The sequence below is a fragment of the Melospiza georgiana genome, chromosome 12 (genome assembly GCF_028018845.1).
Source record: "Melospiza georgiana isolate bMelGeo1 chromosome 12, bMelGeo1.pri, whole genome shotgun sequence".
Taxonomy (NCBI): Eukaryota; Metazoa; Chordata; class Aves; order Passeriformes; family Passerellidae; genus Melospiza; species Melospiza georgiana.
Genome location: NC_080441.1, coordinates 5,544,637 through 5,615,024, shown reverse-complemented (window position 1 = coordinate 5,615,024; position 70,388 = coordinate 5,544,637). Strand labels below are relative to the sequence as shown.

Sequence of the window (70,388 nt, the reverse complement as noted above, 5' to 3'; positions counted from 1 at the left end):
GGATCAACCCCATTCCCTCCTTGCCAAGTCTACAAACAACATTTAATAACTCCTTCCTGTCCCCCACCCGATTATTATTGACTTCCCAAAGGCTCCTGTGGGCACCATCTTCCCAAGGTTTTTCCATGCTGGGATGTGCTGAGATTGTCACCCATCCATGGGCACCTGGGGCCACCCAAGCCACTGCTTCCCAAGGAGCAAGCCATGGGATGAGGGGAAACAACCTCAAGCTGTGCCAGGGAGGTTTAGCTGGATATTGGGACAATTCTGTCATGGAAAGTGTTGCCAAGGCCTGCCACAGGGCAATGGGGGTGTAAGAGGCCTGGGGGAGTGGCACTGGGGGACACAATCAGTGGTGGCCCAGGCAGCACTGGGAATGGTTGGATTTGAGGATCTCAGGGAGCTTTTCCCTCAGGTGACCCCCAGCTGGATCCACAAGGCACCAGCACGGAATGCTCACCTTCATTTGCTTGGGCAAAACAGATGATGGAAATTTACTTTTTATAGCTACAAAGTTGAAGGATTTTCTGACCACAGGCTGCAAAAATCCCCTTAATGAAGCCCCAGAGCTCTCCAGGGCTTTGGGAAGAGCTCTGGCCCCCGGCCCCCCTTCTCCACTTGAAGTATTGTTTCTGTCTTGAGTCTCCTGCCAAGAATCTCTTCAGCTCTGCAGCTGGATTTGATACAGGGGTGGGGAGAGGAGCTTAATCACAGCACTAAAGAGAGAAGCAGTTCTGGGGGAGTCTTTCAAGGAGCTGAGTTGAAAGAGTCCCTGAGAGTGAAGGGGGCTCCAGCTTGCACTGCCCAAACAGGGAAAAAATCCCACCCCAGAAAAGCCAAACAAAACCTGGCCCAGGCTTTGCTGCCCCTAACTCATGGCAGGCCCTGGATTGAAAGCGGGTCATTGAAGCAGCTGTGGGAAGGGCTGAGGGCAGCCCTGCCTGTGGCACTGAGATGATGGTGGTAAAACACAGCCCCACTGAGGCTGCTGTGCCTGGAGAGGAGCCCAAATCCCAGCTGGGTGTGAGAGGCACCACTGCATCCCCAGCCCTGGGGGAGGGCACAGCCGCGGCAACCTGGGGGCATCCGTGGCCTGAGAGGGTCAGGAGCAGGGTGGAGAGGTGCAGGGATCAGCTGGGACTGAGCCATGGAAGCAGGACAGAGATGCTGGGACCGGGTTTTGAGCACTGAGCTGGTGCTGGGGCTCCAGAGAGAGCCGTAGCACTGCTGGCTTCCCATCTCCTGCTCACCTGGATGGGCTTGGAGCAACCTGGGATAGTGGCAGGGGTCCCTGCCATGGCAGGGGGTGGAATGGAGGTTTAAGGTCCCTCCCAATCCAAACTGTTCCAGGATTCTACAGTTCTATGCCCTGGCATTGCCCAATGCCCCGGGCAAAAGCTGCTGCCCACAATTGCAGGTGGGATGGGGAGCTCTGGTCCCTCCTCACAGGATGCCTGGCACTGTAATGATTTCCAGCTCAAACGAGCTCCAGGTTTGGTGCTGCCATCACCCAGGACCAGCAGCACCCAAACCCCAGAGTCTGGGTCAGAACCCCTTTTCCTGCCCCAAAATCACTGTGAGACCAGGGCTGCCTTTGCCACAGCCACACCGTCCCTCTCTCCCTGCTCTGTGCAGCCCCTCCTGGGCTTTCCCTGGGTCCATCCTGCCCTGAGGGTACCAGGAGGGATCCATGCTGGAATCCTGCTCCAGAACCATCCATCCTGGGGGCAGGACCCCAGCAGGAGCAGGAGGGCAGGCTCAGAGGGTGACAGCAGAGCAGCACATGCCTCTCCCTTGTCCATTATTGCCACCTGAATTTTTGTGCCCCAGGAAAGGCTGTGACACCTTTGCACTTGCAAAAGCTGAGGGGGAATGTGTTCCCTGTGGTCCCTGGGATGGGATTGGCACCTTCCCCCACAGGGGACTGTTGGGGCTCGATGGCCACACACCAGGAATGTCACAGCTCCTCTTCTCCCAGGGTGAGCAGAAATCCAGGGAGCAGAAAAGGGAGAGGAGAGTCAGGGGAGGGAGAGGACAGCGGGGGGGGAGGGGGGCTCAGCCCCAGATTAACAATAATAATAATAATAATAATAATAATAATAACAACAATAATAATAATAGTATTGAACAACTCTTTGCCTTAGCCATAGAAGGAAGTGCCTGTCATCAGCTGTGGCTCTCAGTTTGCTCTGTGGAGCTGCAGGGATCAGAGGAGAGGCTGAGATTCCCAGTGATGCTGAGTACAGTGAGCACAGAGCTGCAGGAGGTGCAGGAGCTGCCACATTTCCCAGGGCTGCTCCAGATCTCTCACCCTCCTCACCTCACACTGCAGCCTTGGTGAGCTCTGAGATTTGCCATGAAAGCTCCTGGTTGGACTTTCCCAGGGCTCAGAACCCACAGGAGTGGTGAGTCCTTGATGCTCCAGCTGGGAGCTGGACCCTGACAGATGGATGAGACCCCATGGCACGGATGGGGAGCACAGCACAAGGGGTCCATGTGGGAGAATCCTGCTCCTCACCTCACCCAGGGATGTCAGCAGAGCTGGGTGAGCCTGTCCTGGGACGTGATTGCTCCCCAGATTCCCCTTTCCAGTGCCAACAGGACCCAGCTCCCTCCCCCAACCCCTGTGCACGTGCAAGACATCCCAGGTGGGCAGGACGGATCCAGCCTGCTCCAAACCAGCCTGCTCCAAACCAGGCTGCTCTAAACCAGGCTGCTCCAAACCACGCTGCTCCAAACCAGGCTGCTCCAAACCAGGCTGCTCTAAACCAGGCTGCTCCAAACCAGGCTGCTCTAAACCAGGCTGATCTAAACCAGCCTGCTCCAAACCACGCTGCTCCAAACCAGGCTGCTCTAAACCAGGCTGATCTAAACCAGCCTGCTCCAAACCAGGCTGCTCCAAACCAGGCTGCTCTAAACCAGGCTGCTCCAAACCACGCTGCTCCAAACCACACCGCTCTAAACCAGGCTGCTCTAAACCAGGCTGCTCCAAACCACGCTGCTCCAAACCACGCTGCTCTAAACCACGCTGCTCCAAACCAGGCTGTTCTAAACCACGCTGCTCCAAACCAGGCTGCTCTAAACCAGGCTGCTCCAAACCAGGCTGCTCCAAACCAGGCTGCTCCAAACCAGGCTGCTCTAAACCAGGCTGCTCCAAACCAGCCTGCTCCAAACCTGGCTGCTCCAAACCAGGCTGCTCCAAACCACGCTGCTCCAAACCACGCTGCTCCAAACCAGCCTGCTCCAAACCAGGCTGCTCCAAACCACACTGCTCTAAACCAGGCTGCTCCAAACCAGGCTGTTCTAAACCAGGCTGCTCCAAACCAGGCTGCTCCAAACCACACTGCTCTAAACCAGGCTGCTCCAAACCAGGCTGCTCCAAACCACACTGCTCTAAACCAGGCTGCTCCAAACCAGGCTGCTCCAAACCACACTGCTCTAAACCAGGCTGCTCCAAACCAGGCTGCTCCAAACCAGGCTGCTCTAAACCAGGCTGATCTAAACCACGCTGCTCCAAACCAGGCTGCTCCAAACCAGGCTGCTCTAAACCAGGCTGCTCTAAACCAGGCTGCTCTAAACCAGGCTGATCTAAACCAGACTGCTCCAAACCACGCTGCTCCAAACCAGCCTGCTCCAAACCTGGCTGCTCCAAACCAGGCTGCTCCAAACCAGGCTGCTCCAAACCAGGCTGCTCCAAACCAGGCTGGTTCCCAGCCTCTTCCAGGTGGCCGAGCCCCCAGCCAAGGAGGCTGCTGAGATCTGCAGGACCCTTCTGCTCCTCCCGGAAGGAACCCGCAGCCTCCCACCAGGCCGGAGCATTTGGAGCCCGTGCAGGAGGAGGGCAGCGGGGGCTCTCCCTGCCTGGTGCCATCTCCCTGTCCCCACCGTGGGGGACACAGCCCCTTCCTGTCCCTGCCAGCTGATGGCTTGTCCCGTGGCCAGCGGGATGGGGCTGCCTCCAACACATCTTTCATGCCAAGTGCAAGCAGGCATTGAGGATCTTCAGCTGGCCATGAGCACCCCCCTCACCATTCCAGCTCCCTGCCCACCAGCCTGGGGCGGGAGAATGTGGGCACAGGGAGGATGGAAATGGCTGCAAACGCTTCCCTGGGCCTGGAATGGCCTGGGGGTGTCTCTATCCCAGTCTGGGGGGTGCTCCCTGCCTGGCTCGGGGGTCTCTCAGCCCGGAGCTGTGCCAGGGCTCCAGCATTCCAGGAGCACTGACAATAGGAGGGAGAGCCGGCTCTGCTGGCGCCGCCGATCCTGGGCCGCCGGACTCGCCACCCACGGCACAAAAGCAATTAAAAGTTGCACACAGAGGCCACAGTGAAGAATGAGGACACGTAGCTGTGTCACCACCGCTCCGTTCACGCCTGTCGCACCAGCCCAGCCGGTCCCGGGGGATGCAGCTGGCGCAGGGATGCCAGGGAGCTGCTGCTCCAGCAGGGCCTGGATCTGGGAAATGGTGAGAAGCAGGGAAAAGGAGGCCTTGGATGAGCAAAGCTTCCTCCCCCACCATCCTCTCCCTCAGCCACGGCTCGCTGCCCCCAGCCCATAAGGGCAGTGACCAGCAGAGCATCCGCAGTGACCGGCCCAGCATCCCCATGGAAAACCCCAGAGAGAGGAGTGGGCAGGAGGAGGCATGGGGGTGTCCATGGGAGGGTGATTTAAATGCCCAGGGTTAGGTTTAGGGTTAGGGTTACACCTAGGGTTAGGGTTTTTAAAGCAGAAAGCCCCGAGCTCCAGGCACACTGCAGCTGAGAAAGGCGTCCCAAGGGGAGCACAAATTGCCACAACATGGCTGCCTCCACAGCCTTTTGCTTGGGACCATCCCTAACCTTGGGCTGATTTACCTGCCTAGATTTAGGGTTAGGGTTAGGGTTAGGGTTAGGGTTAGGGTTAGGGTTAGGGTTAGGGTTAGGGTTAGGGTTAGGGTTAGGGTTATGCCTAGCTTTAGGGTTATGGTTTGGTTTAGCCCATTGTGTAGCATGGCCGGGTCATCAGGACACATCTCATCACCATCGTGGCCGCGCTGCTGAGGACCCATCAGGGGGCCCTGCAGGTGCCCAAGCTGGGGGAAGGGGAGCCAGGCATGAGCCTCAGCTTGCACGGGAACACCCCCTGTTTGCTCCCCTGGAGCATCACCCACCGCCCAGCCCAGTATCCACAGAGGATCCTGGAATCAGAGTTTGGAAAAGACCTCAGAGATCTTCCAAAGGGTGAGCGGGTGGTGGAGCAGGACACATCCCTAGGGATCCCCCTCCCATGGCATCCCCTTGGTTTTGCTGCTACAAAATCCTCCCAGCCTGAGCACACACAGCCTAAAAAACCCTAAAGTACGCACCCCAAAAACAAACAACCACCCCACAAGGGTCCACCCATGGGAAGGGATGCCCCAAATCCCTCTTCCTGCTGGTGGGTAATGGGAAAGTACTGGAGAAAACCCCACTGCAACAAGAGGTGTGAAAATAACGGATTTGGGGTTTCCTTCAGTGAAGCAAATAATAACAAAACCCAAATCATTTCAAGGATCCCAGAACAAACAAGGAACACCACAAAAGCAAACGCAGTGGTCTGCATGAGGATAAACAAACAATCCCACGTTAAATACAGCCAGAGAAAAGGCCGAGTTTGTTTGGGAAGGCAGAGTTAGGCTGGAAAAAATGTTTTTAGAAGTGCTCCCTATGGCTTCACCTGATCTCCCCGTTCAGACTCCAAAGGCAAAGCCAAAATATTTGATTTAAAAAATGTTGAAGTGAGACATTTTTATATTTTTAAAAATCCATTCTTTTGGCCATGAACCCAGAACAAATGAATAGTCCAGGCCAGTCCAAAACTGCATATTTTTGTTGAGCACAGCTTTATTCGAACACGTTTCACCCCAGTCTGGTAGAAACAAAGGCACCAGGGCTGAGCCAGTTCCAGGTTTGGTGCTGGAAGGTTTTGGGGAGCAGAGCATGGGACACTGGGCAGGAGTGGCAAGTTCAAAGGACATTGTGAAGTGGGAAATGTTTATTATGGGACTTATAGGGCAAAACCATTCCTTTAAAAACCTGCTGGAGGGGAAGGAATAGTTTCCCCCTTTTGCAGATGGAGGGTGAGAGCCAAACTCCCCCAGGCCCCTCCACTGCTCCCCCAGCACCCCCAGCTCTGGGGTGGGCTGGGAGCATTCCCAGCTTCCCTGCTCCTGCTCCTGGTGGGGTAAATCCCATACGGCTGAGGAGCCTTTGCTGTGCCAGCCTCCCCTGATGCTGGAGATGGGAGGGCTCCACATCCCAAGGTGCCCATCCCAGCTGGAAACCCCCCGCAGCAGGAGCAGCCCCGGTGCTGGGTCAGGAGGATCCAGAGGGGCTCGGCAGATCCCGCCGTGCTCCATCCAGCTCCGTCATCCCTGCCCATCCCGCCGGGGCCGCGGGGCCTCCCCGGCTGCTCCGCGCTCCGTGCTTGGCTGCACTCCCTGAAAGAGCCTTTCTCTCACATTCAGGGCAGGATTCGCCCGCCCGGCCCTCCCCACCGCTCTCCCGCAGCCAGCGGTGCCACAGGCAAGAGAGGAGGGAGAGCAGGATGCGGCGGGGCCTGAGCATCCCATGGAACATCCCATGGAACATATGGATCATATCATGGATCATCCCATGGAGCATCCCATGGAGCATTCCATGGAGCATCCCATGGATCATATCATGGATCATCCCATGGATCATCCCATGGAGCATCCCATGGATCATCCCATGGAGCATTCCATGGAGCATCCCATGGATCATATCATGGATCATCCCATGGATCATCCCATGGAGCATCCCATGGATCATCCCATGGAGCATCCATGGAGCATCCCATGGATCATATCATGGATCATCCCATGGAGCATCCATGGATCATATCATGGAGCATCCCATGGAGCATCCCATGGAGCATCCCATGGATCCTATCATGGATCATATCATGGATCATCCCATGGATCATATCATGGATCATCCTATGGAGCATCCCATGAAGCATCCCATGGAGCATCCCATGGAGCATCCATGGATCATCCCATGGAGCATCCCATGGAGCATCCCATGGATCATCCCATGGAGCATCTCCAGGCAGGCCATGCCCAAGACCCACTGCTGCTCCTTTTTTGGCTCCTTCCAAGCCCCTGCCCATCCCCAGCTGAATGAGGGTGTTCCAACATCCAAATGGCATTCCTGGTGGGAATTCCTGCACTCCCCTCACATGCACAGGGTTCTGTGCCTGGAAGTCCTCCTCCAGCAGCTGGGATCACCGGGAACGTGCAAAACTGATTCTGAGAAACACTGCAGGATTTTCTTCACTGAAAGTGTGATCAGGCCCTGAACAGGTTGCCCAGGGAAGTGATGGAATCACCATCCCTGGAAGTGTTCAAAAAACACGTGGAAGTGTCACCTGGGGATGCAGCAGTGCTGGGAGAACAGCTGGACTCCACGATCTCAGCGGGATTTTCCCACATTAATGATTCTGTGATCCGATGATAAGACATGGAATAAAATCCCCACCCCCAGGCTTCGCTGCCTCTGCCTGAGCTGTGAGAGGGCTCTTCCTAGCTGGGATTTCCTGGGATTCGGGATGAGTCCCCTTGGTCCCCCAGCCCTCTGCCCCCCTCAAGGACACCCAGGCTCATCTTCCCCTTTATCAGGAGCTAATTGCCCCTCTGTTGCCTTTGAGAAGGATCGCGGGGTGTTTGGAGGCTCAGCCTTCCTTAACCCTTTCCCCCCGGGCTGGGGCGGGTTTCCGGGTGCCCCGGGGGGCACAGACACTGCGCCTTTGTTCGGCTGCTCCCGCTGCCGCCGGGATATCGGGATATCGGGATATCGCCTTACGAGCGCAGCGCCCCGGCCCCACTCCCGCGTCCAAGAGCAGCAGAGCCCGGCCGGCACCGGGATTATTGTTGGAAGCCCAGGGAGGGCGAGGAGAGGTGTCAGGCTCTGGTACAGGGATGCACGCCCCAGCAGGACCCACCTCTGCCTGCTCAGAGCTGCCTTCTCCCGCTGGGATGAAGTTCAGCCCTTCCCATCCATCGCTGGGAAACCTTTTCTCTGGTCACAAGGTCCCCTCAACCCTCGCTGTGATCCAGCCCCTGCAGGTGCCCCCAGCCTGGCCCTGTAAAGTCCGTAATTAATGGCCAATCCCATTTTGCATCAAGCAGTGGGAAGCCACAGTTCATCCTCACGAGCTGCTCTCTCGTTTCCAGCCAGGACAAAGTGGTGGATGCAGGATGGGAGCTGCCATCCTTCCAGGTTCCTGCAGCCCTGGCACTGGAGCGAGCTGGGCATTGGCACAGCCACAGTTTGGGGGGCACCAGGGGGTCCCATGGGGCAGCAGCCATGGGAGCTCTCCACCCCATTTCTCCAAGGTCAGCTTTCCCTGCTGGGGCTGGGGCAGCGGGAAAGCTCCTTTGTTGATGCAAAGGGAAATAACCCACAGGCAGCTGCGGGTTCACCCACTGGTTCATCTCCCCAGATATTCCCTGTATCCCTCCCCACCTCCGTCCGCACCAGGAGAGGCCCATCTCCAGCTGGGGCACCCTGGGAAGCCCTTTGCCTGCTGCTGGGCAGGGCTGGCACCCCGCAGCACCCCATCCCCTGCCGCAGGGACGGTCCCACCCCAGCTCTCAGCAGCATTCAGGGCTTTTTCCACCCCACTCCAGACTCCAGCCGGGCCACGTCCGCACCTGAGCTCCCCCAGCCCCCCGGTGGAGGAGAGCAGAGGCCTCCCAGCCCTTTGGGGTCTCCAGCTCGCTTTTCCTTCTGGCTCAGCTTCCCTACAAAGACCCCAGAGCCACAGGCAGAGCCAATTTCCAGCAGGAACCTGGCGCTGGGCTCGCTGGGGAGGATTACACCAGGCTGCAGGAATTAGGGGGGAGCTGGGCTGAAACCGAAGCCTCGCTCGGCCCTTCCCAGCCAGGGCAGGTCCAAGGCTGGAGGCGATCCTGGGATGGGAACAGGAGCTGCAGGATGGGAACAGCAGCCCAGCTTGTCCTGGCTCTGCCCAAATCCCCTCCCTGAGCCCTGGGATGTGGGAGCGGAGAAAGGCTCAGCCACATCCCTCCATGGGGCAGGGTGAAGCCATGGGATCACACCTCCCCCTGGACACATCCAGTTCCAGTGTCCTTATTCCCTGAGCCCTGGGGAACGGGGGAGAAGCACAGAGTGACCATTGAAATGGGGCAGCCTCCCAGCCAGATCCTGGGCTGGCTCAGAGGAGAGAGAACCCCTCAGGATCCCAGGATTGCTGAAAAGCAGGACAAGCCCCTGTCAGACTCCCAGGATTGCAGAGAGGCAGAACACCCCAACACTAGTGGGATCCTGGGTTGGCTCAGCAGCAGCTCTCAGGGTGGCCACAGCACTGATATTTCCCATTTTTCTCTCGTCCTCCATCCAAAACAAAAGGAAAAGCTCTGTGTTTCCTTCAGACCCCCTTCCAGCAGCTGGGGGACCCTCTCCAAGGGTTGTGTTTCAGGAACATTAAAACCTTGCACATAATTAACTGATGTTTGCTGTAGAGCCGTGTTCATTCCTTCTTAACGAACCAAAACCTACTGGATTTATCCTGAAGCTCCCTGTTTCACTGGGACAAACCTTCGTCCTCATCCCCCCGTGGTTTCCTAGCCCTCTCCTTTGCCTTTTCCAGCCCTGTGACCCCTCCAGCCCAGCCCTTCCTCATGGTTATCCCAGCGAGGTGTTGGCAAAGCCAGGGAGGTCACTCACAGGAGCCCCTGCACATCCCGGCTGGCTGGGATATGACCAGGGAAGAGCCTTTTCAGGATGCTGGAAGCGCTGCCAGGGGAAAAAGGCTGCAACCATCCCTGCTGGCTCCGGGCCTGCCTGCAGAGGGAAAACCTTGGCAGCGTGTGACGCTTTTCTCCGAGCACTTGAGCTCCGCTGGGTCCAACTGCAGCGCCTTTGTGCGAGCGGCGCCGGGCCCGCTCCGCCCGGATCTGCTCCACCTCGGGCACAGATGGCTGCCCTGGCACACGAATGGGGCTGGCAGTGGCACAGGAACACAGGGAGAGAGCTGGAGCCCGACCCGCTGCCTTGCCAGCACCAGCTGTGCTCTTTTCCTCCTCTGCCTCACCCTTCTCCTCCTCCCATCCCATTCAGCGTCTGACACAGAGATCACCGTCCACATTCCCACCTCCTTCCCATCCCCTGCGTGTCCCCATCCCTGTCCCATCTGATCCCACCCCATCCCATCCCAGTGACAAACAGCCCCCCAGTGCATTCCCGTTATTGCTCTTATTACGGAGCCCGCGGGACTCGTTGCATTCCACGACAGCCTAATGGATCTTCCAGGCTCCTCTCCCTGGAAACCAGGTGCAGGCGAGCCAGTGGATGCAGCAGAAGGCCTGGCTGTGGGAAAAGCCCACTGCCTCAACCAGGAAAACCTGTGAGTTATTTTGGATACACTGTAGGGAAAACAAGGATAAACTTCCCAATCCTGGCGGCCGCAGCTGGTCCAGCCAAGGTTTATGAGCAGGAATTGCTGTTATCCAGCCCCTTCCAGGCTGGGGGGGTCAGATGCTCCCCTTGGAGTAGAAATGCCAGAGGAGGAGGCTGAGTGTGCTGGGAAGGGTGGATGAGGCCAGGAATGGGCTGCAGCAGTGGGGTGTGATATTGGAAAGGAAACTTGGGATATGTTGTCCTGTTCACCCTCAGCTCTGCTGAGATCCAGGGAAAACACCAAGGATGGGAAGAGCAGAGGCTGGAGGTTCTGGTGCTCCAGATCCATCCCTGCTGCCTCCCAGGGCCAGCTTGTCCATGGATGGGCAGCAGCCACTGCTGCTCAGAGTCTTGAGGGGAGAGGGAAGCTCCAGGGATGGCAATGCCTTGGCAGTGCTGGGATTAGGAGGGAGAGGATGGGTGGAACAGGGAGAGCGCCCTGTCAGCACCAGGGCCACCAGCACAGCCCCAGAACACTGAGCCAGTGTTCTGGGAATCCTGGGGTGTCCCTGCCCTGTGCTCCCCCTCTCCAGAGCTCATTCTGACCCCTACAGCAGCCCCAGTGTCCCATCTCCAGCTGAGCCTGGTCTCAAACTGGAGCTGGAATTGCTGCAGGTCCATCATTCCCTGCTCACCTTCCACGGGGCTTTGAGCTTCCCATCCCTTCACCAGGTCATACAGGCGCTTCCCATATGGGCTCCCCTTCCATGGGGGCTCCACTCTGGCCATGGCACGGTGGCACCACTCCTGCACCTGGGGTGACCCTGGCATCCTTAACCCCAAAATGCTTCTGCACCAGGGACATGGTTACCCCAGCATCCCAATGCCCCCAAACACTCCTGCACCAGTGACAGGGTGCCTCCCATTATCCCAATGCCCCCAAACACTCCTGCACCAGGGACATGGTTACCCCCAGTATCCCAATGCCCCCAAACACTCCTGCACCAGGGACATGGTTACCCTCAGCATCCCAATGCCCCCAAACACTCCTGCACCAGGGACATGGTTACCCCAGTATCCCAATGCCCCCAAACACTCCTGCACCAGGGCCATGGTTACCCCAGTATCCCAATGCCCCCAAACACTCCTGCACCATGGACATGGTTACCCCAGTATCCCAATGCCCCCAAACACTCCTGCACCAGGGACATGGTTACCCCAGCATCCCAATCCCTCCGAACGCTCCAGCTCTGCTGGCCTGGCAGCCGCCCCACTCCCGAATGGGATCCGGCCAAGGGCGAGTTAATAAACTCGACAAAAAGCTCCTTTATGTGAAATAATTAAAATAACTCCTCCAGTCCTGATGGACATCCAAAACCATCAGCAGCTCTGCAGCTTTAATGAACTTTCCAGATCCAGAGGCTCTCGGGTAGGATCCTGCTGATCCCTCACTGCCAGCCGGCCCCTGGGAGCAGAGCAGAGCCACCACATGGCCTTGGCACCCATGTCCCCATGGGCACTGACTGGCAGCAGGGTTTGATGTCCCCTCCCACCACAGACAGGGACAAGGGTGCTCCCAACCAAACCTTTCCTAGCACGGGGACTTCTGCAGGATCTCCCACTGGGGTGGGATCAGGAGGAGAAGCAGCTCCAGCACATCCCTGTCCTGTGGAACCCCTCAGCAGCTGCCTCGGGGCACACATGGAGCACCAGGAGTGACCCCGTGGGGCTCACAGGCTCTGCACCCCCCAGTCCGTGCTGGTCCCACCCAGAGCAGCCCCAGAGCCGGGGGTGGGTTCCAGGAACCTGTTAAAGCACTTTTCCCTCTGCTGGCAGGTCCCAGCACGTTTGGCACTTCCAGTTCTCCCTGCAGGCATCAGGGCCCAGCGAAGCTGTTTAGAATTAAAAGCCTTATTTCATTCCCACTGGGATCAAAGCATGCAGAGAGGGAGGGTTTTCAAACCAGCAAACCACATTTGAGCCCAGCTGGTGCACCCCAGGGCCCCCCATCCCGACCCCCATCCCGCCATTCCCTGCTCACTCCAGCAGGCCCTTGGCATGGTCCCAGAGGTTCTGCTTGAGCCCAAGCAGCTCTGAACCATCCCACTGTGGTCCATCTCCAAGGCTCACCTCACTCCAGGATGGATGAGTTTTCTTCAGCCTCTCTTGGTGAGGTTGGTGCCTCAGCCCCACTTTAAGATCCCATAAACCAGACCCATTCCCTCCCATACCCCTGTGGTCACCCCAGAATCCAGCGCCCACAATTCCTGACAGGACAGACTGGACTGGAGCAGGTGTGGTTTGCACCAGGCAGGAACTTCCTTGACTCCTTCCTCTCCTAAAGCAACTCCAGGGTGAGGAGAAGCCAGCCTCACTCCCTTCCTGCATTTCCCTGTGCCTGTGTGGGGCAGGCTCATTCCTGCCAGGAGTGGGGACATCCCTGTCCTGTGCCACCAGCAGCTCCCAACAGGCTCTGCCTGCTCCAGAGCACAGGAACAGCCCCTCACACCTGAGGGGAATCCAGTGGCCCCCAGGAGCCTCCAGCTGCAGGGACAGAGCCATGGAAACACAAAATCGTTTGGACTGGAAAAGACCTTTAAGATCATCAGGTCCAACCATATCTATGGAGTGCCCAACCATATCCAACCCTGAGTTCATGAAATCCTGAGTCCATGCTGTAAATACTGAACAAAAATCTCCCAATTTTTCCTGACTAAACCAAATCCACCAGGTCCTTCCAGGACCAGCTGGTGAGGACCTGTCCCAGCCAACTCTTTCCAGATCTCTTCCACTCACTCTGCACTTTCAAACCTAGGGCAGGAATAAAGCACACGGGAGACAGCCAGGATTCCATAGGAAAAAAACCCTTTTATTTAACAATATATCAGGTTCCATCACGGCTCCATGGAGTTCAGCTGCCACAGAGCTGTTACCGATGCCGATGATATGCTACTGGGCGGGAGAGCTGGGAGAAGGCGAAAGGAATCAAAACCAGGATCATGACACGAAGAAAGAAAATCTGCGGCGCCGGGAGTGCGGCCGAGGGGATCCCGGCACCGCCGGAGCCCCACCGGGAGCCGAGGAGGATCAACCAGCATGGGGATGCCAAGGCTGGAGCCAAGGAGGTGCCAGCACAGAGGGGCCTGGCTCCCCCCGTGCCCGTTCCCAACCATTCCCGCTCAGCCCCGGCCCTATCCCGCGTGCCCCGCACCAGGAGCACGGCCAGGCTCCGTATCCGCCCGGGGCTAAGGGCAGAGCAGGGTGGACAGGGAACATCTGTCAGCCCGGCTGCTCCGGTGGTGGCACAGGGGTGGGGCAGTGGCAGTCCCAGCTGGTTGATGGCAGGGCCGGGCCCCTCGGGACAGGGACGGTGCGGATGTGACGCTGTGGGATGTGGAGGTGGCACAGCTCTGAAATGTGGGAGCGCGGGAGGGACGTGCGGGAGCGCGGCGCTGCCGGGATGGAGAGAGGGATTGTCCATCCCTGCTCCAGCACCTCTGGAACCTCCCAGAAACCCTCTGTCAATATAATGCAGGTTCAGAGCCCAGCTCCTGGGAGCAACTGGGGGAACTGGGGGCTCCCTGATGCCTTCCAGCTGCCCACGACAAGGGCCACATGACACCAGAGATGGCTCCAGGCATGGCCACCACCCCTGGGCAGGGACCCTGCACTGGGCACGGCTAAGGAGAAGCCATCCCAGCCCTGGCACCAAGAAGAGATGGAGCCATGGTGAGCTGGCAGTTGGCAGCCAAAACAGGCAAACACAAAACGAGATAGTTGGGAAAGGGATCTGCACCAGGAGCAGCTCCACAGGCCCAGAAAATCAGAGCAGGATCTCAGGATGTTGCATGGAGTGCTGCATCCCCAGGTTGGGGATTTTTTGGTTAAAGTAAGAAAGCAGATAAATTTGATGTCCCTTTAGATCACCATGTGGTCCCCAAGTCTCTGCCTGTGGCCAGGACAGGGCTCAGAGCTCTGGGAATGAGCCACAGATTCTGGGATGGAACAGAATCCCATATTCCTGCCTCACTCTCTGCTTGGAACCCATCTGATCCTGCATTATACTGAGGGCAGGTCCCCAGTCCCAATCCCGGCAGTTCCCACACTCCAGCACAGCCCACAGGCTCCAGGCTGAGCTCTATGACAATGTTTTACACCCGTTCTTGTGGTTAAAATTTCTTTTTTTTTCATCTTTTTTTTTTAAGTTCTCATTTGTTTTTCTAAGAAAAAGCAACCAGAAAATAATTCGGAGTTTATACAAAACATCTTTACATTATTTCTTCCAAAAAAGACTAGTATTTACACAAACAAAAGGAGGGGGGGAGGAAACAAAAAAATAAAAAAAAAATTTAAAAAAGGAAAATCAACCAAATTTCAATGCTTTCCAAGAAAAGAACCCAAGGGACACACTCTGATCCAGGACCCAGCAGCCCGAGGTGCTCAGCAAAAACCAAGAGTTCTGATTTCACCCTTTCTTCACATATTTACAAGATTTTGCAGCTGTTCCCAGCAGCAGGAGTGGGACTGATGGAGACCTCAGCTGGGGACAACCACCATGAGAAGCCATCAGCACTGTCAGATCACTTTTGGTACAACCTGTGGCCAGACTCTGTCCCTTCTCCACCAAAACCAAACCAAAACGACATTGTCCCCTCACTTCCCCCTCCACTCCGGTCACTATTCCTAATGGATTCCACTGCCACTTTCACCATCACCACTGCCACCACCATCCAGCCAGGGCTCCTCCCACTTGGGGAAACACAGGCTAAGGTTTGGCAAAGGGAAGAGGGAAAGGGGATTTTTTTAAGACACAATTCTCTGGGATTTCCCCGTTGGGGAATGGGGGTCCTGGTGGGGGCGGCTCCCAGGCCAGGATGGGCAGTGGGTCCCACAGAGGAGAGAGGGATGGAAGGTGCTACACAGGGGAAGCAGGGCTGGGGTGGGGAATAGGGGGAGCACCCACTGGGGTGCATCTCTCCCGAGGGAAGCAGCCAGTTTGGGGCCCTGGAAGCAGAACCACCTCAGGTTGCCAATGGCAGGAGGGGAGCTGGGACACCCCGCTCCGCTCCAGCCCAAATTCCTGCCCTAAACCCAACAACGTGACACCACAGGATGCTTCCATCCCGCTCAGGGCCAAACCCCAGCACAGCAGCCAGGCCACCAGATCCCCCCGGGCCACCGGGTCCCCCCAGGTCACCAGATCCTCCCAGGCCACGGCCCCTGTCCCTGCTCTGCCCCCGCCCCGCCCGCTCCTTGTCAAGGCACTTTAGCAGAGCAGCTCCCTCGCTCTTTGGGCACTTCCTAACGCGGGATTGGGGCCCTGGGGACAGGCGGGAACAGCCCAGGCAGGAACAGCCCTGCCGGCCCCACTCCTGCTCCCTGAGCAAAAGCAGCTACTGCTGGAAGGAAAAGAAACTGAGGAAGGGGGACAGCCCGAGGACAGGCAGTGACAGGGCACTGCCAGCCCTGCTGGGCTCACTGGCATCAGCCACGGTGCTGGCGGCTCCTCCCGGGAGGAGGAAGCTGGGAATGATCCCACCAGACAGGCTCAACCCCTTCCAGTTTTGGTGGGAGATGGGCAAGGCAAGGGCAGGGGAGCCCGAGCTGGGGACCCCTGGGAGATGGCAGGACAGGGAATGCTCCTGCACCAGGAGCAGGGCAGGGAACAGGCACAGTGGGGCTGGTCCCCTAAGCACGTCCCACCGAGGGGCACTGGATTCTTCAGGTAAACCTGGAGGGTGGAAGAGCCTTTGGCTCAGCTCCCAGCCAAGCCAAGCCTGGTGCTCCAACCTCTTGGGGTCTTCCAATCTCGAGCACCAGCCTCCTTCTGACACTCCTGGCACAAGCTGCAAGTTGGGAACCTTTGTTTTCCAGTTTTCCTTTCCAAGGACAACCACCTGCAGTATGCCCAGCTTGGGAGGGGGCTGCAGCTTCCCTCTGCCACCCCCTACTTCGCTTCCAGCAGGCTCAGCCCCAGCCTGATGGAAAGCCAAAGGCTTTTTTCCACAGTGGGATGCTCCAGAGGGGTTGGGAAGAGCTGCCAGGCCATGGCTGCTCCGCGTGGGGCAGGAGCAGTGTCCAGCTTGAGACTGAACGCTTGAGACAGGGTGGAGATAGAAAATTTTTTTTCTTTCTTTCTTTTTATAAAGAGACTAAAACAAGAGTCAACAGCTACGAACACAAAAGTTTCCAGGGGCAGTGGGGGGAGCGGGATCTGCCCCATGGCCGGCAGGATGACGTGCTGGAAGGAGGTGATGGCGTGTGCCCAGAGGTGGCGGGCCGGAGTCCCGCCCGGAATTCACAAAAATAAAAATGTTACAAAAAAATTAAAATAATTATTATAATAATAATAATAGTAGTAGTAGTAAATCGGGTTTGCCAGCTTCCTCCCTGCACAGTTGTCTGCATCTTGGCACCATGGCAAAGCATCCTCCTCCTCCTCCTCATCCCCCTGTGCGCTCGCTGCTCCTGGGACCGAGGCCCCGGCGTCGCTCCAGGCTCCGGGACCCTGCGGCGCTGGCGGGCACTTCCCACAGCCCGGAGGGGTGACGCGGGGAAATCCCAAACCACAAAGGGGAGGTGGAGTCTCCGGGTTTGCCAGCGGTGTCCCGAGCACAGAAAGGCACGGCGCCCGCCCCCCACGGCCGGCCACAGTCTGGAGAAGAAGAGGAGGAGGCTGAAGGCTCACCCTCAGAGTCTCGGGATTACAAAAGCTGAGAACTACAAAACTAAATACAAAGGGGAGAATCAGCACGTGAGCGTTGAGCCCCCTGCTCCCCGGCGCCGCTCCCGGCGCTGCCCGCGCCGTGCCGGGGCGGGGGGAACGTTTCGCTTCCTCCCTGCGGCGCCAGCCCCGCGCCCGGCGCTCCCGCGCTGCTGCATCGGCCGTTCCCAGGCTGCTCCTCACACCTTGTAGTAAATGTTGGCTGGGCTCTGCGGGGGCATCTCCTGCACGATGTAGACGGGGTGCCCGTAGTCCCCGCTCACCTTCTCGTAGTGCGGGCAGTAGTTGTTCTCTGTAGTCCGTAAGGGGATGATGATGTCGCTGGGCTCTGAGCCCGCGTTCCCGCTGCATTTGGGGCTGGCCAAGGTGCTGAGGGACAAGGCTGCGGCTCGCTGCTGCGTGTGCTTCCGGTGCCGCTTGCGGATCTTGATCAGGAGCACAACGAGGAAGATGATGATGAGGATGAAGATGACGCAGCCGGCGCCGATGGCCGCGAACACGGCCACCTTGGAGCTCAGGAAGCCATCGCTGGGACCTTGGGTCTCCTGGCCGTCCTGGTTGACGGAGCCTGCAAGGCAAGGGGAGATGGGGGTCAGAGAGGCAGCACATCTGTGCTCTGTCCATGCATGGATCACACCTGTGGAGCAGGGGGATGAGTTGCTCATTGGAGCCCCTCTCTGCCCCCCAAACTCAGCACAACATTCTCCTGCCAGGCTCCCAAGGAGGGGAGTCCCTCACCTCCAAGGCGACGGCACTTGGTCCCCACCTTCCCACCCCAGTCAGACCCACACATCCCTGGGAAGGACTGGGCAGGGCAGGCAGGAGCCCCAGGCATCCACAGAGGGGGGACCACATGCGCTGTTCTCCATCCTGCACCACTGCTCCCCTTCCCATCTCCCAGCCTACAGAGCAGAGTGTTGATTGTGTCCAGGTGACACCATTCCAGACCAGGGTGCCCTGGTGAATGTGGACTCTGACACCCAGGGCCCCCCAGTCTCCAATTACTGACCCCTGGGCCGGAGCAGCTGCAGCCCCTACAGGGGCAGTGCTCAGAGGCTGATCCAGGCAGGAAGAAAAGAAAAATTTCCCAGCTTCATCTGATTCCACTTTGCTCTCAGAGGGGTCAGGAACTCAGGAAACCACCTTCAAAGGGCTCTCACACCCAAGGACCTCACCTCCTCCAAGCCCTCTCAGATGTGCTGTGAGGAACACATGGGAGGAGGAGGAGGAGGAAGAGTGCTGAAACAGCACTTCTCTGCCAAGCTCTGCCAGGAGCTGAGGAAACAAACCCAAGCTGCTCTGCAGCCTGGGCTTGGGACAGCAGAGATGAGCATAACGCGTAAAGCAAACCCATCCAGATCCCAGATCCAGAGAGTCTGGTATCCCTGGGATCCATGCAACAAGCTGAACTTGGAGGTGTTTCATTGGCCCCATGGCAGGCAGAGGATGCCCATCCCTCTCCTGGGGATCCCTGGAATACCCACCTGGCTTGCCAGGCTCCTCCACTGCTGGGACCTTGCTGCGCGGGCCCTGCGTGACGACCTTCACGGTGTCATCCGACTCCTTGCTCGGCCGACTCGTCGTCAGCTGCTCTGGGATCACCGCGTTGGGATCTGGGAAAGGAGAGAGGAGGGGTGCATGAGAAGCCTTGGTCCAACCTGGAAGGCAGCAGCTTGTCCCCCCTAAAGAAGTGCCCCCACTTGTCAGCCACTCCCACGGGGCACAGGAGCACTGGGAGATGCCGAGAGCAACAGAGCAAGGCTGAGCTGCTCCGGGGCTTGTGGGAAGCAGGTCCCCACCCTAATTCCCTGGTTTGCTGTCTGCAGAGCTCCCGTGTGTGGGCTGGGACAGGTTTCTTGCTCGGGCAGCAGGAGGAAAGGAAGGGAAGGGCAGGCAGGAGGCCAAGGCTGCAGCGCAGCTTTGCCTGTTTATTATAAATATTGGCCCCAACGTGCAAACACAATAATGAGAAGCAGAATCGGGAGCTGCGCATCCGAGTCAGGGCTGAAACGAGGCCGAGGCATCAATGGGGCTGGGAAGCAGCTTAGGATGGAGGTGGTGGGGAGCAGGAACTCCAGGAGAAGAGCCCGTTGGTGACACCCTGGTGTCCTACTGCCACTGAAGTCCCCACAGCCTGGTGGCCTCCAGAGCTAAGAGCCACTAAGCCCAATCCCTGATGTCTGGCCAGCAACAATCCCCCCTTGGATGCCCAGGAAGTCACAGGGCACTGCCTGTGCCAGCCCCCTGAGCCACTTGCAGGGCTCATGGGTCCTGTGCTGAGCTCACTTCCCGCTGGGATATGGCCCACGAGGTAACCGGGAACAATCGCTCCCTTTCAACCCCGGTGCTCCGCACATGCGCCATGCTGGCAGGACAAAAAAGGCAGGAAGAAAGATCCTAAAAATGAAATTCCAAGAGTGCTCCCCAGAGCAGCTGGCCTGGCCTCAGTTTCCATGCAATCCTGAACTCCTACATTCCCCAGAGGAGCAGGGACCCTGGATCAGGGGCAGCAGGAGACCCCAGGGAATGGGAGGACTCACCCTGCCCCACTTTCATGACAATCTTCATGGAGCGTGTCTGGCACACCCCTCCTTCCCGGTTCTCCAGGCCATCCAGAGTGCCATTGGAAGTGGCTGCAAGAAAAGAGAGGGAATGTTAGACAGGTTCCTAGGAGCTGGAAGGGCACAGCTGGGCAGCTCTCTGCTGTTCCCTGGCATTACTGTACAGGTCCTCACTGTCCCCTGGCACTGCCATGCAGGTCCCAGCTATCCCCTGGCACTTCCTACTCCAGGAATTCACTCCTGACCCCCAATTACAGCCACATCTTCACACCCCAATCCAGAACCCTCCAAATTTCCAGATCCTGCCCCTTCCAAATCTGCCTGCAGCAGCGAGGACATGATCCCTGCAGCTTCCTCTCACTGCCACATCCACACAAGTGAGCCATTCTCCACGCCTGCACCCTCCTTCCCCTTTAATTCCTGGATAATTTCCTTTGCTCCTGGTGCAGAATGGGAACACTTGCATATGCACAGTTTAAATTATACATCTCTAATTACACCCTGTGCCTCGGTGAAGAATGTAAACTCAGAGCCCCAGTGGACTCCGGGGGCTCTAATTGCAGGGCAGAAGTCACTTAAATTCACATTAACTTTTCGCTGGAGCCGGCACGGAGTTTTCAGCCCTTGGATCCCATGGGAGCACAGGGAAGATTCCCCCATCCTCCCCCATCCTCCAGCCCTCTGCAGGGCTCAGGGCAGGGGGAACACAAGAGAGAATAAACCCAAACACTAAGATTTCAGGATTAAGCACCTAAATGGCAGATTCTGCTAAACAGACTCAAAAAACTGGTTTCTGACTCCACCAGGGCCCTGGATGTGGGCACTGTGCCTGGCCCAGGGACCAGGATGGCTCCCACCCCATCCCACCCCCATGCAAACACAAAGCATTCCAGTGCTCCACCAAATCTAACCACAGGGATCAATTCACCCAGGGAGGCAGGGAAACCTGGGAGGAGCTCAGCAACAGCTCGGGGAAGGCAATGTGATGGAGAATCATGGAGTCCAGGGAAAATTTTCCAGACACAAGGCAGGACTTGGCCAGCACAGCGCAGCCAACACTTCCCAGAGCCTCAGGTCAAAGCTCAGCCCCAGGGTTTCAGGTTCCCTGTGCAGCCCAATTCCTGCCTCCATCCTGCAAAAAAGCAGGTCTGGGAGGGCAGGTGACTGACAGAAATTTGGGATGAATCCATTGGACCCTGCTGGGTGTTGCTGAGGGGACAGGAAGAGTCTGGAGGACAGGGCAATGAGGCACCCAGCAGGAGGTTGGGTGCCTCCATGAGCCTCCACGCTGGGATAAACTGGAAAGCACACCCAGATCTCTCCAGGAAGCAGGCTCTGAGTCCATCAGCTCCTTCCAAACACCTCTGTGCAATCAAGGCTCCTGCCTGAAATCCCAGCAAATGTTTTCCTAATCAGAAAGTCCCTGGGCCATTTGCTGAGTTAACACCTCTCCCACAGCAGGGTCCCCCCTGCCAGCAGCTCCCGGGATGGGATGGAGCCGTGCCTCCAGCTGGGATGGTGCTTCCAGCTGGGATGGTGCACTCAGCTGGGATGGTGCATCCAGCTGGGATCTGCTGGCAGCCCTTCCAACAGCAGCACTGTCAGCACCAAGCCCCACGCAAATGCCTGGGAATGTGGAGAAACGCCCCTGACAGCCTGCACGAGTTCTCTGGAATCCAAACAGGATGGACCTGAGCTCAGACTCCCCGTAAAAACACATCAGGAGTGAACTCCAGCAGAAGCTCGGCAGCCCAGTTCTCCCAGGCTGGAGGCGCCGGTTTGGGGGTGAAATCAGCAGGTACATCCCAGCTCACAGCCCTGAAGCAGCTCCTTGAATTGTTTCCCAGCTTCCCAGCTCCATGCCATGGGTTGTTGCACCTCAAAGAGACTCATCCATCGAGGGAGAAGGCAGCAGTCTGTGAGGCCTCACGAGGTCTGATTTATAAATAATTAACTAATTATAACAAAATGTGTAACAAGCAAGTGTGGTTCAAGTGGGGGAAACCAGAAGACTCCACAAAGGCAGCAGTTTCTCCAAAGACGTTCCATCCACAGACAACAAAAAATATTAAAGGTCCAAAGGGGACAGAGGGAGCACCTGGAGCCACAGGGATGGATGAAGGGACACAGTTGAGCATCCTTCTTCCCACCCCACACTTGGACACAAAGTTTCTTCTTGTTCTAGCCATGGAAATGATGAGGAAGAAAGCAGCTTTGAGAGGGAACCATGTGGAAAAATGAATCAGTTGCTTGAGGGAACAAAAAAAGGGAAAAACATTTGTAAAACCCACAGAGATGGTCTTGGAATGGCCTCTGGAAACAAAGACATGAGCTTCCACTTTCTGTGTAAATCCACAATGGGCCAGAGAGAAGCTGGATGCTCCACGCAGCTGGCTGGGCTTCCAAAAGTCAAAATCCAAAATTCCCAAATCCATCCAAATGGTGCAGAGTCCAGAGAGCTGGATGTGAACATGCAGGGCAGGGCGATGTGAGAGCAGCAGGTCCCTGATCCATCGGGAAAGGCTCCTCCAGTGCAACTCCCTGTGAAGCTCAGTGATGAAGAGCTGCTCCTCCCGCTCTGTTTCCTGCTTTCCCAGTGGAAGAAGCTCCAGAAGGCTCCAGGCTGAGCTCAGCCCAGCTCCAGGGGATCCACACTGGGATCTGGGTGGCACTTGATGGATTCCTCGGGTACCTGTGCCACTCACTGCCACTGTTAGGGTGAGTTGTGGTGACACCACCAATCCTCAGCTGCCGATGGAATCCAGAGTCAGCAACCCACAGAGGAAAATGTTAAATCCACAGGCACGGCTGCAGGAGAGCTGGGAGAGCCCCGAGCTGCAGAGAGGCAGCTGCAGGGCAGCAGCAGGAGGCAGAGCTGTGACACAACGAAGGAAGGCAGGCAGGGAGCTGGGCATAGCTATGGAATAGGAAATGGCAGGTCTCAAACAACACTGTCACCTCCCCATGCCACACCAGAAAGGCTCAGTCCAGCCAGACCCAGCAACACTGAGCACGCAGGAGCATTTTCCTGCCTTATTCCATTCTGGATGGATTTGCAGGTTGGCTGTAGGACTGGGAGAGCAAAAATAACCTCTGGCCAGTGACTTCCAAAGGCTGACTTCCAAAGGCTGCTCCCAGCCCAGAAAGCCATCAGATGCCTCTGCCCTAATGGAGCATTAAGCCCCGGGCTGCTGAGTGATGAGGATTTAACAGTGATACCATTAACCATGTAATTGCTTGTCAATTTAGAGGAGATGCTCAGCCACCATGGAAGCCAGACAGGACCTCCACTCCTGGAATCCCACATGCCCATCCAGCCCAGTGACACACAGCACGGAGCTGGGACAGATGGCTGAGATCCCCAACAACCCCATGGTCCCGTCTCCAAGCCAGCAATGCCATGTGCTGTCCCTGCTGCCTCCCCAGCGCCAGCACTCGGTGTCACCAGAGCTTTTCTCCCTCCCCTAAAAATATTTCAAAGGAGAACTCGGGTTTTGGCAGATGGGAGACGCTGGAAGTAATACCTGGCAAGAGATGAAGGCAAGGGTCTCTTAAATGGTCAGCCTTGGCCAGAGCGAGATGTTTGGTTTCTCTGCTGGATTCCCTCTAGCAGGGCTGCGTTATGATTTGGGCCCCAAAGCACAATTAATGTGCTGAGACTGTAGCGAATCCAAGTCTCTTTCCTTTTATTGCTCTTAATCACTCTTCCATCTGTGCAGCTCAGCCCTGCTCCAGTCCCAGCCCCAGCCCCAGCCAGGCACGGCGTGGCCACAGCCCGGCTGCCATCCCCAGCACCCCCCTCACCCCCAGACCTGCACAAGGTTTGTGTTTCCATCACTTCAGGAGAGGTGGCAGCATCCCACCAGTGCCTCACAAGCCTGACCCTGATCCTGCCAGGACCACGGGGCAGCTTGTAGAGCAGCCTGAGCCCAGCCTGGACACCCCTGGGCTGAAAGCCCCTCCTGGCACAGGTGAAGTCCCTACAGGTCACCCTGGAGATGTGGCTCCCACATTTCTGACGTGCTCCAACACTGTCAGAGATCCCTGCAGAAATCCACAAGCAGACGGCACCTCAGACAAAATCCCAGCTCCTGCCACCTCCCCTCTCCAGATCTTTCAAGCTGTTTTACACTCCCTCAGTACCGACACAGAGGTGCTGCACTGCCCAACCTAGCACGGGCACTGAGCTCCTTCCCCCCATCCCAAGCAGGCTGGCACCCCAGGGGACACGGTGCCACTTCCAGGTCACGGAGCAGAGGCACCCGCCTGCTCCACTGCACACCAACTCCCTGGGGCCTCCGGGGAGCACGGCTTGGTTACAGCCCCTGCTCCTCCTCCTCCTCCTGCTGCTCCTCCCAGCCATCAGGGCCACGCAGCTCCGGCTCAGGGCATCCCATTATCGGTACTATTAATATGAATATCGGTGTCACTTCCTAGCCAGCCCCACTGTGGGGACACGAGCCCCCCACCCCGCACACATCCCCCGGCCCCTCTCCTGAACTCCAGCACATTGGCTGGGGCTGCTGCCAGCGCCGGGGCAGGGGCTGTGCAGAGGGAGCCCACCCCAAGCTGTCACACTGCCAGAGGGGCCGGCAGCCGCCTTCCAGCCTCCTTCCAGCCTCCTTCCAGCCTTCCCGAGGCAGCTGCGCCGGGAAGGGGCCCTGCAGCCCCTGAAATGCCTGTGTGAGCCAGCCCGGCCCTGTCCCGGCCCTGCAAGGCTTGGGTTTCACAGCCACTCCTGGCAGCTCCAGAGCTGCTCCAGAGCTGCCCCAGCCACACGGTCTGGCACGGAGAGAGGAGCCCCTCTGCTCTCCTCCCTGCCATCAGGGCACTGCCATGCCGTGAAGCCCTGGGGATTGCTGTGTCCCTCCCCACAGCTGTGCAGGGCAGGTGAGGAGCCTGGCACTGCAGCAATGGGAATCTGGACATCCCATCCCACACTCCCTGCTCCAGCAAACATAGTGGGAAAATCTCCAGTTCAAATGCACTGCTGGAAATAGGAATGAAAACCATCAGGTGGGGTTTGGCTGGGATGGGGTCTGGCTTTCCCTGGCCAGGGTCAGCACCCCCAAAATCAAATTAAATTATCCCCATTCCTTATAGAGAGCAGAGGGACACACACAGAGCTGGAAGAAGGGAGGCCACCACCCACCACACTCATCCTCACCACCTATAGTTCCACTCTCTCCCACTCTTTCCTGGGGCAAAGGGAGAATAGGCAAACACTGAAGTATCCACTGGAAAAAGACACTTTAACCCAAGTAATGCTTAAGTGAAAAGCTAATTTCCCATTAAAACAGCTTTCTGGTGGAAAATTATAACCAGCTCTAATTAGTATCATAATTAAGAGTCACTGCTGGATTGCAGGGAACCTCATCCAGGCTGGAAAGCACATCTTGGCTGCAGGAACACAGCTTGGTGACTCACTCAAGCCCTTTATCATCAACACTGTCTGTATGGATGAGCTGTGGAAACTCCCGGCGTCCATCCTGCTTCCTGCTCAGCTCAGGAGGACCACAGCCCTAAATAAACCCTTTGTCTTCAGGTCTGTCCATCCCTTCCAAAGAAAGAGCACATCACTGGGAGAGGAAGGTGATTTGTGCAGTCTCTGTGGTCACCCAAAGCAACTGGAGACAGATCAGGATGGAAGTGCCACATAATTCCCCACCTGATGCTCTGCCAGAGTCATTCCTGGGCCGTGCTGGGAGCAGGAGGGGAGGAAAGCACTTACTGCCTTTTAACAGGGTGTAAATCTCTCCTGTTAGGTAGCAAAACCTCTGGGAGATGACTGAGAAATCCTTTGGGAAGGGGATGGAGACAGACAGTGCCATCCTCCTGCAGCAAGGCTGATGTCAGCTGCCCACCTGAGCTCAGGCTCCATCCACACTCACAGGGGCTCAAAGAAAACTTCAGGTGATCAGGGATAGAGGATCTGACAGAGCAACAGTGTGATGGTGCTTCCTGGAGCTCCCAGTGAGCTCTTGGTCGAACAGACAGCACCCACCATCACCAGCATCCACCACCACATCCCAGCACCTACCATCACATCCCAGCACCCACCATTACAGATCCTTCCACACCAGTCTGGAGCTGCAGTGATGCCAACAAGACTCTGTCCAGCACTACGTGAGCAGTGGATTGCAATAGGGATCCCAGGAGAAAAGCCCAGGGAGAGGGTCTTGATGTTATGGTTATTTAAAATAATATGCTAAGGAAGTAGCTGCCTGCACTTATCCACACACAGCTTCCCAGCCACACCAGTATGCCAGGATTTGTTTCAATTCCTCATCAAGCTGAAAACTCTTTCTGTCTTAAGAGTATCCTACTCAATATTTAATCCAAAAGAAGCCAGGTTTAATCACTTCTAGTGTCCCAGAGGAAGTCCTCGGAGGTGACCACCACTGAAGAGCCAGGTCCACCACAATCCATGCAGCTGCAGCTCCAGGAGATGCCCTGGGATTTGCTGCAGACATGGCAGGAGGAGCAGGGGCTGGAAGAGCCAGGGTGAGGAAAGGGAAGATGGAATGCACCAAAAATCTGCTTTGGCGTGAGCCTCCCACCACAGCACAGCAGGATCAGGCAGGTGATACAGGGGGAGATGTCACCTCTTCACTGCCATCATCTCTACTGTCACCTCAGTGCTCAGGAGCACTGAGGAGTTAAACATGTTTTGCTTTCTCCTAATGGGTCGTGACAATGTTAAAGGGGTCGTGACAATGATAGAGATGTTCTTGCCAATCATTTCTCCTGGGGAAGAACATCCTGGGATGCAGCCAGACCAATTCCCCAGGCAAACAGCACCCAGTGCCCAGCTCCAGAGCCCTTGGTGTGCCAGGGCTGTAGGCAGAGCTGGGCTGCCCAGCAGCCAGAGAGGTGCAGCAGCGGGCATGGGGACCCCTGGGTGGGTGGTTATGGCAGGCAGGGACTCCTGGGCAGGGGTTTGTGGCAGGCAGGGCCCCTCTGGCCCCAGAGCAGATCAAAGCACGGGGTATTTACCTCCCGGCCGGGCCCGGGACACCGGCCCTTTCTGAGGGGGCTTTTCATCCCTATTAGGGCCATGAAAGGCTGAGCCATGAGATCAGCTGCCAGGGGCTGTCCGGGGACAGCGCTGAGCCGAAAAGGTCAGGAGGGAGGAGGAGAAGAGAAAAGAGGCAGAGGCTTAAGGGACAGGGCTCAACAAAATCACATTTACTGTGGTCACGCTCTTCAGACAAGCCTGCAAGACAAGGAACCGCGTGTTGTCTAAGGGCCATTATTTGGGTTTGACATGGCCAGGGCCCGGGCTTTGAAGTCGGGAGCAGGACACCGTTAGAGCCATTTGTGTCCAGCCAGCGGCTCCCACGCGGCATCACCATCCCCTGCCAGCAGCTCCCAGAGGGATGGGAATGGGGATGGAGGAGCAAAGCCCCAAACCCAGATGGATGCCACCAGGCCGGCTCTGCTTGGCCCGGGTGTGTCGCAAGCCGGGCCCCTTTGGGTGAAGAATGAGGAAGCCGCTTAATTGGAGTTTTATCAGCTGAAGTTCACAGCTCCCATCATGGCATCAAACGGCCCTTGGGCTTTCAACTCCCTTCCACCAAACAAGTTGTGGGAAGGAGCATGAGGAGCACATGAAAGTGGCCACATTCAAATGGCATCAGTAAAGAGCTGGCAGGCTGACAAAGCCCCCCCTGGCACAGCCCCCAGCCCAAGGAACCAGGGAGGGAATTATCAAATCCCAAGGAATGCAGGAAGGAGCACGAGCGGCTCTGCACACATGCACTGGCACGGGCTGAAGGCTTCCCAAACCAACGGAAGCTGGAGGAGCACAGCCAGAAAAGCGAGTATGGCAACGTGTCCCAAAAAAGCTCCCGAGGAGGAAGGATGATCCTGGCAGCTGGCAGGGTATAGGTGACCCCCTTCCTCTTGCTGAGCTGCAGGAAAACGCTGACGAAGCGTGGCCCGGGGACGAAGCCACATCGCAGCAGCAGCGATGGTTTACAACAAATAACTCTTGCCAGGTTAAGACTAATTGCATCTAAAAACAGAAATGCAAGACAAGGGCTTTAACACAACACTCAGGGTAATAGATCCGCTCTCACTGCATCCCGCTGCCAAAAAGCGTTGGATTGGATTACGGACGTTATTACATCAAAAATGGATTGAAGGGCTTAAGGACTCACAATAAACAGCAAATGTGTCGGATTTATGAGGAAACATCTACTAGGACCTTGCTTTTCCTTCAGCATTGTCATCAAACAAGCGCTCTGTGCTTTAAAGAGGCTCATGGGACAGGTTGGACACTGAGGAATAACACCTGGAAGTACACATCAGCATCACCACCACCACATCTGCAAACAGCTGCCTGGAGCACACCCCGAGGCTGAGAGAGGTTTGCCTGGGGTCTCCACAACCCACTGAACACAGAAGGAGCTGCCAGGACCACCACCAGCCCCAAAAACCAGAGAAGGAACTGGGAACTATTAGAGTCTATCCAGTTCATCACCTGCCATAAGCAGGGACACCTTCCACTACACCAGGTTGTTCCAAGCCCCATCCAACCTGGCCTTGAACACTTCCAAGTATGGACTAGGTGACATTTAACAGTTCCTTCTAACCAAACTATTCTTTGATTGTCTGATCCAGAGCTCTGGGATAGCAGGGAGCCACTCCAGGAGCTCCTCCTCATGTCACCCTGCTGCCAGGACACAAGGATTAATGGATCTCTATCCAGGCACCTCATTACCAGAGATAGTAAAACTGGAGCAAGTTCAAAGAGGAGCAGCAAACGCAATTAGGAGCTGGAGTGAATTAGGAGGGGAGGTGAAGGGAGCTGAACCTGCAGGGCTGGATAAGCCATGGTGGGGCTGGAGCTGCCCACGACATCCCAGGAGTGCAGGCACCAGGCAGGGGGGAGGCTGTTCCAGTGGGAAGTATTTTGAAGGGAGGGCACAGGACACTGGGGACAGGGAATCACACCAAGACACCAAAGGCAAGCAGGGAAACACCCAGGAGACCCAAGGATGGAAGTAACCACAGCACATCATGATATAAAACACAAAATTCCCCAATTCCCATCTCCTTCACCCTCTCAGCACTTCATCCTGGGGATGGTGCCCACATCCTGCTGGAGTCCCTCGTCCCCCCCCAGCCTCTGTCTCCAGTGTAGACCTGCAGGCAGGTGCTGCTGCATCTCGTTCATTATGGAAAGCTTTAGAAATAAGCATCACCTTTCCTTATCCATCCCCAAAGATGCTTTTAAGGAAAGCCTGGAGCTGGTGTGGAGGGGGTCAGTGTGAGGCTCCAGAGAGGATGGGGACAGGGAACAGCAGCTTTCAAAAGCCTTTTCATTGCTAAGCCGAGGGCTGGGGCCGTGTCCCTCCGTGATAAAAGTGTCCCTAAACAAGGCTTGGCATATCCAAAGCGATGGCAAGGAGCAGTCCTGAATAGAGGGACCCTGGGAAGCCCCCCAGCTCCGGTGAGGAGGTTTTCCAGCCGCTGGGGAAGGTGGGGGATGAGTGGCACACGCCCTGCTCCCCTCGGCTCCAGCGCTGCTTCCCCGGCTTAGAAATGAAAAGGGAGAAAAAAACCCTTTTGTGTGTCCAGGCAAAGCTTGGGGAAAGGGAGGGGAGAAAAATTGGGGCAGGGGGGGGAAAGACAACATGTGGGTGGTCTGCTCAGGAGACTTTTGACTTTGTTTTTTTGGCTATTTTATTTCTTGGCAGAAAGAACTCCTGGGGCTGCTCAGCAGAGGGTATGGCCAGATCACAGGAGCATCCTCAGCCCACCCAGGGGCCAAAGTTCAGCTGGCAGCTCCCAGCTCCGAGGGGTTTCGCATCAAAGCTTGGAGGAGTCAAGAGAAATTAAAGTCAGAAACGGTCCACGGCAGGGGCAGAGGGCACTGCCGGCCCCCTGAGGAGAGGGAGGGCATCCCACAGGGATTCTCCAAACACCCCACTCACTGCCTCCCTATACAGCCTGAAACGGGGAACAAGAGGATAAACAGGATTTTACATTAAAAAATGAGTTTAAAAGGCTCAGCCCAACATCCAACGGGACGCAGAGCCGGGATTTCCCAAGCTGGGCTATGCCGTCTTTGCAAAATCCCGGCTGCGTGTCCCGTCGGATCCGCAGCGAGCCGGAGCCGGTCACCTGCAGTGACCCAGGTGTGCTGGCAGCCGTGCAGGGGAGCTGGCACCGGCTCAAAGCCGCGGGGGCCCCGCGGGAGCCGCGTTTGGAGTCGGCAATGCACCGGCGGCCGCCGCTGAAAGCACCTCCCAAAGCTCCGGGAGGTTGATTTTCACTTCAGTTTTTGTGTGAAATGCAAAACAGCTCCTTAAAATTTGGGTAATTCGGAGGCTGTAAATCCTTCTGCCTCCACCTTCCTGATGGACTTGGTTACCATAAGAGGGATCCCATATTTCTTCTTCTCAGTGCTTTGTTCACCTCCTGGGCTTGTTTTGGGGAGCCTATTTGTCTTTGAGGGCTCTTTGTAGCCTGAGAGTCCCACGGGCTGTAGCTCAGAGGACCCCAATTTCAGCCCTCATTATTTTGATGACCATGTCAGTGCTTGAACTTGACCCTCGAACACAGAGGAGCCACCGACCAAGTGCTTCAAGATACTTGGCTGACCCAAGTCTGGCACTTTGGCTTCTCTTCCAAATTTTTGCCCACTGCAGGCAAAGCTTATATTCAATCAAGCTTTCCATCAGCTGAAGGATGGCAGAAGGGCTGAACTTTGCCATCCCAGAGCCACCAGGCTGATGCAGCTGTGCTAAGGGAGATGGGAGCCTACATGGGAGTTGTGCCAGGGGTTTTGGCATCCCCAGCCCATCTGGGGCATCTGGACTGGAACCAGTGTCCTGCCCATAATGGCTTCAAAGCTGGTGCCTGTCAAATATCCCCATGTCTAGACAGTGACAGTGACCATTGTTCTGGAAGAGCCTGGCCCTGCCACAGTGACTCAGCCCTGCAGAGCCCACGGTCGCTGCCAGCACCGAGCCAAGCTGGCTCTGCAGGTTGTGCTGCCAGGTCGTCCCTGCTGTCACCCCTCCTGTTAGGGAAACTTCCCTGGCTGACCACGCAGAAGCCACCTTGGCATCTCCACGGCCACACAGGTAACAGAGTCCCCTGCGAGTCCCTGTCACCACCCAGCCAAATTTGTCCTGACAGAAGTGATGAGGGCTCAAGGCTGACCTGCCAGAGCCAGGCCCGGCTGCTTCCTCTGCATCAGGTTTATTCCAAATTATTCTGCAGCAGGATTCCAACAGCCCCAGCCAGGCTCACTGGGGACATCCAGACCAGCAGCCTCACCACAGCACCACGTTACAGCACAGCCTCCCTGTCTCCACTGCCCACCATGGCCTTGCTGCCCCCTCCCAAAGATTCCAGGCTAAAAATACCGTGTTTCCAGCAGGGAACACACGGCTCCCAGGGCTGGGAGCTCACTCCCACACGGGCAGTGACCCCTGTGCCAGCCGCTCACCGCAGAGCCCACAGCACACAGCGAGGGGAGCTGAGCCGTGGCCACCGTGCCCTTTGCAGTGCACCCAGCCAGGCGGGGAGGGGAGGGGACAAAGAGAGAGCTGGCAGCACTGCCCAGACACGGCTGAGCTCCCCTTCCATCCACAGCAGAGCAGGCAGAGGGGGATAGATTTCTGTGCAGCAATCCCCTGCACGCACACACCACAGGCTCCAAGAAAATTCCAGCCTCTTCTCTCTCCCCTCTGTAAAATGCCATGGTGCACCAAGACACAAACAGAACAAGCCAGTGTACAGAAATTTTCAGCCATTTCAATCATATCACACACTGGACACCACCAGCACTTCCTCATGCTGGGGCTGCTCTTGGAGGCAATACCCAGGAATTAGGACAAGCATCACCGTTCCTCTTTCTCCCCAGTCCCAAAGCAAAACCCTGCAACACTTCCAGCAAAGATGGCAGCAAAAAATAGGCTCCAGGAATGACAGCACTTCAGGGCCGACCCCAGATGGGGATGTGCTCCTGCTCCCAGCCGTGAGCAGGGCAGGGGACACAGCACAGCAGCCAGATAGGGACTGGTGACCCACTCGGCCAGTGACACATTCCTCCCCCTGCTCCCATCCAGCGGGACATATTTTCCATCCGTGTCAGCTCTCTGCACCAGCCAAGTCACACACAAGCGCCTGGTGACACTCTCCAGGCGCCCGGGCCCTCCCGAGCCAGGGCTGGCAGCGAGGAAGAGGAGGGCGACTCACATGTGATGAAGTAATCCTGCTGCCGCTTGAATTCCAGGCCCATGTAGTTGGGGCTGAACTCCTGGAACTTGATGGTGAAGCGGATCTCCTGCTCGGGCCGGTTGCACGTCACCAGCACGTTGGGGTCCATGACGGTGCTGCAGGCATCCGCCTGCTCCTTCCTCACCAGGTACAGCTTGTAGTACTCGTAAGGCTTGGACGGCTCCGCCTTGGGGCAGATAATGTCCAGTTTATCCCCAATCTCTGGGTAGATGACCAGCCCCTTCCCAGTCATGAACCTGGAAGAGAGGAGGGTAAGAGGTTACCACGTGCTGGAGCAGAGGCCACACCAGCCCAGCCCACTCCACTCTGACACCATTTTTGTGCTTCAGCTCTGCTGCTCCCCCTCTGTAAGACAGGTTTTGACACTGAAAACAAGTTCTCCTCTTCCCTCACCAACTCAGCCTGTTCATGGAGCCAGCACAGGCTCCTGCTGACAAAATCAGGGCTGGCTTGGGTCAGTCCCGCTCGCCAGCCATGATAAGGGTGGGCACCTTTCCCAGCCCCAAGCCTGGCATCCAACTGGGAACGAGTCTTCCCACAAAGGGCTGGGAGACGCCGCGGCTCTGCCCGACGGCCAGGCAAGGAGCTTCCTGCAGGGACAGGCAATAATTAGGCATAGGGAGAAGTCCTGACAATGGGGTGAAGGGAGGGATCCCGTCCACGCCTCAGCTCCCTGAGGAATTCCTGTCCTTAAATGGAAGGGAAGGAAGCATCCTGCAGGACAACTTCTACTGAGCCAGGCTCAACAGCGTGCCCAGGAGCGTGGGAGGACCGGATGGAGAGGAGCAAGGAGGGAGGAAAGCTATTCGGGGCTGGAAGGCAGGGCATTGGGAAGGGTAGGAAGGCAAGATGCTGATAATTAACATTCGGATCTCGTTATGGTGGGGCAAGGCACTGATTAGGTTTTTTCAGCGTGAAGGAGAGGATTAGGGCAGCAAGGAGGGAAGCAGCAGATCATCTACTTTGATGTAGGCAAGTAAATACGTTCCTGATGGGAGATAAGGTGAGAATGGATTTTCCTGCAGAGTTATCTCTGCTGCAACTCCCTCACGTAATCTGGGCACGGCAAACGCAAAGAGAGCACTTTGCCAAGGCTGCACGGCCACGCTTCCCCTTCTGCTGTCGGACACAGCCCATCCCTGTGCCAGCCCACCCTGGAGACTGGATGGGGCTGGGACACCTCCTCCCCCAGCCAGCTGCTCCGACTGGAGCTGCAGGCTCCATGGAAGGAAGATCAAACACACAAGACCAACCTGCTCTGTGGCTCCATGCAAGTCTTAGCAAGAAGCCACAGAGCTGGAACCAGCAGCAGGCCTTTGGCTGCAGGAGCCTAGCAGATCCACAGGCTGGGCTGGAGCAGGCAGGCGGAGCCGAAGCCCACGCACCCCCAAGTGCCCTTGGCACAGGCTCTGGAGCTCAGTGCCAGCAGTAGTAGCAGGGCAGACATGCAGACATCATCTGCACCTCGCCTGCAGCTTGCCAGGTCAGACGAGCATCCCAGGCAGCCAGAGCACGGCACAGGGATGGCAGGCACAGCCCCATCACAGAGCTGGATTTAGAGGGGTTACAGGTCCATCCTCCCTGCCTGGCTGCAGCTCCACATCAGCTCCAGTAGTACCCAAAGCAGCGCAACGGGGCAGCTAGGATCATCCCAACCCCAGTACCAGTAGCACAGCAGCACCTTGGCCATGTGAGGTTGCAGGGAATTTTTTACAAGCCATGATTCAGGCAGATGGTGACCAGGAGACAGTGGGAAACTTGGCCCATGGAGGGTCTTTAGGGATGGAGGTGGGATGCAGAGCCCGTCTCCATCCAGGCACTGCCGTCAGGTGAGCCATGCTTTGCTCCACACCACCAAGTAGGTCACCTGGCCAGTGGCCAGCAGGCACTTCCAAAGGCTTGGGAGCGATAAAGGCTTCCCCACCCACGGCCAGAGCCCTGATGCAAGGCCGGAGCGGGAGCAGGAGGCGGGAGCAGCCCCTGTCCCTCCCTCCCCGCCCGGCCGCAGACACGCAGCGCAAGTGAACACTTGCACGGGTTCCCACCCCGAGAGGCAGCTGGATCCCACACTCCTTTCTCCACGGTTGGGCTGAGTCAGAGGCTTCCTGGCACAGGATTCTGGAGTGACTCAAGCTCCCTCCTCCAGCTCCTGCCAGCTCCCTCCTGCCCAGAAGATGCCAAACAGGAAGCCACAAACAAGTCAAGCAGATGTCTTGCACCGCCGGAGCAGGAGGAGAAGGCTCCTATCCACCCTCATCTCCATACCAGGAGGACCTATCACACCTCTGTGGCCAAAACCTTGGCCAACACCTGCAAACCAACCGGTCCCTGGGCCACCAGCCTGTTGGGATCAGGCCAAATGGATTTGTAAGCAGGGGAGGGGCCACGAAGCAGCTGAGGGAGCTGAGAACCTCCCAGTACCACATCCTGCTGGCACCTCTTCATCTCAGGAACTTCAGGACCAAGGCCTACCTTAGGTTTATGTAAGGATAAAACAAGGAGGCAAATCCTTTCCACAAACACTCAATCTCAGCTCCAGAAGCACACAGCTGCTTTCTGGGAATTAGCTCAACATTTTCCAGATCCACACAAACATGGAGCAAGACAGAGCCACTTCTCTGTGCGTGGAGCTTTTGCGCTGCTCCCTCCAACTGCTGCTCCCCACCTGCACACAGATCGTTTTCCCTGTGTCCTCCAATTTTCCTCATTTTTTTCTCCTCCATTTCCCCTCTTCTCTAACAGCAGGGCCGTTTCCAGATGACAGCCTGGGCAGCACAGGAGAGGAGAAAAACCTGAGGCATGTATCTCGAAGCCCTCACACAGCTCTTCCAGCTTTTCACCACACACAGAGACCTTTATTTCCCCCAAAAATTCTGCTTTGTCACAAGAACAGCTTGTGATGATCGTCCTAGGGAAGACCAACAATAGCTCCTATGCCAGAGGCTGGTTCTCTGGGAAATTCTCCTTTAAAATACACAGTGAAAAGCAACATTTATCACAAGAAAAGGAGAGGAAAAAAAGGTCCAAAAATTGTCACATGCTGCCTGAACATAGGATTTCAGCCAGTACTGGAGACGAGGTATTTTAGTTCCTAGGGATGGTTGAAGACAAAAAGGAATTACACTCTTGACTTGTCTTCACAAGGACATGTCTTCAGATTTATCTTAACCCGGAGGAGTGAACAGAGCAACTCTTAAATTAACAGGGAAATTTATCGTGCCCTCAGAGAACCCACTGTAATTTCAGGGAGAGAAGGGGGAATCTGCTGCTCCTCTGGAAAACACAGCTTGATTTCCCTGTTTTAAGGTGGGACGGGTTAAAAAACCAGAAAAACTAAAAGTTAGCTCAATCTTAAGGCTGGAACAACTCTCAGCATTAAGAATCACCCTCCTCTACCTTGCCCACAATGCAGGAGGAGGAGGATAATGGCTCCAGCTTTATTCCTGCCCCATTCCTGAAGTGTCCAAGGCCAAGTTGGATAGGGCTTGGAGCAACCTGGCATAGTGGAAGGTGTCTCTGCTCATAGCAGTGGGTGGAACTGGATGAGATTTAAGGTCCCTTCCAACCCAAATCATTCTGGGATCCTGTGATTGCCACCATCCCCAGTTCACAGGTAACATCCCAGCATCATTTCTCCTGGTGTCCAGGGGGTGGGAATGATTAACTACAGCCACTAAAGCTTAAAACAAGTATTTTTTTGCCAGCTGAGCAGGTGGAGAGGGCTGGCAGCTTCATCCCTTAGAGTCCCTGAGGTGATTTTTGGGTGGCATCCGTGGCTGGCCACCTGCAGAGCCAGGGGACCATCGCAGCCAGGCGTCCCCACGCCCAGCGCCTGCCGGCCCCCAGCTCCCGGCCCCGCAGGTTCCTTGGGAGCGATCAGGTGGCAGCGTCCAATTTCCTCATTGTTTCGGGAGGTGTTTTCTGATGGGAAAGGTGAAAAGGGGATTTGTGAGCCTTGTAAACTGATTCCTCTGAGTTGGGTAAACAACGGGAGCTCTGTTGGCAGCAGGATGCCGGGATGCCGGAGCAGGGAGATGGGATTAAAGTGCAGCCTCTCCCGTGCCCTGAGTTGGGGGGCTGCTGGTGGGGCCCCCAATCCCTTGCAGAGCCCCCCTAACTTCCCCTTGGGGGTCCAAACTACAGGATCTGATGGAGTGACCGGGGGCTACAGGTGGGACCTGCTGGAAGAGCCATGGACTCAGCCAGGGCCCAGTGCTGCAGGCATCCCAGAGAGGGTTTGCTGGGACAGGAGGAAGAACAAGCTAAGAAGGAAAACCAAGCAAGTCAGCCAAAGGAGTTATACTGGGAATGAGACCCCACTCCTCCACATCCCCCTCCCACGCATGCACCTCTCCTCCACGTGGGCACACATGGATAGACATGGATGAGCCAACACATTCCCAGCAATCCCACAGACACAAGTGTCCTGCATCTGGAACCTTAAAATCCAACAGTCCCTCACCTCTTTGTTAGGGAAGACTAAAAAATGGCTTAAAAATACCATTTTTTAAAATAATAGGTTGACATATTTTCCAACTGGTCTCCCCCTGGATCCAGGCATTCCTTCAACCACAAAATCTCTGGGGCAGCATCACCTTTCCCCACGTCCACAGCATACAATGCCCCTCACCTGATTTCAGGCTTGGCAGAAACAGAACAACATTTCCCAAGAACCTTCTCCTTGCAGAAGATGTTCTAACGCTGATGCTGACATACATATAAGATGACATATGCTAAATGCTGTTTGCTTCAAAGAAATCCAAAAATAACTGGATCTTACATGGAGGACGTGTACGTCTGGCAGGGAAGGCTGACAGTGCCCGGCAGAGCGAGACCTGCAGGAGCTGGGAGGTTTCCTGGTGTCTGGGCAGCTGAAGCCCCATGGGCCCAGCTCTCCACACCAACAGAGCATGTGAGTCCTTCCAGACGGATCACAGCTCCCACCCACCGGGAATCTCCTCAAGGAAGGGATGGGAAAGGGCCAGATCCAGTAAAGAAGCCAAAGCTCCATGTTCAAACTGGGAGTGGGATCCTGAAAAACATTCCCGAACCCTGTGATTTGCTGGTGCCCAGACACACACAGATCCAATCCTGCCCTCTCTGCCTCACTTGTCCAAACCTCCCTGGGACACAGCAGCCATGCCCAGGCACGGGGGACTCTCTGCCACCTGCCAGAAGAATCAGTCCTGTCCCCAGAGCCGTTTTCCAGACCCCAATGCCACAGAGCCACATCACACTCCTGCCATTGGAGGGTCCCTGCACAGCTCGTCCAAAGCTCCCTTGGTGACACTCAGCCACCTCTGCCTTTGTCTAAATCTGTATTTTCACAAAAAAAGAGAATTGAGAGGTCAGTAGTAAAAACTGGAATCTAACTTGGGTGACGTGGAATGTCACAGGTCAAACAGCATTACCAGAGACAACCACATGGTGCTCAGGGAGCTTGAGCTGGGAACATCAGCCACCCCCTGTCATAGGGAGAGGTGTTCCTCCTGACATCAGTGAAACAGAGCAGTTCCCACCCACTTCACTTCACCTCTCCAGAGCAGAGGACAATCAAACCAGAGGAATTCCACCTAATCCCAAAGGCCCACCTGATCCCAGCACACCACCAACATCCACAGCCCTTCCCCAAAGTGGTGCCAGTTCACAAAGGCACAGCCCCTTTCTCCTGTTTGACTCCCATTCAGCTCTTGGGAACAAAGATACTCCGTGGAAGGAAGTTAATTACAAGTGGAATGAAAAGGTTCCTCCCTCTGTATCTGTCGCCTTCTCGCTCGTCCATCGCACGGCTCATCACCACAAGAGGGTAAATAGGAGCACACGAACCCCCATGCTCTCAGATCCCACTCCTTTCATGTGCTCCTCTATTATTAGTCTCCTTTAGAAGAGCCTGCCATCTTTTTTCCCCCTGCTAATCTATGGATAATTATTTTCCTTGCCCTTCAGCAGCCCTCTTCTATTTCTGCTCTATCCTTTTGGAGCCGAGGTGGCCACACAGAGCCAGCAATCCCAGGTATCTGAAAGCAGCTCATATCTCCTCCACTCCTTTGGTCTCTGCTGTTCAAGGAGATATTTTTCACCTTCCAGCCCCCCCAGCTCCTCACCATCCCTGGGAGAGGGAACAGCCTCTGCTGAGCCCCCCGGGGCCGTCCCGTCCAGTCCCCCTCCCAGATACACTCTAAGGCCCTTTTTTTCCTCATCTCGGGTTTAATGAGGCCCATTCAACCCTCCCAAAGACAAAAGGCCCTTCTCGTTTCCAAACGGATTTACACGACGCATCAGTGAGGCATAAACGGGTCTCCATGGCAACGCTCACCGACCCCCCCAGCTCTGGGATGCCATTTTACAACTCTGCTGCTCCCCAAAACCCTTTTGTTGCTTCTCTGCCAGCTGGGAGGCTCCTCGCAAGCTGGTAACCCCCTACCCCACACGTCCGGGTGCCAGGGGTGACATTTTTGGAGGTGAAGTTACAAGATGCCCAAGCCAGTGTCCCCCTGGCACAGACACCCCGGAGAGCTCCGCAGTGTGACCGACTCAGGGTCATGGTCAAACCAGGGCTGGCATGGAGAGGAAGGGATGGAAACACCAAGTGCAGGGGAAAACAAACCCAAACTGCCCCTCTCTGCCCAGAAAGGGGGGTGATGCCCAAGGCAGTGTGGTCTGTCCATGCTCAAACACCAGCCCCAGTCACAGCGTGGCTCCCAGCACCTCTCCACAGGGAAACTGGTGACTCTGGTGATTTCCATGGCTTTGGCAATGGCCAAGAGGCCACTCCAGTGCTTCACACAGAGGTTTGGCAAACAGGAGCCCCATGTTCAACACTGGACCATAACTCTCCCCAAGTAGCCTCAAACACTGAAGGCTGAGAGAGCACCTTGCTTACCCTGAGCAGCCATGGAAGCATGGAAGGTGAGATTCAGGGAATGTGGGATGCAGGGAATGTCTCACTGCAGCTCCCTGAGCTTTGCTCACATGTTGCAGTCACTGCCATAGCTCTGAAGACCAAGCCATTGTCCAACATCTGGGGAACACACCAGAGAGCCCACTTTTTCAGGAAAATACCCACCACTGCTGGGTTTCTCAAGCAGAAAGTCAGGAGCAAGATCCTGGTTTCAACTGCAAACCTGCAGCTTGTGGACAGGTCTGCTTTCCCCTCCTGCAGTCCAGACCCCTTCTCCTACCACCAGCACAGAGCAGAGGAGGATTCCAGCCATCAGGATGCTGGCAGAACAGGTCAGCAGGCTTCAGGAAAGCTGGCATGGATGCTGTGGGATGCCAGCCACACCTCAGCACCCAGAGCCAGCGGCTGCCACCACAGCTGGTGACATCCCTGGCCCCAGTGACTCAGCCCTCCTGTGCCACAGCAGGGCTGCAGGAAGAGCTTTCTCCCTGAGTTATCCCCATAATTACAGCATGGCCAGGGAGAGTATCCAAGTACCAGACTCCCCACCAGCCTCAAGGAGGATGACAGATCACCACCACCAAAGGCAGCACCCAAAAAAGGAGAATGTTCTCCTTTGTCCCATTGCGGGCTCGGCCAGGATATATCCCAATGCCAGTCCATCACTTCTAGGAACAGCTGCTGACCACCCTCATGCCCCAAGGAGGAAGAAGAAGAGAAGGAGGAGGAGAGGGAAGGCTCCCAGTCCTCAGAGCAGCCGGGCCTGCCAGGAGCAGCCATGTGCTGCTCCATCCTCCCAAGTCCGCGCACACTCCATGCATTCAGACGCTGCACCCGAAATATCTCAGTGCAAACCTAGCAAGGGGAGGGAAACAAAACCTGCTGCTAATTGAGGGATTTTGGAGTCGATTTAATTAGGGCCAGAGCACTGGCGCAGGCTGCTGCTGCCACCTGCAGCACTCTCCGCAGCCGCTGGCGTGGGCTCGGGGGACCCCGGGCTCCCGTCCACGCCCGCCTGGGGTCCAGACAGGGAATGAGGAACACCGGGAGTCCCGCAGGCTCACCCCCGTCACGCACCCACCCCCCAAACCCGTTATTTCCCAGCACAATAAGCACCTCCAGCAGCGATGGAACCAAGGGCTCGGCCAAAAAATAAAAAGGAAGAAAAGCCATATTTTCTCCCTGGAGTCGGATCGTCCCGTTCTCCCCTCGGAGGAATCAAGAGGGGCCGAGTTATCTAATTAATGCTGGCAGAAGCGGGAGGCCGAGGGCTGGGGGGCGGCGGCGGCCCACAAAGGCGGCGTGGGGAGCGGTCTCCCCGCCGCCGCCGCCGGCATCCCCCGGCAATGGGGCCCCACGCTGGGAGTGAGGTAAGAGGGGATTCAAAGGGGGGTTTGTCAGGGGTTTTGTTTTTGGAAACGGGGGAGGGGAAGGGGACAGGGCTTGACAAGAGCTGACAGACAACTGAACAAAACCATAAGGGCCATGAATGGCAACACGGCGCTTTAATTGGCGTAGGAACGGAGAGAGAAGTGAGACAATGAGGCTGGGCGGCGGCGGCAGTGGGCACTCACCTTCTCCTACCCGCACCCCAATCTCTACCCCAACAGAGGTTGGCAGCTGGAGGCTGCACCGTGACCCCCATGCCAAAAAACACCACCTAAAACCCACGGGGAGAACACGGAGGCAGAAGGACAGAGCCCAGCACACGTCAGGCATCACAAAACCCTGACGGCACCAAGAGCAGCACAGTCCCAGCCCCGGGATGCTGCAGATATTAAATGATCCATCGGAAACAGCTCATGTTCCCGCTCGGCTCCGTGTGTTTTCCGGCTTCGGTTTGGCCACTCGTGCCCTGGCTACAGCCCCGCTCATCCGGAGGACGGGAGGCCGGGAGGGGGAGAGAGGGAGAGGCAGGTTAAAAGGGAACACGGTTGGATCAGCGGGGTTCCCACTCCTTCCCTGACCCCTCCGAAATAAAACGGAGGAGATTTCGTCTCCCGGTCCAAAGCAAAGAATTACTTTGGCAGGGGCTGCGGCGGCGGCCGGGCGCCCACTTGGAAGGGAAAGCAGCAGGAATATGCCCAAGGAACCCAAGACAAGCCCTCCCCGCCAAGCCCCGCTCATTCTCATGCAGATCAACCCCAGTCGGGACAGAACGGAGGCAAATTGCAGCCCCCCCCCTCCCCAGAGCAGGGCTGGGGGCACAGGGAAGGGCGGGTGGGGGGTTCAGCACATCAGACCTGACAGAAACCCCAGTGTTCTCCAAGATCCCCCCTCTTCCCACCTCTCACTTTTCAAGCTCAGTTGGAAAAAAAAGAACAGAAAGCTAAGAGCCAAGAGGTGAAGTTACAGCTGGTAGCTGGGCCTTAGGAGAGAAGGAGCCCCTTCCTTCCTGAACCCCAGGACCTGACACCCCACATAACCCTGGCACCCCACAAACACAGTTTGCAGCCAGGAGTCTCAAAACTCCCCACGGGACAGTAACTGAGTGCTCCTGCTGCTGCATTCCAAGGGGTACAAGAGGGCTCCCCAAATCCCTCAGCTTCCCACTTCACTGGCTACCTCCAAAGCAAGGGAGAGGAGCCACCAGCCTCCCCATTTTTCTGAGAAATACCAGAAAAATAAAGCCCAAACATGTCCTGGGGAGCAGTAGAAACCACAAGGTCTCCTGGATTTCCCCTGCTCCCAGAAGCCCCTCACTGTGTCCCAGGGCTGGGGTTTCCATCCCTGGTGATCCCACTGAGGGCTGGGAGGCAGCTCCAGAGCACCCACCCAGGTCCCTGGGGCTCTGGCTCAGCCCAGGGATGCAATGCTGCGGTTTCAAGGATTAATCCCAATGTTAGGAACCGGGCAGGGAGGAGCAAACCCTGCGGAGGGTTCCCCATCCCAGCTGTGGGATGCCCTGCCCTGCCCTGACAGGTCTCCCGGGTTTCGCCAGCCCTGCCAGCCCCTGGTCCCAGGGGAGCAGCGTCACCCCCACCGCGCCGCCCTGACTCACTCCGGGCCCCTTTGATCCCCCGGCTCCCGGAGTGGCCAAACGAGTTCTGGCATTCCAGCCCTGGCTCCCGTCTGGAAGCGCCATCTTCCCAGGCAGCTGCAAATCACCAGCCCTCAGCCCCGGCGTCATTACTGGGAACTTGTTTGGCTGCCACTGGCACCGGGGGTTATTAAGAGCTTCCCAACCCCCATCCCAATACAGGGCATGTGCACATCTGCCCACAGCTGCCCAGCTAGAAGGGACCCTGATGAGCACCCAGTTTCAACCCTGCCATGGGCAGTGACACCTTCCACTAGCCCAGGCTGCTCCAAGCCCTGTCCAGCCTGGCCTGGGACACTTTCAGGGACCCAGGGGCAGCAACAGCTTCTCTGGGCAACCTGTGCCAGCGCCTCTCCACCCTCACAGGGAAGAATTTCTTCCCAAAATTCCATCTAATCCTGCCCTATGGCAAGTGGGAAGCCATTCTCCCTTGTCCTATGTCTCATCCAAAGTCCCTCTCCAGCTGTCCTACAGGCCCTTTAAGCACTGGAAGGGGTTCCAAGGTTTCCCTGGATCCTTCCCTTCTTCAGGCTGAACCAGGTGACCCCATGCTCCTCACTCCCACACCAATCCCACCACTGGCTGGCTGCACTCAGCTGCTCCAGACCTTTGGCCCTGCTCCACGGGGGTGGATGGGGCTGGGTTAGGTCCGGGAGAAAAAGCTGAAGATGAGTCACAGGACCTCAAAAGTTCATTTGTTCTCTCCTCTCTTGTCCTCCTGCACACAACTGAGCCATCACCAAAGCCTGGAGAGCTATCTATCTCTGCAGGGAAGCTGGATCCAGTCTCCTCCTCCAGTCCTGTTCTGGATGTCACCCAGCAGGGCAGAAACTGCCCCTTTCTCCCCGGAACCTGTTCCCAGTGCTGCCCACACCCCTCTTTACTGCGAGGTCCTGTTCTGGAACAACAGCCCAAATTTTCTCCATATTTACACCAAAAAGATCTTCCTCAAGATTTCACCACTGGAAGGATTTGGGACACTCTTGTGCTGACCCTCAGCAGCCCTTCCACTGCCCCCAGTTTACCCAGCTGAAGTCTGAAGGGAAGAGCAGCAGCTGAGGGAGGGGCCAGCAGAGAGGCCAGCACAGCACAGGAGTGTCAGGTTTTAATCCCTCCTCCAGTACAAAGAGATCTGGCTTGTACTTGCTTTTATTTTTAGGCCAGATTTACATGTACAGCTGAACTTCAATCCAATGTACAACTTTCAGCTGGGAATGGGAGAGGAGAGGAACCAGAACCCAGCCAGAGATCTCGGGACTGGTGCTCCTTTCCACCTCCAAGGATGTCACCAGACTCCGCCGGGACACACAGCTCCCACTCCCAGAGGGAGCTTTCACAAGGCACTAAGCAAAGCTCATGTTTAAACCTAAAAATAACCCAGCCCTTGGGCCTGGGGAGGAGGAGGAGGGCAGAGCACCCAGCCTGTCCCGCTCCAGCGCCAGCAGTTTCCAATTGCCTGCGGACGGGGAGTGTTCCCAATCCTCCCCCCGAGACGAAATCCTCCGCCTTGCCACCCACACTCATGGAAGAAAACTGGCGAGAGCCGCAGGAGAGACCAAAGTCTCCCCCAGCCACATCCTGCCCCCCTGCTCTGCTGCCAGATGTGATCCCCCAGAGCCCTGTCCCAAGATCCCGCTAGCTCCAGCGTTCCCAGCAGTGCTCCTCGCCCCACTCAGTGTGTGCCACCAGGCTGGGGCCACGTCCCAGCCGTGCCACCACGCTGGGAGCCCGAGAGGGCTGATGCCACCAATGCAACCAGAGTTCATCCCAAGGCTGGTGTCTGTCTGACACGCCAGTTCCCAGTCCCCAACACAGAGCAATCCTCAAACCCATGGAGCTGTGAGAGCAGAGACCAACCTCCACCTTGGAGCGATGGTTTTGGGGTGCCCCCTAGAAGAGGGAGTCCTTTAACCTGGCTTGGGAAAACTCCAAATGAGCAGCACCAGTGCTGTTGTGGGTCCTCCCCGTCATGCCCTGCAGCCCCTGGCAGGACTCACCCACACAAATCCCTCACCAGACTCCAATCTCCTCCCTGACCCTCAGCTCCTCCATTCTGCCCCTGGCAGGATCCAACCCACAAACCCCTCACTGGACCCCAAATCTCCTCCCTAACCTCTACCTCCTCCATCCCCTTCCTGCTTCCCTCTCCCAGAAAACCCCTTCATGGGGCTCTAGCTTCCAACTATCCCACTTCACTCCAACTCCCTCAATCCATTTAAGTCTTTCTTTGCATGTAAGGTGTTTTTTTCTCTGCCTTTCTCTTTTTTTAACTTATTAAGGAGAAAGTTCAAACCGTTGGCAGTGTCTGCGACGCACTAATTTGGAACTTAGTGCGGTGTCGACATTGCATTAAGTATTTCTGTCAACCATGAGGACACACCATGTCTGTGTAAGAAATTACACCAGCAATTATAGCTAAAGAGGCATGTAAAATTTAAAAAAAAAAATTAATGTATTCAGAAATGATAACTGACATTCTTATTAGGATTAATCTAATTTTAGTAGACTCATTTATATCCTGCCTCTGGATAAAAAATGAGTTTCAATTTTAAAACCTGGATAAAAAGTGGCATTTTTTAAAAAAGTACTTTTAGAAGTCACCCTGCATGATTAAGCGGGATGATAATGCGAGGAAGCTTAACAAAAAGCTGTGCCATTAAAGGAGATATTTGTTAAACAAAACAGAAGCAGAGATATTTATCAAGCCCAGCAGATTATTCCAGGGTAACTCTGGACCTGGCACTGCTGGATGTTGCTTGCGGTCTCAAGTTAATGGAGAGAAAATTGGGAATGGCAGATAACGGGGAAGGGGCAGGAGTTCTGACGGGTGCATCCTGCACCAGCAGGCAGGGAATGGCAACACTGAGGAGAGCCATCCATAGCCTGGATGAGGCCATGCCCACTGGACACAGACAGGCATAATGCAAAGCACAGGAGTCACTCACAGACTGGGAAGAAAAACCCCAAAAGATGTAGGCAGTTCACATATCCAAAAAAGAAAGAACACGAGATGGAACACCAAGGTCCTGCCCGAGGTTTGCCAAACACCAAGTGGGGCTTGGCCCATTCCAGCATGGCCCAGTCCCCCTCCATGGCACTGCCTTAGATGGGACAAAATGTGCCCCTGGCCTCAAGCTCTGGCATGTTTAACTCCATGGCAATGGGTGCTCTGATTGACACAGGTTCTGGCAGGGCACAGGAGCGTCTCTTCTCCCTGTGCCAGCCCACCACACACTTCCATCTCCAGCAACACCTCACCAACCAACAAATCTCCTCATCCATTGAACCAGCCACCCCAGATGAGGAACCAGCCAAGAGGCCTCCTCCAGGCTCACCTGTTGCTCCACATCCCCACATCCACATCCCCCATGTGTCCATGACCACCACATCCCATGGGACACTGAAGAGATCCCAGCCATCCCATGGGACAGGACACAGAGGCAGGAGGACACGGGTAGCCTGCATAGCCAGGATGGGAGCCATGGTACCCACAGGGCTGGGCTCCCTCCTCTCACCCACATCCCCCCATTACAAGGGAATTAAGCACGGAAGCAAAGCACTGAAAGATTTAAGAATATGTGGAAAGACTCAAAAGCCGAAGAGGAAAAAAAATCCCAGGCTGATTATTTTATTTTCTCCTGACAGTTTGAGCCACAATGGCCAATAAATCCCAATTACGGATTTTAAAAATGCTTCCTGCAGACACTTAGACCATCAAGGCAATTCTGGGCTCCCATAACTCCTGGTTTATGATGGTCATACATGTCAGTTTTCCACAGAGCCCAGCATTTCAATAAAATGACCATAAACCTAGATTAGAGATTAAAGGACTGACTCAGAAGTTGTCAGAGGAAGAAACAAGTTCCCCTGCAATTGCTTTGCCATTTTTACCGACCAACAGTTTGGCTTTTTGATGGGTTTATGCCAGCAGTAAATTTTGGGCTGCTGACAGCTCGGTGTGCGAGACAAGTGAAGGCAGCAGCAGGGAGGTGCGGGGAGGACACGAGCCCAGCCCTGGGCTCAGGCGACAAGGCCGAGATGAGAAGTGACAGAGCTCCTCCTGGGCTCCCCAGTGCCAGCATGGAACACGGATGCCAGCTCCGACCGACCTTCCTGGCCCCCCCTCCCAGCCCCCCAACCTGTCAGACTTCTCTCCAGGGAGCAGCTCTGTCCTCATTTCTCCTCCTCCCACCTTGGCGGGGTCAGGAGCTGCCAGCACAGGGGAAGGTGACACCCCGAGAGCTCCCCACTGCCAGCACAGGGGAAGGTGACCTCCCGAGGGTTCCCCATAGCCAGGCAGGACCAGGGGCCCCAGGGATGATGCACTGGGGAGCATCCCCGGGCCCCCCACCAGCAGCTGCCTCTCTCCCCAGCCTGTCTCAGCAGCAGCAACAGCTCAAGGGAGACGCCTTTGAAAGGATAAACGACAGGCGTTTGTTGTGCTCCCGTTTCCTGGATGAATGCGCTGCTTCCTTTTACTAAGTGCTCTCTTAGGAGAAGGAAAAGGGAAAAATAAAACAGCAGCAGAAAGGAAGGAGGATGACTCACAGTGAGGCCACATCTCCACCGACACGCGAGAGCTGCGAGACGGTGCCAAGGACAAAGGCTGGGATCAAAAGCACGGGAGAGGATCAAACACGCGCCCTCCCCGGGGAGGGGGAAGGTTTCGGGGAGCTGCCCGGGGGGAGGAAGGTGGGATGGAGCCGGGCCCTCCCGGCCGCCCATGGGCTGCAAGCAGCCATCTCCCCTTCCTGAGCTTCAGCCACGGCTTTCACCATCTGAACAAGAGCTCCGGTTGCTGGAGCTCAGTTAAGGCACGCACACAGCGCTCCGCACCAGGACACGGGCAGTGATGGGGACAGAGAGCACCAGGAGGGACTGTGGCTGCACACTCAACAGGAGGTGAAAAAATGCCCTTTTCCTGAGGAAATGAAAGAGCTGAGCCCGGAGCTCAGCGCGCCGAAGGGGGCCGGTGCCCTTTCTGCCGGTGTCTCTCAAAGTCTATCAAAAAGTCCCATTTACATCAAAATGCCCTTCCAGACATGCTTCGATTTTACTTTTCCCCTTTCATCTCCGTCCCCCTCCCGCCCCACCTCGCAGCCCCATTGTCCTCGCAGCACCAGGAGCGGGCCGAGCGCGCTGCCAGCGGGAAGGGAACAGGAGAGAAAGAAAAGAGCTGGAAACTAAGGGAGAAGCCGGAATCGCTGCTGGTCCCGCTCCAGCGGGAGCTGTGACCCCATCTCCTCCCGCCTGCTGCTTGGCGGCCGCCCCGGGGGACGGCGCTGGCCGTGTCCCCTCCGCGGGGACGGGGACTCGCTGCCCCAGCCTCCGCTGTCACCCGGGGCTCTGCTCAGGCTCCGGTGGCCACAGACGGTTTCGGTGAGTTTCAACAAAAGCCCGGAGCAAGGGCTGCAGGAGCCACCATCCCCAGCTGAGCAGCACTGCACACCCTGCTCCCAGCACCAAGGACACTGGTGGCACTGGGAAACCGCGACACAGCGCTCTGGGCTTGGTCATGACTGCGCATCCCAACCGGCAATGAAGTGGATCGAGCATAAATGCTTCACTCTGCAGATGAGTCTTTGAAATGCCAGGGGAGCTGGAACACTTCCACAGGTGCCAGTGCCAGACTCTGCTCTGCCCCAGCCCTGTCCCACCTGCCCTCCTCCAGCAATTTGGATTTACTGAGCTGTTTCCTTCCCCAGCCCTGGCCCCAGCAGTGCCACATCCTTCCCTCACTTCTCCAAGACCCTTAAAAGCAGAAGTGCTTTCCCCAGCCTGCCGGATGGACACGCACGCCCAAGACTGAAATCTGCTCCAGGTTCCAAGTGCAAATGAGGTTTAAGTGCAGTTTAACCCAGTAAAGCCCAGCACTAACAATGCACAGTCCCAATGCCATTCACCAGGCTCTGTCCACCTTGCCTGACACAGAGCTTTTCCAGTCCTCCCGTCCTATTGTCAGCATCTATTTTTAACCCCCAGCATTATTTCTCCCTGCGTGACTTCAGACACTCTCTGGGGACGAGGTGGAATTGCTGAGCTGGTTCCAGGCAAAGTGACTCAACTCTCACCTTCAGAAGCCACACAGGAATCAGAGGAGAAGTAAATTTTCCTCCATTCACATTTTCCTTTCTCCTTCCCTCCAAGCTTTGTCTGGGGCTGAAAGCAGGGAAAGCTGCAGGGAGGTAAAGCCTGTATCCATCAGTGAGAACATGCGGCAACACCGTTTCCCTCCCTTTTCCTCCCTGGTACCTTTGTAATCAGCTGGATTTACCTTGGGAAAAATCCACATCAACTGCTGGTGTATACAAAGGTTAGAATGTTAACCTTAGCACAGGTGTTATGAGTGGAGCTCTGAGCTGCCAGGCACAGGGAATCTCACAGAAAGAGGCTCCATGCTGGCAGAAGGGAGGGAGCAGCACAGCCCTCGCGGGGCCCTGGGCCGAGCGCCGGTGCCGACGCTTCATTGCTCCCTTTGAGCTGGTCTTGCCGGCGCCGCAGAGCAGCAATTAAGAAGAAGGTCAGCAGCGAAGCCCTTCAAGAATCTGTCCCTTCAGGGGAATATCCAAACAACCCCACCATTTGCTACCTTCTAATTCCTAAAGCGCACAAGCCCAACGCCAATGCAACGCCAACCCAACGCCGAGCACTCGGAGATGCCTCACGGAATGAGGGATGCGTGTGCTGCGTCAGCCAGATGTTGACATTATTTGGCATTAAGAGCCAATAAATAATCATTAATGCTGCTGCAGCAAGCAGGCTCTCTGCAAGAAAGCCCAGATGCCAAAAACGCCGTGTTTATGGCACAAGGAGAGGCAGGATCCGGGAGAGCCGCCTGCTGTGCACAATGCAGCCGGCGCTGCCAATTCCAGGGCACATCCCAGTCCCCCAGCACTCGGCACTCCTCCTGAAGCCCCAGCTCAGGGGCTGGCAGAACTGGGAGAGCCTCTGCGAGCCAACCTGCTTCCACAGCCACACAGGATCACTCTGGCCACCAGAAGCTCGGGTGACATCAGGAGCTGTTGCATTCCGAGCTGTCTGACACTGCTCCAGCCAGCCCTGTTTTTTGGGATGACTCCCTGGTTTCGCTCACTGGAGCTGGCAGGACGCTGGAACACACACAGCCCCGGAGACAAGGGGAGGCAGCATCTGGAAGCAATTATCCCAGCACTCTTGTATCTGTCACCCACTCCTTTTGTAAGGAACCATGCCCAGGATCAGCAATCTCTCTGTCATAAACCAGAAAAGGGATTTCATCCCTCAGCCCAAAGAGGCAGTGGAGAATTTCCTGATGGAGAGCAGGGAGAGCAAGGCTCCTCCTGCCAGGTCACAGGAGAACTGGGCACAGCAGGGACAGGCACCTGTAGGCATGTTCAAGAAGTCCACTCAGATAAGGAATACAACAATTTGCCTCCTTTGCCTGTGCCCTGGTATGATGCTGCAGCACTTTCAACAATATATTTCTGAGTTTGATGCCCCAAAAACCTCCCAACTGTTTTACAGGCATGGATGAACTTCTGGGAGCTCTGTGGGATGGTCCCCATGCCTCCAACGCACCCCGTGCAATTCCATCCCCAAACCATGTGCTCCATCCTAAACCAACACGCCTCCAGCCTCAAACCATGTGTTTCCATCCTCAACCCACGTGCCTCCATCCTCAAAGAGGAAAAACAAGGAGGAACAGGCCTTGTCTAGGAGAGCAGGAGGCAGGAGGATCCCACAACCCTTCCCCACCACCCTGAACACCCCCTTCCCAGGCTAGGTAGTCACTGCACTCTCCCTGGCATCGTCCTCATCCCACACCATACTCAGGGACAACATGTAGCTTGCACCCCAAAAGGAAAACCCAGCCAAGAAAGGCTGCCCGATGGGCACCAGGGCTTTTTCAGCTGGCTGACACATCCAGAAAATCCCCAGCACCCCAAACAGGGGCACCCCCACCCACCTTCCCGAGCCCACAAACTCCACACACAGCAGAGGGAGGTGGCTCACGAAGACTTTCGTGCCTCTCTTGGATGTTATGAAAGCAGGCAGGGAGCATGAAACTGCCTGCCGTGGGTGGGAGCACCCAGGGCTATGTGGAGAGCCCGGAGGATTCCTCCGCGGCCTGGGAAAGCACGTGGCTCCCCCGCCCCGCACACACCCTCGCAGGGTGGGTTTTTCTTCTGCAGAGACTGGGTGAGCACAAATACCCAGCACAGCCCCACATGAAGGGGGTAATTAGGGAACAGCACCCAGTGCTCACCAAGCCAGAGCAGAGATCAAAAGCAGAATTGAGCATTAAACCTGACCAGGATCGGGAGCTGCTCCTGGGAGTGGACTCCTGTAGGACACCCCCCACCAATCCCTGCATCCCAGAACCACTCACTGCAGGTAGGGAATGCCAAGCCAAGGCAACACAAGCAGGCTTTCCTCCATCCCCTACATCCAGCAAGTCTTCCTGCAGCTCAGGGAAATGAAATAAAAAGAAGGAAAACAGGGAAAAGTTCTTCTACTGCCATTAAATGAGCAGCAAGCATGAAGCTCAACGGATGGAGCAGTGCGAGAGGGCTGGGGGTCCAGGAAGCACAAGGGACTCTCCTCTCCCATTCCCCTCCCTCCACTGCTTTGCCAGAATGTTGCTGCCTCAATTAGTTCAGTAATTAGTGGAGCACAGGCACTGCTAATGGGGGGCAGGAGAAGGGGGGCACAGGGAAAGGGGGTTGCAGGAAAAAGGGGGCACAAACCAGCTGGGATGCACAGCCAGATTTCAGCCTCACAAAATTTCCATGAAAGAAGAATAGTACAAATCTTAAACCCAAACACAGCTGAAGGGGAAATTCCACTGCCTCCAGCCCTTCACACCTCCAAGCACCTTCCTGAAACCCCAATCCAGCCAGGCCTCCTTGGCCCTGTGAGAGGGAAGGGGGCTGTGCATCCCCAATGGCACTGGGATTGCCTTTCCCACCTCCTGGGGAAGCATCTCTTTCTCTTCCTCCTCCTCCTCACATGCTGAGAAGGAAGCTGGGAACAATGGGATGCACCAGTGCCAGCTCCGGCAGGGATGGACACTCAAGGACCACCCACCTGACTGCCCAGGGACAAGGGACAGGCTGGGAGGGACAGCCTGGAGCAGGGGGCACAGGCAGCTGCCAAGACACCCTCCCCTTGCTTGGTGTGAGGGGCAGCTCCCTGTCCTGGTGACATGGGGGGACATGAGAGGCACACAGGGAATTCAGCAACTGCAGGCTGTGGTCACTGAGGGAGGGGCTGTGCAGAGCTTCCTCATCTTCCCCCAGCCCAGCTCTTCCCATAGGAGAGGGCCTGCTGGCTGAGCCATGGGCCAGACCTTCCCTTACAAAAATAACATTTCATCTTTTTTTTTTTTTTTTTAATTTCTTCTTTTGAAATAATTGACTAATTGGCTGAGCCCCAGGTCCGTGCTGGGAGTGGATCCCAGGTCTGCTCTTGCATAAAGCCTTTATTATAGACATCACAGGAGGACAGGAGAGGAGAAGAGAGGAGGGGGGCCAGGCAGAGCATGGCAGGCCGGGGCGGTGCCCAGAGCACGCTGGAAATTTCCCATCGCACCCAGAGGGAGGAAGCCCAAAAATTAATCCTGATCATCCCCCGCAGCACAGCTCTGCCCTGAGCAGGGCCTGACTCAGCCGGGATGGGCATCACCCGGGGCGGGCATCACCCAGGACAGGCAGCAGCCAGGGAGGGCACCCCGGCCCCAGCACCCTCAGAGCGGGGCTGTGAGTACGTGAAAGGGAGGGGGTCCCCCTCCTCTCCTCCCTTTAATCCCCAGCCCCAAAGCAGAGCCCTTTCAGGGGAAAGTGTAATGCAATACCTGGAAAATTTCTCCCACCCGTTCTCCGCTGTCGGCTGCCAAATTTAAAACATATTTGCTGCCTGGCCTTGAAGAAACGTAACCTGCTGCCCAATTCCAACACGTTCATTCTTTGGGGGGCAAGGAAAAAATTCACAGAGCCGCTGGTGGCTCCTCTGCTTACACCCCACAGCCCTCAGGGCTGGGAGCTGCCAAAAAGCTGCCTGGGAGCCTCTGCCAGCACACACCGGAACGCCAGGAAAGAACAGGAGGGAGGGAGCCCTTGCACAGCAAGAGGTTTTTGAGTCCATGTCCACGAGCCCTGAGAACCAGCTGAGGGTGCCACCAGACAAAAGCCCTTGGAATATGCAACATTCAGGGTAGTACAAAACTCTGGAGCATGGGGAATAGGCAGGGACTTGCAGGGAGAGGATTCCCACTCTGAAGTGGAGCCACCCCATCTCCCTTCACAAGTGGAGAATTGAGGGAGCAGGTGGATGCACACACAGCCCCATTCCTCATCCCACCACCCCAGCTCCTCACCAAGAGGAATTTTCTGCAACCAGGGTTTCAAGGGGAGGCTGGAGTAGTGGGAAGGGGCTGGGGGAGGGCACAATGTGTTTAGCAGACTGAGCGATCCGACAGGGCCCATTAAAGGAAACAATTTGTAATACAATAATTATTATGTCGTTTCTCTGGCCTCTTTCCTAAGCCTCCCTTTAAACAGTTTGAGGCTTGAGGGGCCTCTAGAAAGCAGAAATCTGTGGGGCTGAGGGTGCTTCAACGTCTACATGTGCCAGAATGAGGAAGATGGGATGGACATATGGAACAGACGCTTGAAGCTCTCCATGCAGAGGGAGCTCATCCTGGTTTGCTCACAATCCTTGAGGAACACAGGGAACAAAGAGGAACTGCTGCTCCCCAAGTGCAGGGGATCCTCAGCAGATAAGGGTTCTCTCTGGGAATACTGGATGTGGATCCACACTTGCTCCAACCTGGAGCGAGGCCGGGCCCCGCGGCCACTCCAGCTCGGCTTTTCTGCTCTGAAGTTCTCGGCCACACATCTGAAGAAAGCGGCAGTAGCGAACAACAGAGCGAGAGCAAGCAACACAAATCCCCGGGATAATGAGCCCGGAGGAGGGAGACGGTGGGCTCTGTCTGAGGAGGGAGCAGTGCTTTTATTGGAGAGGCCTAAAAGGGCTATAAATCCTCAGATTCAAAGGCGAACTCAAGCTCTTTCAAGTCGGAGGAAGGCCTGGGATGTGTCAGCTGGGAGGACTAACCACGCCGCGTCCCCTGCTGAAGTGGCCTCTTCAGCAAAGCCGCGGAGCAGCCCGGGATATTACACCCAGATCCTTTCCATATGCTCCGGCCGGCCGCAGGCAGGGCACGACGGCATCCCTGCCGGCACCGGGAGCCGCCCGGCCCCCCGCACAGGAACAGCGCCCACCCTGCCTCAACGGGGGTGCCTCTGTGCCCATTCCCCTTCCAAACCCACTGAGGATTTGCCCCCCAAAATCCCAGCGGGAGCAGGGGGCTGCATCCCTCCCTCTCGCGTTTGGCTGCGATACTACAGCAAGCCCAGACAAAGAGCGCGGAGCCCAGCACCAGCACATCCCTGCATCCCTCCACATCCCCAGGCTGCCAGCCCTGCCTGCCAACCTGCACGCCAGGCCGTGCTCCCACGTTTCAGAAATCCATTAAAAGGGAAAAATCGGTGGCAAGAGGAGACGGCGCCGAGCCTCAGCCCTGCGCGAGCAACCGCAGACGCTGCCCAGCTTAATGAGAAGGAAAACATGGACACATTCTGGGATCAATGGGAATGGTGTAAGGGAGTTTATAGCTCATAAGCCATGAAAAGGCACTTTGCTTTTCCCAAAGTATCTATTCAGAAGAGGTGGAATGGCAAAAGCCAGGCAGTGCAGCTGGTACACAGGGCTGGGCTCATCCTGGTAGGATGCCAGGGGTAAGGAAAGGGATTGCTGGGAAGTGGGATTGTTCGTGTCCCATCAACAGCAGTGACGCAAGCCTGGCTGCCACCAAAACCAGCCAGGACCCCCAAATAGGGAGGGCACCCACTCCAGGGCTTTGAACTTCCCAAACTCTGACCTGAAAGTGCTGGGACAGAAGGATTTGGGACAGTTTGTGCGGTGTCTCCCAAGTATCCCAGCCTGGCACATCCACGCTGGCACTAGCAAGGGCCAATCCCTGTTAAACCAGGTGACTTCAGTCTTCTCACCACAGCCCAGCCCCAGCAGACATGACACATGTGGATCTCTGTGCAGGCACAGCACCACAGAGGGATGGAACCTTTGAAAAACACCAAGAGGAGCTCATGGCTGGACACCAACCAAACCCCCGGCTCTGCCCTCACAAAGCCCCCCTGGAAAAGCTGAGTCCCATGGCCTCAGAAAGGGCAAGCAGCCCACCTGGGAAGGGCCGGCTGCGGGTAGGAAAAGGTTATTCCCGAGCAGGCGAGCCAGGGTTATAAATAGCTGGCATTTTTGAAGTGCAGCTGCTCAGCTCAGCTCAGCTCGGCCGGGGCAGCGCTGCCACGCCGGCACCTGAGCCGGCTCCGATCCCGCCCGGGGGCTCCGGCAGGGAGAGCTCACAGAGAAGCCACTGCTCACTGCAACACCACGAGGAACCCCCCAAACCTGTCCCCTCATCCTCCAGGGAGGAGGGACTGGAGGCCCCCGAGCCGCGCTCCGGGGACCGCCCGCAGGCTCCGCTCCAGCTCCAGCAGAACCTGCTCCACGGAAGGGCAGGGGCCAGGAAAACCCCACTGTGCACAAACCCAGCCTCACCGAGCAGGACGTTTAGCCCTGGCTTGTCCGACTCCTCTGGGACCAAGCCTGGACAGGCTGGGGAAGCCAGGAGTGCCAGCACTCAAAGGCTCAGCCGTGAGCAGAGCACTGGGGATCCAGCCAGGGATGGGATCCTGAGACTCCGTGAGCCCAGCACCACTGCTCCAACCAGAGATCCCAAGGCTCCAGCACAGCCCTGAGCAGATCAGCACGGTTCAACAATAGATGGGACCCCAAAGCTCTGAGCTGGTGATCAAACAAGAGACAACGCAAAAGGGGCAAGAAAACCCCTCCCAAAGGATGCCAGGACTGCACCAACCCTCTCCACAAGCAGGAGGACCAGCACCACCATCCCTCCTGCTCTCCAGAGCAGGATTCTCTGCCACACCACCCGATCCAGAGCAAGGGATGGGAAGGGGAAAAGCATTGAGAAACAGCAGCAAGGAGCTGGGTTCTCCCTCAGCCCTGCACAACAAAAGCCCCACAGCCCGGCCGGCCGCGCATTCCTGCCCAGATGTGACGCCGCGATAGCGCCGAGCGAGTCCTGCTCCTGCTCCCTGATCCCAGCAATCATTAATTAGAGACAGAACGGAATCAGCTTTGTTTCTCCCCACCCTATTCCAGCTGCCAGACTCCAAGTAGCATGTGCTACTGATCGCTGCAAGATGTTTTCCCACTGGAGTCCAGCGCTCCTTGGGCAGACAGGCTCCCCAGCAGCACGGCCACTGCTGTGCCAAGGACAGGGTGCCCTGCCACAGGGGCAGCGAGCACAAAGCTATGGGAAAGCTGGGGGGAAGCTGGGACATACAAATCCTACAGGGAAACAAGGGATCATCCCCACTGCTAAGCCTCTGGTTTACAGGGGACAATCCAAAAAGCTCCTGAAGGACGTCATGCAAGCGACTACTCGTGCACTCTGGCTCTTTGTGATCCCCACGATCTCTAAAAACATGGACAGGGCTTGGGGGGATCCCTGAGCCCCCAGTGAAACTGTTTGGGGGAGCCTCTTAACACCTCATGAAGCTGCTCAGAGGGACCCCCAGCCCGCCTGACCACACCACCAAAGGCACATCCCGCCCTGCCACATCCAGCCTGTTTGGGATGAGAATTCAAGGGAACAACTTAGACCCCAAAGCAACACAGGAGCTCAGGTGCAGTGGAGGAAAGCAGCCCCTGCCAGCCCCCTGCCAGCCCTTCCCAGTCAGAACTGGCACGGAAGCCCCATCCAGCCCCACTGCCAGGCAGATCCAAGGAGCTGCAGCAGCTGTTTTGCTCCGGAGAAAGCTCCGGCTCCTTTTACAATCAATCAGCCACCCCATCACGGCTCTTTTTTTCTTTTAAAGGAAGCAGTTAAATCCATTTTATGGAATCCAGCGGTATTTACCCTGCTACTGCAAGAGCCGCAGCCCTGCCTTCCCCTTTTTTTTAATTTAAGTTAATGAAGTCATTCCCAACCGACCTGCAAGGAGCCCTGGGTGCTCCTTTCCCCCTGGCACAGGCAGAGGGAGAACGCCTCCGGTGAAACGTGGGCTGGGCACGGAGGGTTCTGCCTTGTGGGGAGCAGGAGCTGGGAGGGCTCCCAAACGCCTGGCACCCAGCAAAGGGTCCCCCCCCTTCCAAAGGGAAGGTCCAACTGGAAAACAGGCTGTTCAGGCTTGCTCTGCCCATGCCAGCCTTTGGAGATGAAGCAAAGCCCTGTAACGGCCAGGGTGCACATACAGGATATGGGATTCTGGATGGGACCACAGAATCATAAATCCTGGAATGGTTTAGGTTGGGAGGGGGCCTTAAAGGCCATCCACCCCACCCCCTGCCATGGGCAGTGACACCTTCCACTAGCCCAGGTTGCTCCAAGCCCCGTCCAACCTGGCCTCAGACACTTCCAGGGATGGGGCAGCCACAGCTTCTCTGGGCAGCCTGTGCCAGGGCCTCCCCGCCCTCATATCCAAGCATTTCTTCCCAATATCCAACCTAAACTTCCCATCTCTTTAGTTTAAACCCATTCTCCACCTCTCAGCCCCAGGAAGGGGGAGTGTCTACAAGTCAGAAATTACTTTTAATTAAAAATAAGCAGCGAGTTTTCCCTATTGCCTAAATCCTGACATCGCGAAGCGCCTCCCGCGCCCACGGCTCCCGTAATTCCATCCCATCTGCTCCGACAAGTGCGAGCCCCCTGCTCCAGAGCTCCAGGCCAGCCTTTCCCCTCGGAAACAGCCTTCCCACAAGCACTTTGTCCCTCGTAAAAAGGCATTAAAAGAGGCAAAGATCTGCCAGGCTTCAACCCCAGCGCTGACAGAATTCCATGGGACACCATCATGTCATTAAAAGCAGAATAAAAATACCACGAAGGATTAGACTTTTGTCTGGGTTTTTTTTTTTCCTCTTTCCCTCACCTTTTTTTTTTTTCTTAAATAAATGCATTTATTTGGTTTTTAACAAGTTTGGAACTGAGCAAAACTTTCTGGAAGGGGAAGAGGGAAAAGCAGAGGCGAAAGGAGGCGTTCTCCAGAGCGGCGTGGATGATGTGTCCCATTTCCCCCACCTCCTTATTAAAATACTTTCTGGGGAGGCGAATTCCAGCCTGAAATGAATTTTCCAAACCATATTTTATTAGGAATGTTTCCCTTTAACGGTCGGTACAGGAGCCCACCAGGGTCAATATTTCTCCCAAATTACAGCCGAGGGAGTTGAGAAAGGATTTAGCCAGAATTCCTCTGGCAATTCCCGGCTGTCCAAGGAGAGCACGCTCCCACCGCCCCCCGGCTGCGCAGCAAAGGGGACGAGTAAATCCCAGAAGCACTTTCCCCAAAGCCCCCCTTGGACACGATGGAATAAATTAAAGCCATATTGCCTCTCCAAGCCCCCTTCCAAAGAACTCTACAGGCATCCCAGGGAAAGCTCACTCAGAGGGTGAGCTCATCCCAAGCACAGGTTTGAGACAATTATCACTTTTTCCAACAAAACCGTTCCTGGGCCTATTTTTTTCTCTTTCAAGCCCCAGCATCCTCACAGTGGGAAGTGGGTGATGATTTCACCCGCTGCCTTTGGGACACACACCCAGGAGCCGACCTGGGCTTCCCAAGCCAGCAAACAGCTTAAGCCTGACTTAACTCGATTAGGAAATCATTCCATCTATCGGATGTGTTATCAGTATCCCTCTGATAACACCAGGAGCCCCAGATTCGCTGGTGGAGAGGGAGCCCACAGCTCCCAGCTGCCTAGAAAGGGCAGGAAAATATTTTCCTTATTTACAGCAATCGCGCTGAGGCTGGCCAGGCCCAGAGCCCCACGCTTGCTCCTCGGATTCGTTGGAAAATTCCACTTAGCTGTGTTATTTTTAAAGGCTTTAGCTCTCTTTACTCTAAAAACAAGAGTTAAAGCTCAGCAGAATGGGATGGGGGCTGGCACGGCCCCGGTGCTGCCCCAGGAAGTGGCTTGGAAGCCCAAGTACAGTGGCGAGGGGTTTTTATGGATCTACCTGGAAGATAATCCCAATCCAACCAAGAGCAAGAGATTTCCTACAGCTGGAGCCGGACTTTGCCCAGCACAGCAATGCCCTGACTGGTTTCCTCAGCTGGGTTTGCTGGGAGCGGCCGTGAGGAGGCTCTGCCCGATGCCACGCAGCCGGCAAAGCTCGGAGCCGGGAAAGAAAGCGACGGATCCCAAAGATGGATCCCGGACACGAGGATCAGGGGCTGCTCCACAGGGGCACAGACTGGAGGGATCTGAGTGGGATCACAGTCAGGCCCTGAAAGCCCCAACTGAGGCAAAACATTTCCATGGGTTTTGCCTGTGCATGTCCTGGCAGAGCCATTTCTGGGTGGAAACGCCGACGTTCGGGCGCTTCTCACTCTTCTCCAGTCCCTGTGGGGATACAGGGATGGGGAAGCAGCCACAGGAGCAGCCCCACATGGGATGGCACATTCCCAGAAAGCTGGGTCCAGGGCAGACAACCTCTGAGCTCCAAATCCACAGACAACCGAGAGCAGACAACCCCCGAACTCCGAATTCCCGGAGAATGGAGAGCGGGCAAGCACCGAGCTCCAAAGCGGGGTGGAAGTGAGGGTGGCAAAGCATCGAGCTCCAAACTGGGGGAGGAAAAGCACCAAGCTCCAAACTGGGGGAGAACTGGGGGTGGCAAAGCACCGAGCTCCAAACTGGAGTAGAACCAAGGGCAGACAAACTCCAAGATCTGAATCTGGGGAGAAGAGAGAGTGGGCAACAACGAGCTCCAAACTGGGAGAAAACTGGAAGCAGACAAACTCGGATCTCTCAACTGGGGAAACCAAGGGTGGACAACGACAATTCCTGAATTCAGGGGGAACTGAGAGTGGGCAACCACTGAGAGCCAAACTGGGGAAAACCAAACCCAGACAACCTCTGAGCTCAGAACTAGGCGTGAACCAAAGGCAGAAACCACTGAGCCCCAAAAACCGGGAACAGAAAACCACCAAGCTCCCAGTTCGGGAAAACCAAGGAACCCCTCAAGCTCTGCCTGGGCACCCCATCTCCAAGGCCACCACTCCAGGGCTCAGTGGGAAGTTCTGGAGTGTCACCCATGTGCCAGTCAATGGCCATGGCCTCCTCCCAGCCTCCCAGTGCTCAGGAGCTTAAGGAAATCCAGGGAAAAGGAAAGGAAGAGGGGTGACATGGCATCCTCCAGCACCAAGCCGGAGCCGCCTCCACCTCCAGCTGCCTTTTCCCAAATAAAAACTCTATTTTCTGGAAGCAATTTGCCTGCCCCTCACCAAGCTCACGAATCCAGCGGGGCAATTCCTGAGGGAAAAGGCTCTCTCTGCTCTCAGCCAAGTGACACAACTCCCAAAGAAAGGAAAGGAAAAACACACCGAGGAGAACGAAGCCACGGAGCCGCCGTCCCGGCACGTCCAGAGCTGGGGACACGCAAAGTGTGCCTGCAAAGTTCCTTTTTCCCCACCGAAAAACCACGGAAATAAACATTTGGTTGGAATACGTGTCCAGGCAGGAAGGTTGTCCAAATTGTTTCGGTTCTTTCCAACCCTCAAAAACTCTTTGGATTATTTTTGGGTTATTTTTTTACCTTGAGTAGTGTGGTGGGGGGAAAAAAAAATAGCAGCAAGCTAAAAGCAGGAATTTTTTTTAAGAGAGAAAGGAGTAAGATAAATAAACATTCTATGATCTACAAGATAAAGCTGAGCAAGGGCCACCGACCCATCCTGACCACCAGCCCCGACGTAGGGGTGACCAAACACCCCCCACTCCTCCTCTTCCTCGCCCTTCATATTGTTCCTACACGGCAGCCGCGTCCATATCCAGAGATTTATATAAAAATCTATAAATTTATAGAATTTAGGTGGCTCTACAGGCGGAGCAGCCCCACCGCCCGCTTTGTTCGGACCCAGCCCGACGTGGGGGCGGAACGAATCCCCTCGCTTTCCTCCGCGGCTGATTTCGGATGAGAAAACCCAGAAAAAAACAGTAACAATAATTTAAAAAAGGTAATAAATCCAAACGCTGGAGGGAAGCAGCGATCCGGGGAAGAAAAAAGAAAAAAAAACGAGGCGTGAAAAACGAAAAAAAAAATTAAAAATCAAGAAACAAAACGTGGTTTTCAAAAACAAAAACGGATTTCAAGGGAGGAAAAGCTGCGAGAAGTAAAAGCATAGTTAAAAACGGGGGGAAAAAAAGGGAAGGAGATTTTTTTTTTTGGTACGAAAAGCAGCGCGGCGCCGCGGGTCCGTCCTCAGCCGGGGGTCGCTCCGTCCGCCGCCCGCAGCCTCCAGGCGCGATTTTACCTTGAAAACCTCGCTGTTTCCATTAAATCCGCATTTAGAACGCGGTTTCGGTGCCTTTTCCCCCGCGGGGGATGCGAGGCGCGTCCCTCCCGACCCCCCCCCTTCTCTCGCCGCACGTACTTGGGGTTCGCGGAGCTCCACGACACCGGCTCCAGGCTCTTGGCGAGCGGCGCGGCGAGGCGGCACAGGGCCAGCAGGACACCCAGCAGCCACCGCCCGCCGCGGGGCCGCGCCATCGTCCCTCGGCGGCGGGACGGGCCGGGCGTCAGGCGCCCATCACGCTCCGCCGCCGCCTCCTCCCGCTCCGCTCCCCACCCGCCGCCTCCGCCCGCCCCGCACCGACTGAGGCGCCGCCCGCCGCGGCAGCCGCTCTACCCCTCCGCGCAGGCAGCGCCGCGGACAGCCCGGACGGGCGGCCAATGGCTGAGCGGAGCGGGGGGGGCCTTGCGGGAGGGCACGCCCATTGTGGGTTCTTAAGGGGAGCGCGGAGGATTTTTGCTTTTTTAACGCCCCCCCCCGCTTGCCCGCCGTTGCTACCGGGTTACCGGGGGGAGGTGAAGAGGCGACAGCGTTGGGGACGAGCTGGCAGAGCGCCGGTATGGGCGCAGCACCGGCCCGGCCCCATCCCCGCCGAGCCCGGCAGCCCCCCCGCTGCGCGCCGCGCTTGGCCTCGCCCTCCCGTTCAGCCGCGATCCTGCAGCGCCCCCCAGCGGACGCCGCCGGCAGCGCCCGGAGCGGCGGCGGCACCGAAAAATTCCCAAAAATTCCGAGTTGGGACGGGGTAAAGGCGTTCCAACGCTTTGGGTATTCTTTTCCAGCGGACTGGAGAGTATTTACATTTTTAATTTAAAAAATTAATTACTTCTTCTAATTTTATTTTATTTTTTTTCCAGGGTTTTTCAAAGGTTTTGTTCATTTTTCCCCATTTTTTTCAAAAATATTTTCAACTTCTTCGATGTTTTGGAGGGTCTCTGAAAAATTTTGAAATATTTTTACTTTTTTTCAAACGGTTTTTAAAGGATCTTTCAATATTTTGGGGCTTTTTCCTAAAGTTTTTTTTAAAAATATTTTACTTTTTTGGAATTTTTTTTGAGCATTTTTCAGTTTTTTAAACTTTTTTCTCTTTTTTAAAAAATTTCTAAATTCTTTTTACTTTTTTGATGGTTTTTAAAGTAATTTCTAACTTTTTTGACTATGTTTAAAGTTTTATTTGAAACTTTTGGAATTTTTAAGCATTTAAAAATATTTTGCGTTTTACCAGCTTTTTTAAAGATTTGGAGGTTTTTTTACTTTTTTACAGGGTTTTAAATTTTTTTCTCAATTTTTTATTCTTTAAACTTTTTTATGTCTTTTTCAGTTTCCTGATTTTTTGAAGTATTTTGAAGTTTTTGCCATTTTTAATTTTCCTTTTAATTTTTGAAGGTTTTTTATTTTTTGAAAGCTTCTTCAGTTTTAAAGCCTCTCAAACCTTCTTGATTTTTTTCCTTTGGTGTTTTTAGTTGTTTTTTTTTTTTTTTTTTTTTTAATTTGGGAGATTTGAGATGGTTTTCAGATGGGTTTTTTTTTAGATTTTAAATTTTTTCCAAGTTGTCTTGATTTTTTAAGTCTTCTGAACTTTTTTTTAACTTTTTTTTTTCATTTCCAGAATTGTTTGGTCTTTTCTTTCTTAATTTTTTAGCTTTTTAAAAATTTATTTTATTTTTGAGGGGTTTTGAAGTTAAAATAAAATTTTAAATAAAATTTTATTTAAAGTGGGGTTTTATTTCTGTGGCAATTTTTTAATGTGTTCTGGACTTTTTGTAGTTTTTGTAATTTTTGATGGTTTTTTATTTTGGCCATGAAGAAGGAGGAGCCAAAATCCAGAATTAATTTGCTTCCTGTTAAGAAAATCTTTGGAGTCATTTCACTTTCTATTACAAGAACAATAATAAACCCCTTTGGAGTTGGTTTAATTTCTATTAATAAAATAAAAACAAAATAAAATAAAGCCCCCTTCTGAGTCTGTTCACTTTTTATTAAGGAAATTTTTTAAAAAACCCTCAAGTCAGTTCCTTTCTGTTACAAAAATAAACCGACAAATTTTGGCGTCGCTTTCATTTGTGTTGAGAAAATTGAAAAACAAACAAAAAAGTCACTCTGGAGAACAAAAATAAACCGAAACCCCCCCGAGACCCTTCGGTTTTTATTAAAATAATTCAAATTAAAGCTCAAAAATTCAAAAAAATGGCAGAGTCATTCCGTTTCTATTGAGAAAATAATAAAAGAATTATACAATCAGGGTCAAATTGGCTCCATATTATTAAAATCTATTAAAATTGGAGGGTTTAAGTGTGATTTTTACATCTTTTCCATGAAAAGCCCAAGCTGGGGGTGGCACGTGAGGCGTGGGGCTCTTTGGGCACAGGGATTTGGGCTCTTGGAGCCATCCTGACCCAAAGGAGAGGGAAACACCTGAGGGACGAGGAGGAAAAACATCCAAAAATGTGATTTTTTTTTTTATATATATATATATATATATTTGAGCTCCTGCTTGTGTCCTGGGAGAGGGGCCTTGCATCCCTGTCTGCTCCCTGCCCATTCCCTGCCTGTTCCTTCTGTCCCTGCCTGTTCCCTGCTCGTTCCCCGTTCTCTGCCCATTCCCTGCCCATTCCTTCTCTCCCCGCCCATTCCCTGCCCGTTTCTGCTCTCCCTGCCCATTCCCTGCCCATTTCTGGCTCTCCCTGCCCATTCCCTGCCCGTTCCTGCTCTCCCCGCCCATTCTCTGCCCGTTCCTTCTCTCCCCGCCCATTCCCTGCCCGTTTCTGCTCTCCCTGCCCATTCCCTGCCCATTCCTTCTCTCCCCGCCCATTCCCTGCCCATTCCTGCTCTCCCTGCCCATTCCCTGCCCATTTCTGGCTCTCCCCGCCCATTCCTGCTCTCCCTGCCCACTCCCTGCCCATTCCTTCTCTCCCCACCCATTCCCTGCCCATTTCTGGCTCTCCCCGCCCATTCCCTGCCCATTCCTTCTCCTCCCGCCCATTCCCTGCCCGTTCCTGCTTTCCCTGCCCATTCCCTGCCCGTTCCTGCTCTCCCCGCCCATTCCCTGCCCGTTCCTGCTCTCCCCGCCCATTCCCTGCCCATTCCTTCTCCTCCCGCCCATTCCCTGCCCGTTCCTGCTTTCCCTGCCCATTCCCTGCCCGTTCCTGCTCTCCCTGCACATTCCCTGCCCGTTTCTGCTCTCCCCGCCCATTCCCTGCCCATTTCTGGCTCTCCATGCCCATTCCCTGCCCGTTCCTGCTCTCCCCGCCCATTCCCTGCCTATTCCTTCTCTCCCTGCCTGTTCCTTCTCCTCCCGCCCATTCCCTGCCCGTTCCCCGCCCGTTCCCTGCCCATTCACGTTCTTCCTGCCCATTCTCTGCCCTTTCCTTGCCCATTCCTTCTTTCCCTGTCCGTTCCCTGCCCATTCTTTCTCTCCCTGCCCATTCCCACTCTCCCTCCCGTTCCCGGCCCATCCCTGCTCTCCCTGCCTGTTCCGTGCCCGTTCCCACCCTCTCTGCCCGTTTGGTGGCCATTCCCTGCCCATTCCCTCTCTCCTTGCCCATTCCTTCTCCTCCTGCCCATTCCCTGCCCATTTCTGGCTCTGCCTCCACATTCCCTGCCCATCCCTTCTTTCCCTGCCCATTCCCTCTCTCCCTGCCTGTTCCTGGCTCTCCTTGCCCGTTCCCTGCCTGTTCTCTGTTCCCTGCCCATTCCCTGCCCATTCCCTCTCTCCCTGCCTGTTCCCTGCTCATTCCCTGCCCATTCCATGCCCATTCCCTGACTGTTCCCTGCCCATTCCATGCCCATTCCCTGCCTGTTCCATGCCCGTTCCCTGTTCCCTCCTCATTCCCTGCTCGTTCCTGCTCTCCCTGCCCATTCCCTGCCCATTCCCTGCCCGCTCTCCTGCCCGTTCCCTGCTCTTTCCCCGTTCCCTGCCCCGTTCCCTGCCCGTTCCCGTTCCCGTTCCCGCTCTCCTGCCCCTCCATCCCCGGCTGACATCAGCCCCGTTGCTATGGCGATGCCTCTCTCCGGCTCAGGTGGGGCTCGGGAGCGCGGGAATCCTTTGGAAAGGAGGAGGAGGAGGAGGAGGAGGAGGAGGAGGATGCCCAACCCCGCCCCTCCCGGCCAGGAGGGCCCAGGATCCCTTTGGGAACACTTCGGGAACACTTCGGGATCAGACCCCGTGGGGGATGTGGATCCTCGGGATGGGGGAGGGAGCAGGAGAGGCAGGCAGGAGATTCCAAAGGTCACCTCCTCATGGAGAGCTCCACACCTGGCACACCAGGAAAAACCCGGATTGTGGCCTCTGCCCTGCCTGGAATGTGCCAGGGACACCAAACCAAACACTTCAAGGTGGGAGAGGCCCCGTGGAACGGGAGCAGGGCTCAGCCAGGGCAGTGGGACACCTTGGAGGGGTGGGAGAGTGGGAAAGCAGGAAACACCTGCCCAGGGAAGCAGAGCACCTGTTTTTCCCACCCAGACACGAAAAGGAATTGGTGGTGACCAACCAGGGCAATTCCTTGGATGGTTCAGGGATAAAAACCCCAATAAATTAAATGGGAAGCGGTTCCCTGCCTCAGGTGCACCCATGACACTGGGATCTGGGCTGGGCTCCAGGTGGGAGAAGAAAGGGATCCATATCCTGGGGGCTCTGAGCAGGTCCAGGGCACCACAAACCCCACCCATGCCCAAAATCCCAGCCATGGTAGATGATCCTTGTGATTCCACAAGGAGTTAATGGAATTTCCACGTCCCTTCCCTTTTCCTGGGGCTGCCATGGACATTCCCACGTGGATGTCACCAGTTCTGGGGCACTCAGCTCCCACACAGCTCCATCCTGGGCTGCTGCTCCAGGCTCCCATTCCACGGGGGATCCAAGAGCCACGCACAGACCTGGTGCTCCCCAGAGTCCTCACCTGCAAATGGTGAGGGACAAGAAAGGACATTGTTGAATTCCCAAATTCTTCACCTTTTTGCGACCCAGCAGCTGCCTCATCCCCCTCCCACAATTCCTGCTGTGCCCTTCCACACCCTGTGGATTCCAGACTCTTGGCTTCCCTCTCCTCTCTCTTCACCTAAAAACCTCATTAAAACATTTTTGGGTATAATCTGGGCGATTTTCCCCTACCTGCTCCATTCTAAAAGGACTGGACCGGTGACACCCAGCATCATTCCCAAAATTCCCGGCTCTCCCACCTCCCTCCCTGCTGGCAGAGTCTCCCCGAGCCCAATCAGCCCCTCATCAAGTGATGAGCTGCAGCCCAATGTATTCCACAGCCACTTCACATTTAAATTACCTGAGAAATTTCTGAGCCGAAAGGAAAAAAAAATAAAAAAGAGAAATGGGATAAAACAGAGGGGGAAAAAAAATGAAAAAGAGAAATTCGGCTGAACACCAGGAAAAAGTGCTTAGTGCAGAAATCCGGGGGATAGATGGTTCCCCCAGGAAAGCGCTGGAGTTATTTAAAACTCACCTAAATAAAACATCGGTGGGGAATAAACTTCTCTCATCCCACAGGCACCGTGGGACCAGGGAGATATTCCCCCTAAGTGATTTTTAGGATGAAAGGGATGAGATCCCACCGGGCTGGCACGTGGATCCCAAACACCCTGGCAGAGGCACAGCCCCTCTCCCTGGAAAGTGCTTTCACAAGGAGCCCTGCAGAGATGGGACCAAAATTCGTGATTAACCCAAATTTCTATAAAACAAAAAGCAAAAACAGAACAAAACAAAAAGAACAAAAAAACAAAAATTACCTCCCCAAAAAGAACAAAAAACCCAAAAAAAAAACAACCCAAACACACACACAAAAACACAAAACAATTTTTTTTTTCTGGGATGCATGGAGACATCCAAAGAGCCTCGCACCCATGGAATGCCAGCCAGCCAGGCAGGATGGGTGCCAGGGAAGCCGAGAAATCACAGCATCAAAACCAGCAATGAAGGTGATGTCAAGGATTCGCCTTTCCCGTGATTTATCCCATCATTCCCGCGCTCAGGCTCCGGGAATCTTGCACCTTCTGCAGATGTGCTGCCTGATTAAAATGATGCAACATTTTTGCTGGCTGTGTCATAGGATTTCAATTTAAAAATAAAAAAAAAAAAAAAAAAGCCCCATTTTCCACCTGGAAATCCGGGCGCTTCCCACCTGCCCCAAGGGGAGAGCTGGGAGTGTTTAATCCATGGGGAAAGGATGGAGCAGGGAAATGCAGCAGCACGAGGCCATGGGGCTCCAGAGGAACATTTTATGGGGCTGAGAAGTCGCTGCATAATAGGCTGGGGAAGGAAGTATTAAAATCTTTAACCGGTTTTCAGAGCCGCGATAATTAAGGTGTTGCAAGCTACAATTGCCTGGAAAAAAAAAAATCCAAAGGCAGGGAATAAGATTTTTATCGCTTGCAGAAGTGGCCACTCATGGATTTGGGGTTTGAAAAAAAAAAAATTAAAGGGAAAGAATAAAACCCTGCAAGAAAGGGGAGAATTCAAAGGTGGCTGAAAAGGGGCTGGGCTGGAGATGGAAAGTGGGAGCTGGGGGAGCAGCTGGGAAGTCAGGGAAGCATTGTCTGGAGTCCAGCACTTTAATCATGAGCTTTAATGGAACTGGAGTAGAGGTTTAATCCTAAACATCCTCACTGGAGCAGCTCCCTCTCCTCCGGAGCTCTGGGAAGGGAGGAATATTGGCTTCAATGAATGAGGCCACAGAAATGGGTGAGAGAGGCTGAATTCCCTCCTGGCTCTGCCTTCCTGCTGCTCTCTGGGACAGGACACATCATTCCCCATCTCCAGCGGATCCATGGCTTGGGCTGTGCCCTGGCAAAGACAAAGGGAGAGGGAAGGAATGACAAAAACCACAAGAAAAATCCCTGGCAGAAAGCTGGTGCCACCCTAAGCATGGACAGAGAGAAACAGAGGGGTCCTGTGCATGCTGATATTCCCAGAAAATCAAGCAGTGCATCCCAAAAACTCCACCAGAAGTGAATCCTCTCACTCTTGTAAGAATAAAGGTGAGGGGTGAGACGTGCCAGGGAGCTGCCTTTAGCTCTTTGACCATTATTGTTGAAAATATCAGAAAAATGCCTCAAATTGGCTGGAGAAGGAGCAGCCCTGAACGGCACAGTGGGAGATTACAGGAGGAATACGGTGGGAAAAGAAACATCTATAGATATATATTAATGTGTGTATATATTTTATAAATGTATATATACATACATTAATATATATCTGTAGATGTATATATACATGCAATTATGTGGGTATATATGTATTCTATGTGTGTATATATATATATAGTATATATTTATATGTGGGTATATCTAGATTTTATCTATTTATACATGATAAAGGAATTTTTGCATTTTAATAGAATATCTATGTATATTTATACATGTTTATATAAATTTATGCATATATATGAGGTATATACATATATATTCATATATATATTCATATATATATGAGGTATATATATATATAATGTGTGTGTATATATATATATAAGGTCTATATATATATACATACATATATATAAGGTATATATATATATATATATATGAGGTATATATATGTATATATATGAGGTAGCAATATATCTATTTATGCAAAGCTTGCTGGAGGGGGCGGGAATATCCAAGGGGACACCGCCGAGGTCACTCCTTCACATCCCTCTTAATGACCTGCAAAAGGCACCACAGCTCGTTAATGACCTGGCAGCGAAGATAAGCAGCTTGTCGCTGGAATTCCCGCTGAAATTCCCGCCGCTATCCCGGTGTGCGGGGCAGGCCGTCCTTCCACAACCAGGGGAGACATGAAAGGGGCCTAAACAGCCAGAAAGGAGCACAGGAAACGCCGTGGTTTTGTTCGAGGGGGGGAAAAAAAATAAATGTAATCGGGTCTATCTGGGGCGAGTGATTAAAAAGTTGTTGGAGCGGGAGAGCGGCGGCGGCACCTCGGGAAAATCCGAGGGGTTTAATATGCAGCTATGCCGGAGCTCTCCTCATCCACCTCTCCCAGGGAAAGCACAAAGTGCATTTTCAGGTCAGCGAGGCAGGGAAAGAAGGAGAAGCCCCAAAAAGGAGCAGAAGCTGGAGGAATGCTGTGTAAGCTGAGATTTTCAAACACACGGATCTGTTTTCTTTGGAGCGGCAGCGGCCGGGGGAAGTGGCAGCGGCAGACAAAGCTCCCGCAGGGTTCCGACACCAAAGGAAAAGCGCTGGAGGTGGCGGAGGAGCGGGAGGTGACCCGGGGCTGTGTCCTGCCCCAGGGGCAGTGCCCGGAGCCCGGGGCTGTGCCGGGACACGCGGCTGCCCAGGGATGTGCCCAGGGATGCGCCCGAGGGATCGCCGCTCCCGGGGCTGCTCCATCACACTGCTCCTCAGCCGGGGGGCAAAATCCGAGTGCTGCTGTCCCCAGGATCAGATCTGCTGTCTCCAGCTTCAGACCCGCTATTCCCAAGGACGGATCTTCCATCCCCAGGGCCACACCTGCCATCCCTACCATGAGACCATCCACTTCCAGTGTCGCAATTTCCATCCTCAGTGTCACAGCTTCCATCCCGAGGGTGAAACTCACCATCCTCAGGTCAGACCTGCCATTCCCAAGGTCACAACTCCCATCCCAAATGTCAAGACCTGTTTTCCAGTGCCAGAGTTTCCATTCCCAGTGCCAGACCTGCCACCATTCGGGTCAGACTTGCCATTCCCAGTGTCAGACCTTCCATCCCTAGGATCACTTTCCCCATCCAAGGTCAGAGCTGCCATTCCCAGTGTCAGACCTTCCATCCCTAGGATCACTTTCCCCATCCAAGGTCAGAGCTGCCATTCCCAGTGCCAGCCCTGCCATCCTTAGGGCCAGAGCTGCCATTCCCAGAGTCACACCTGCCTCCCCCAGTGTCCCATCTCCCATCCCAAGGGTCACACCTGATACCCAGCGCCAAATCTTCCATCCCCAGTGCCAGGGCTCCTCCCCAGTGTCACAGCTGCCATCCCCAGTGTCCCATGCCAGGCTCAGAGCCAGCACCCGGCTGTGACAGCAGGTTCCTGCCCGCTGTCTGCAGAGCTTGGGGAACGCTGTCCGTGGCCACACGGGCACGGTGCTGCTGTAAGAGGGACCCGCAGGGAGAGGAGCGGGATGTGCTGAGCTCTCCTCGCAGCTCGCAAGCGGCGGGCAGCCCCCGGGGCAGGGTCCCAGAGCTCCCGGCTCGTCCCCACCCCGTGCCCCGAACCAGCCGGTGATCTCACGTGAATGAGCTCAGAGCTGGCTGCGTCCTGCCAGGATTTACATGGGAGGCTCCAGAGAGTCTGTGTGTACTCACAAGCCTCCCGCCGAGAGCCACAGCTCTCCCCGAGGGGAGGAGGAGCGGGGCTCCCTTTCCTGCTTCCCCACCCTGCCCTGCCAGCCCCGGCTCCTGGCAGCCCGCCTGCTCCGGGCGGCCCACGCTGCTTCCCGGGCGGCTGCGGGAGCCGGGACGGGGAGATCCAGCCCCCCTGGACCCCTCACGGCTGCCCTGCACTCCTGCAATCCCACAGCCCTGCGCTCCTGCATCCCCGTGCCCTGAATCCGCTCTGCATCCCTGCACGCCCAGTCCTGCACCCACACACCCCTACACTCTTGCAGCCCCTGCATCCCTGCAATCCTGTCACTGTGTCACTGCATCCCTGTATCTGTGTGTCCCTAAATCCCTTTTTGTGCCCCTGCATCCCTGTGTCCTAAATCCCTACATCTCTGTGCCCCTGCATCCCAGCATCCTGTTTCCCCTTTAAACCCCTGCATCCCCATACTTGCACATCTGCACCCCTGCATTTGTGCTTCCCTGCATCCTGTGCCCCTGCATCCCTGCCTCCCTGGATCCTGAAATTCCCTGCATGCTGTACCCTTCCATCCCTGCCTCCCTGGATCCTGAAATTCCCTGCATCCCTGCCTCCCTGGATCCTGAAATTCCCTGCATGCTGTGCCCCTCCATCCCTGCCTCCCTGGATCCTGTGCCCCTGCATCCCTGCCTCCCCGGATCCTGAAATTCCCTGCATCCTGTGCCCCTGCATCCCTGCCTCTCTGGATCCTGAAATTCCCTGCATCTTCTGCCCCTGCATCCCTGCCT

At 55.4% G+C, this 70,388-nt stretch overlaps 1 protein-coding gene across 2 annotated transcripts; it reads right to left on the bottom strand.

Annotated features, from left to right (window-relative positions):
* Window positions 1-13,270: 13,270 nt before the first annotated feature.
* Window positions 13,271-60,525, bottom strand: EFNB1 (ephrin B1). 2 transcript variants are annotated; one of them, XM_058032969.1, is made up of 5 exons: window positions 60,397-60,525; window positions 31,902-32,179; window positions 19,665-19,757; window positions 18,609-18,737; window positions 13,271-17,692 (listed from the first exon to the last, which is right to left on the bottom strand). In XM_058032969.1, the coding sequence occupies exons 1-5, from the start codon at window positions 60,510-60,512 to the stop codon at window positions 17,304-17,306; spliced, it is 1,005 nt and encodes a 334-aa protein (XP_057888952.1). In that variant the 5' UTR covers window positions 60,513-60,525; the 3' UTR covers window positions 13,271-17,303. The 2 variants fall into 2 exon arrangements, with proteins under 2 accessions (XP_057888952.1, XP_057888953.1); XM_058032970.1 differs by lacking the exon at window positions 60,397-60,525 and adding an exon at window positions 47,956-47,978.
* Window positions 60,526-70,388: the final 9,863 nt, after the last annotated feature.

Coding starts and splice junctions, on each gene's coding strand:
- EFNB1 (XM_058032969.1), bottom strand. CDS start 60,512: ATGGCGCGGCCCCGCGGCGGGCGGTGGCTGCTGGGTGTCCTGCTGGCC. Junction 32,180..60,396: donor TGGAGCTCCGCGAACCCCAA/GTACGTGCGGCG, acceptor CCTCTCTTCCAG/GTTCATGACTGGGAAGGGGC. Junction 18,738..19,664: donor TGTCATGAAAGTGGGGCAGG/GTGAGTCCTCCC, acceptor CTCCTTTCCCAG/ATCCCAACGCGGTGATCCCA.